Here is a 72,089-nt window from a genome sequence, read left to right as displayed (position 1 = left end):
ATAGTTTCTTATGCAATCTAGAAAATGTTACAATGATGTAGGTTACAAGTTTTGGAATAACATAGATTGTCGCACTCTTCATTTGAGCACATAGATAATGAACTATACGGCGAGCACGTCCTTGAGTTGGAGCAAGATGTTACTCATCCACATGCATGGATAAACCTAGGATAATTCTTTTCTCCTATGATGGAACTTGAAAAATCAACATCCCACATATGGTCCAAAAATATCAAGCTTCATATGACTCTCAACCATTCTTTGGTTAGTGTATTCATTGATCTAACCTATTCATTTGATAAAGGTGGGTCTTCTATTGTGAGGGGTCTTAACCATTTTTTCATTCAAATGATTTCGTTTAATGTTTAAGGAATTCTAGTACGCATCACAAGTTGAAATTGGATTATAGACTTCTATTGGTTGTGTACTTGTTTCTTACTTCACCTTGATGGTTATCATGTGTTGGTAGTCTAATGTGACCCCTATATATATTATTCCATATTTTGATTGGTTGTTGTCAACCACTCACACTGATTCCCTATTGGCCTTGTCCTATGAGAATAAGGGGTTGAAAATACCTGAAATTAATGTAGTTTATTAAGGTTTGTGGAGGAATTGGAACCACAAAAGTTTTTTGTGGGCTAAGAACCCAACATGTGGGTTTTTCACCCAGGACTGAGGGTGTGAAACCAAAGATTATTTTGTTGATTTTATCCTTGGATATGTAAGAGCACCCTTATATGAGCAAGAGGAAACTTCAAGCACCAAGAGAGGATGTCTGAATGTTGAGAAAATAATTTTTTATATGTCAAAGTGTGGCATTGTAATTAAAGTGATAAGTTGGCCTAGATTAAGGAAATGCCCTTAATGACTAGTTGTCATACCATAAGTGGAATATAAATAAGAGAAGTAATAGACCTCATAAGGGACATCCAAATTGAAAACACATCAAGGAAATATCTATGAAGTAGAAACAAAGTAAAGGGCCCTAGTGAAAAGGAGAAGGAGCTTCATTTGGTATATTCTCAAGACTGTTATGAGGGATGAGATTAATAGGAAGTAGGACGAGGGCTACAAGGAGAGATCTGGGCATATCTTGTGCATATTTTAGGTGCATTCCTTCATCTTATTGGGCCATAGATATTATTTGATATTGTAGGTGGAAGGGTTCTCATTTGAGGAGGGTCGAGAGGCCTAGAAAGTCTCCAAACTCTAGGCCACAAACATAGAAGTGCCAAATTTGCAGATGATTAGAGGTGAACACAAGTCTTAAGGAAGGTTTTGTAGAAGAATATTAGGTTTGACATGTGCCCTAAATAGGGTTGACAAAACTCAGTAAAAGTGCACAAGAGCCAAAGACAAGAGGAGTATAAAACAAGAAATGTTTGTCTCTTTTTGTTGATGTGTTGCTAGTGGATAGAAGGACCTAGTTTGGATAGTTTGTGAAGGTCATCTTGAAGCTTTTAGGAGAAAAAAAAAGTAGGTGATATTGGGAACCCTAAGTTTATACCTTGAAGGACTATAGGTATGCTAAGAAAGGTAGATTTTAAGGGAGATTAGGGATTTATCTTTGAAGGAAAAAGAAAGGCAGCCAAGGGAGTAGTTTGTTCAACCCTAAGTTGATAGTTTGAGAAGGAAATTTGACAGTCATAGTGGGAAGCCCTTCATTCCCAAATTTCATCTTCATTGGAGTAGCGCAGGAAGGAAATAAAGGGAGAAAGTCCCTAAGAGTTGAGGATCAATAGTGGGTAGTCTTGAAGTTGTTCACAAACAGAGTTGTGAACAACTCAACATGAGTCCCTGTGTGTTGAGTCATTGATAAACAAATGATCAACTAGAGGGCAAATTGGTGAGTCGTGTTCAATGAACTAGAGTAGTAGGATCCTTTTATAGAGGTAAAGATGCAAATTGGGAGCATAAGGACCAACATACTTTTTCAGGTTATGACTAAGAGGAGCTGTGATTATGCACTACATCAGCTAGACGTTCAGTTGTATCTTGTTCAGATAAGATTGGTTTTCATAGTTGTTGACACAAAACCCTAGTTATACATCGTTGTATCAATGATTGTATGAGGAAAATGATCCCTGGTACTGGAGCCATAGAATATTGTATTAAATTTTGTTAGTATAAAAAAGAAGAGTTTGAACAATTGTAAAAAGTTGTCTATTTGTGCATGTGTTGATTTACTATTGTTTATATTCCACTGTGCAAAGTAGTTTGTTGTGGAATTTGAGTTGGTAGCGTTAGATATTATAAGACCCTAACCTCTATTGTCTAGTGCCATGGAAATTCAACACAATTGTAAGAAGGAAAGCCATAAACCAAATATCAAAATGCCAAAAAATACCAAGAGATGTAAAATAAGAAAAATCCAAATATAGCTTGAGCTCTACCCCCTCTTATATAACTACTCATCCCTCAGAGTATCATGCATATCATGCCTATCAAATAAAAATGAGGTCTCAGTAAACATATAAACCCTAATGAAGCCATAAACTGGCCATCATTAAAGGGGGTCATATCATCATATTAATTGTTAAATCAATACATCTTGTTAAACAATCCATATCAAAGCAAGAAAGAAAAAGGAATACATGGGGGATTGGAAAAACGAAGGTGAGGGAAGGTAATGCAAGAAGCTAAGCACTTTATCTACAAAGAGACTAATGGAAAATGGTTCTACATGACCTAGTATAATACTATGACACCTTTCATAAAGTAAACCTTAAGCTAACACTGCCAGTTTCACATATCATTTGAAAGACTTAGTCTAGGAATTGTTCTTACCCATAGGGTGGGACACACCTATGTGATAGCCCTCTCATACCTAAGTATGGTAACTTGTTTACAACCATGACTTAGTAGGACATTTGAAGGTGATACTTATGAGAAGTAATAGTGAATTTTCCTTAATTCTAGTATCTAGGAAATTTAATCTTATATCTGCTAGAGAGTATTTGTCTTTAGAATTTTAATAAGGAAAATAATGTTTAATTCACTACTGCAATATTCAAGAATAAATACAGGAATTGAGGAATAATGCACACACACAAAATTATTCCATTATTTTTGGAAAAATGTCAGTGGAAAGACCCTAATGTTGGGAAAACCAGTACTACAAATGAGGGTTTATATTATTAATAATTCTTTAGAAATTTGAGAATTACAACAACTACTTGCCTTTCACTAGCAAATATCTGGTGAAAAATTTTCTCCATTGACAAAATCAACTGGAAATTCAAGTTCCCTTCCACAAAAAAAAATAATTTGGCCTCCCTCTTCCTATTCACACCTCCTCTTGCTACATGCACCAGTGACTGGAAATGTGCACTGTTGGCTCTAGAAAATTCTCTTAGCCTCCAGAAACTCGTTGTGGAAACTACACTACCTCCTGCAACATAGTGAAGCCACTTTCACCTCCTATGGTAGCTAACTATGGAACTGGAAATCGAACTATGGCATTTGCAACTCGTACTGGGAAAACTAGAAATGCACACTAGCTAAATCGATCTCCCTCTTGTAGAATAATTTGGTATCCTTTCTTCCTCAGAATGACTAGAAAATATGTGGAGAATTTCTCTTCCCAAACTCTTTGCTAAAACCTCGCTATTGGTGTCTCCCTCTGCACCCTTTATATCATTGCAAACCACACTCACTAAGTATCTTTGTGTGCTACCTAAGGCCCCATCGACTTGCCCTTATAATCTCTCGTTGAGAAACCAACAACCACGATCTAATAATAATTGATGGATAAGATCATCTTGATCCCATCAAGTTAATTTTCTAGAAGTTTCTAGAGAAAAATAGATTTACCTCAATTAATCTGATTTAATTAACCAATTTTCCTAAGTTAGACTTAGGGACATTTAATAATTGGCTAATTATTATGATTAAGGAATTTCTTGTGAAACTTTTTATGGGTATTGGAGAAAATTTGTTCCTTAGCCTCATATACTCCATAGAGACTTGAGCACTTGTTTTTTGCTACCAAAAATTAACACTCCATCTTACTGAGGAAGGTGTTCTCCACTATTTCCATCTTATCCCTGAAGTAGACAAACTTTGCCTTAACAAATGGATTTGTGAGAATATTTGCAATCTCTTGATTTGTGGGAACATACTGTAGTTGAACTTATCCATATACAACATGCTTGATCTTATAAATCCGTTGACAGAATATAAATAACCTATCCATAGGTCTCAACATGACCTTCCATACATCATTGGTCATTATGGAGTTGTACTCCTCCACCATGGAATCCTACCATGCCTAACCCTGTGCAACCTCATGATAAATGGAAGGTTCTCTATCAATTACCTTTGTCACCAATGCCTTGTATCTATCTAGTTGTTTGTGCTCTTTGGTGCTCACCCTGGGATATCCCACGAACTCCTTCACATCCTTCAACGTATGAAGCACATTTGTACTCCTTATGTTGCTGGTTCCTCTTCTTATTGTCTTTCCTTTTGTTCTTCGAGTTAAAATTTGGATGCAACTTCCAACACTTCTCCTATGTATGGCCATCAATGTTGCAGTGGTTGCTAAGATCTTTGAACTGGTGTGTTGTGGCTATTGTATTTTTATCTTTCCCTATTTCCACTTATTCTTTCCCCTCCTTATAAGCTTATTGTTGCTCCTTCTACTTGGATCCAGTTGATTTCCCTTTATTCAGGCCTATGTTCTCCAGAACTGTGTCCATACACAAGCCTCATCCACTGATCTAGCATTGAATAACACCAGATTGAATAACACCACTTGCTTTCATGGATGGTTATGTAGACCCCCTAGGTACTTTAAGAGTACATATAGGTTCTTTGGGACATACCCAAAATTATGTCCATCTTTCTAAACTCCATGGTGTACTGTTGTATACTCTGTCCTTGCTTTTTCCTAAAGTAGTGCCATTGGATCCATTGGTCCTCTACATACCCAATAAAGTAAAATTGTGATTTTATGAGGGTTTTGAAGTCCTCCCACTTAGTCACTAGAAGTTCTACTTCCAAACTCAGGGTCTCTGTATAGCTTTCTTAGCAAGTCAGGGCATGGTCCTCTAATTTCATCCATGCACATGTAATCTTATGTTCTTCCTCAACATGATGGACACTGAAATAAACTTCTGTTTGCTACAACTAGTGATTTAGCTTCAGAGTGTCGATCTCACCTTAGTATGCCTTGATATCTATCTTCACTTCCATTTTGAATAGGGACTATGAATGATTCACGACACTTGATTTGGGTTGATATTTTTTTGGGTCCTTTATTTGGCTAGTTCTCTATTTCTTCCTGATATCCTAATATCTCTTATGATATTTCCTATGCATTAGAACCCACATCTTCTCCAAATATCTTGAGATTATTTCTTAGGTACAACATGAGGAGATTCATATTATGGCTTATATATTCAATTTGTGCTTGCCGCTGTGAAAGCCTCTCTTATGTAAGATCACGAGAGTCATTCACAGATTCAATGCCCATGATTAAGATTTTACGACTTTTGGCCTAGCTGATATAGATACCCAACAAATATTCATAGTGTACACAAATAATATTGCTTTGTTACCAATATGATCCGTAAATTGCCATGGATATTTCACTAGACAGTTTGTCGCACCATATTTTAATAAAACTATATTTAAAAATTAGAAATCTACACTATTAGGATTTTATTTCTCTTAAGATTTTTGGATATATATATTAATGTTCATAGAATATGCATGCCAATTAAAATTATGCAAAAAAATAGAGAACAATCAAATAAAAACTCACAAGTTACAATTTGACACAAGATATGACCTGTGAAACCCTTTCAGGAGAAAACCTAGGTAGAAGACGAGGTTTCTTTGCTCTCTTTCTCTGAAAGTGGTTGCGAGTATAAAGAAGTATGGTCGATGACCCTTGGGCTACTACAATGCACAAATGATTTATGTTTATTCTATCTCCTATCCCTCCCAACAATTTTTTTATCATCTATGGAACAAATACACTCGAAATAATGGAACCCCTTTTCCTCCTAGTGGCCTGGTTATAACATAAATCGATAGCCTACTAATTTTTAGGTTTGACTACCTCAACTCTTAAAAAAAGTTACAATATGGACACTTATAGATTATTATTCATCATAATTATGTGGCTAGCCCCTTCTCCATGAATAATTGGGGTTGACATGGTATCCTCTTGAATTATGGTGGTGAAAATAGGAAGGTCAAATTCTGAGCGGCATAATGTTTTCATACAGAATCTGATTGACATGACTCTTGCATTGTTGGAAAGGTCTATGTGTGTAGAATACAAAAAAATGTTTCTACTACAAAGCGACAAAGTTTAACCCCCAAAAAAGTCATTTGATGCTTCAAAATGCTTCTGTAAGGTTTCAAACCCCAATTTGCCAAACTAGGTCTTGCCAGTAAACATGGTCCCATGAGATGATTTCTCCTTTTTTTCCCACTTTAAAAGCATTGAAATGGATGAAAATAAATATAGTGATCCAATCCAAATCACCCTTATTGTGAAAATTATCCATTCTCATAACAATTTTGAAAAACCAAAAATGGTTGCTAGGCTGAAATATAAATAGGTTTCTTATCCAAATGTTGTGAGGTGTAATGGAGACCTCATACGTGAAAGAATCCATTGACTATTTCTAGGTCATTTACCACTTTCAATAGGTTCAATGATATTGGGTTTTAAGGGCATGGTTTCTAAAAAGTTATAACCTTTACCTTAGAAAAAAGGTGCTATTTTTTAGCACCAATTTTCACTTCAAGGGTTTATTTTAATATTTTTTCTAGTAACATTATGAGTTTTTTAAAGTCATGGTTGCAAAAGGTTGTACTTTTTGTTAAACACACACATGGCAGCAAGAGAATCTGAAGGATAAAACATGAGAGTACATTTTTATTAAAAAATGATTTACATTTATAGTACATGTTGTGACCGTTGGGTTTCACATCCCAAGGTCTCTTGGACTCCTTTTGTCTATTCGGCTTCCACACTAACCCATTGAGAATTAGGTGTCCAACATCCCCCCCTTAATCCGAAGGGTTATGTATGAGTCCAAGAAGAGAGCTGTAATACAAAATGTGAAAAAATGCATGGCAGCACTAGGCTGAATGTGCTCTCTAAAATGTTGGTATAAAAGACCGTGGTTTAAGGATAACCACCAACACTGGAATGCTTAGTGCAGTTCCCAAAACTCTTCCAAAACTGGCAAGAAGCTGAAGTCTTCTACTAGAGGAAGTGATCCTATTGTTTTGAAGAGGGAAACCTTCAACCAATAAAGGGAGGTCTCACCCTGCATAAAAGGGAGAACTTCAACCTGAAAAGGGAAGTCTCAACCTGTGATGGTTTAAGGATGACCAACAACTCTGGAATGCTTAATGCAATTCCTGGAACTCTTCCAAAATTGGCAAGAAGCTGGAGTCTTCTGCTAGAGGAAGTGTTCTCAATTTTGTTCCTGGAATTCTTCTGAAAATGGCAGGAAGCTGAAGTCTTCTGCTAGAGGAAGTGTCCCAGAATACCAACTGAAGGCATGCTTAGGGGCATCTTTGTTTCTGGCTACAACTCTGAATCTGGTATGGTAGGTTGTGGCTCAGGCTCACTTGACGTGACTTTGAAGCTTGTAGATGACTATCATTTCCCCCCTTTTCAGATACAAGGTGAGATGATGGAGAAAAGTCAACTGCAAGACTATTCAATGCTCTGGAACAAGTTCTCACATGTGTTTGGAATATCTTCTTGGCTGTTGATGCCCATTGCCAAGAAGAGATCCATCCAAGATGAATCTTTTTTCTTGCATGACATTTGTTTCTGAAGCATCTGTGTGAAAAATGGGTGGTTTTATGACAATTCTTACATGGATGAAGATCAAAACAATGATCTTTCAGATGGCCAACTCGGTCACAATGTTGGCATTTCACAATCTGTTGTTGTTGTTGTGGATGAGGGGCAGAATTTGGAATAGCTGGAGGTGAATTGTCATGAAGAACAGGTGAAGATGAAACATCCTCAAGAAATCCAGCAGTTTGAAATTGAATTGGTTTTGAGTGGTCTGGAATATGAAAGGACAAGTCCTTGTCATATCCAAGACCAGTTCTGTGCTTGTTGTGGACAAGCTGTTCCCAAGGTCTGATGATGGGCTTGGGAAGTGTAGACTGAGTTTCTACATCTGTATGTACAACTGCTACTTTGTTGGGTACTAAATCTGAACCAACTGTAACATTTTTAACTTGCTTCTGATGGGTTGCAGTGTTATGAACAAAAACATGTTTAGAATGACTCCTTTGTTTTAATTCTTCTTGCTGTAGCTGAGATTCGAGCTGCAAAAAATCAATTTTCTCTTGTGCATTTTGTAAACAGACCTGAATTTCCGTGAGAGAAACTTTGTTGACTTTTAATGTATCATGATTAGTAGACAATATCATAGTTTTAAGGAACTCTAACACTTCACTGATTCTGGCCATTTTTTCTTCAATGTCTGATTTACACCATAAAAACTGATCACAACTACTACTCAATGCAGAAAAGTAATACCCACTCATAGTATGCAACAATATCCTTTATAAATGTGCAACAAATGAATCAAGGAATCAATGCATATATATGTAGACAGAAACTATAATGAGTTTTAAATACAATGCCACATTTGGGCAGCAACAACTGCAAACTTGCTTGGATCCTTCAAATACTCCTTCACTTTCAAATCAGAAATGATGGCTATCAAAACTTTAACAATTATAACACCATGTCATGTAAAGGACTTGAATGCTCATATGCTTTGACTAGGGTACGAACCAATATTCTCTGATCTTGCCACTTTCTGGAAATGAAGATAAGTAATGAGAGTAAATTCCAGCAAGGACTTTCAGACCTAGAATGCTACTCCAACACTTGCTTAGGTCATAGGCATTGGAATGAGTCTCTAGCACGCTGAAACAACAATGATAGACCTCCTTACATGTCCAAATACTTAGCAAACTGTACAGTGCTGGTCCTCTGGCATATATTAGTCAATAGTACAGTGTTTCGTGGCCCCCACAATGTCAAAATAAACTCCATGCAGAAGGGTATCACAGCTACGTCCAGTAGAGGTGGTGCATTTGACCCATGTTCCAATTGATACCAAGTTTGGTTATCTAGCTTCCACGCACAAGAGTAGGCCCCACGTCCAACAGAAAATATACGGCCTGGGAACAATAGAAGATAGGCCCCACAGATGTACGTTCAACTCATTCTCTCACATGCAGTCCACAGATAACACAGAAACCGTTCAACAGTTGGAATAACCCATAGCTGTCACCAGGTGCTCGAGCTGTTCTTTCCAAGAGGAAAGTCAAAAAATTTCCCTTTCACAGTTCAATTACCACGATGAGAATAGTGCTCTCCAGAATAAATCAACTTCCTTTCCAAATCCACTGTCTTGTAAATGAAACAGAAAAAATCAAATCCCAAAACTGACTTTCCAGACTGTACGAAATTAAAATTTAAATGTCAGGCGTGCGTTTACAAATTCAAATTGAAACACTCTGCAGGGGAACAATATCTACGATGGATATTGCCAGCTAGACATTCAGTTCTCTAACCTTACAGAGTTATAAGTGAACTATAATAATGAAAGAACCAGAGACTTCACAAACCCGCCATTGCCTTCTAAGTAGAAACATTGATTACCAGCTCAGTCTTTTGGAGAGGCTGGAGGCATGTATGGCATCCAAGCAGTGTCATTTCATCATATGGTCAGTGCTCATTCAATGGGACTAAACTCAATACAGATGCCTGTTTCGAATGCATATGCAATTATGGAAGCCTTTGGAGGTGTCCTACCACAAGGAGTAATGGGTAATAATGATAGATGCATTGTTCTGGTTGCCAACTTAAACCCCAAGAAAATAGATGAAGATAATCTTTTCAATTTGTTTTCCATCTACGGAAATATATTAAGCATTAAGTTACTCCGGAACAAGCCTGATCATGCCCTGATCTAGATGGCAGATGGTTTACAAGAAGAATTGGCTGTCAACCTTTTTTTGAAGGGAGCGTTTCTATTCGGAAACGATTGGAAGTTAACTTTTCAAAACATCCTCATATACATCCATCTTCAGCCTCTATTGACTTCTCAGGCTCTAAATTGAACCGTTTTAACCGTAATATGGCAAATAATTACCGGTTTTGTGTTCTCCAAACCTAGTCGCTCTTGTCCCGCTCTCTTATTCCTAAATCTTCGTCGAATTCTAGTGGACACTGCTGGTTATGTTCACCTACAACCCATTTGGGATATTTTCATTGTAGAATTCATTGATGGAGCTGCAATAGTTAGGTACGGACATGGACTAATGCCAAAACTATTGATAACAAAGTTTCCCAAGAATTTTTCCATGCTTTCCTATGTTTATTTGATTTGAGACACCTTTGAATCCTTTTACTCTCAATACCTCTTCCAAAAACATACGAGAACTTTGTTGGGCAGGTAGTTTAATAACTCACATGAGGCATCTTGAAGATGCCATTTCCGTTCACATTCCCAGCTTGACCATTTCCTTCTCACGCCATTAAATTATTTCATCAGTTTCTTGTCATCATGGGAATCACTAGGGAGGCCTTCAAGGTCGTTCACAATTTGGGAACCGTTTCACCTTCCAAACATAAATCCAATGTCAGATTACGGGACCAACATATATACAACGTTCAGAAAAACACAGAGAACGCTGCTACCAGGTCAAGGAGATCAGTTCTGCAATATGGGCAGAAAATAGGAGTTACAGGAGAATCTAAAATGTCTATGAGGCTAGCGGCATGAAGAGGGTAGCGTATGGAGGCTAGCCACATATATGGAAGCCCAACAGTCCAAATTCATAGTCTTAGCACAATTCGAGCAACGTAGCAGAGCAGCATAGTAGGATTATGTCAGAGGAGCGAGGGAGGTTATAAAATTGGTAGAAAAAATCCATGACAAACTAACATTCTTCTGAAGAAAATAATACCATGACAGAGAATAATGGTAAATCGCAGCGCTGTTATACCAGTGAAACCAGTATGCAGATTTTGATAGGCCGCAGGTAGGAATACATTGCCTAGTTGCAAATCTGATGCGCTCAGCTAATAAAATAAATGGTCAGGTAATGAAGACTAGGCCAACACTATTCAAGGCAGCTCAGACCAATTGCGCAGGGAATAACAACATGCCAGTTTTATTTTATTTTTCATTTCTACCTAAGGCATAAATTGTGAGGAAGAAAACTACACAGACCACACATCATGGCTCTGATACCATGTTAAACACACACATGGCAGCAAGAGAATATGAAGGATAAAACATGAGAGTACATTTTTATTAACAAATGATTTACATTTATAGTACATGTTGTGACCGTTGGGTTTCACATCCCAAGGTCTCTTGGACTCCTTTTGTCTATTCGGCTTCCACACTAACCCATTGAGGATTAGGTGTCCAACAATTTTAACCTAAAAAAAATAAAAAAATAATACTTGGAGCACCACTTTTAGCAAAGGAATAAACCCCTAAATGCAATCTCTAAGAAAAAATTAATTTTAGAGAGTTGTTTTCAAGTTCGTAACCATGTTCCTTATTGAGTATAAGGCAATTTATTTGAGAGTGGTATGGTCCACAAAATTACCCTAACTAAGGGCATGTATGGGGTTAAATGTATATTATATGATCCTAATAAGGGGCATACACAGGGTTAAATGTACATGTAATATGTAAATTTATATTTAATATGGTCAACGTAGTAATTAAGTGGCAACATGTGCAATGTGTGAACAATTTTATATAGAGATCATGTAGTCATTATTGAGGACATGTGATTTAGATATATGAATGTATTTGGGTATTTGGAGGATTTTCTACTATTTTATATGGTGTTAATGTTTAATTTATCTCTCTTCTCTATCTTGGATTTTTGTTCCACACTCATAATGATGTAAATGGAGTGTACTTCTAGTTTCCTATGATATTTTGAATATTTGGAGCACAATATTTGGTACGATAGCTATGATCTTAGGGTTTTTCTACTCGAAATAAGACATATTGGAATTTTCATTATAAATATTTTTATGGGAAGTTCATATAGTGAAAGCTTGAGAATATTTGGGAGAAATGTCAAAGTGAAATAGGTAAAAATATTAGATTCTTATTGCTGCACTTTCAGAGATATAACTCGTGGAAGTTAGTGATTATGATTGATCCATAAATCAGTCTCAAACAAGCCATCTTTTTATTTTTTCTATAATATTTTTCTATTAAGTTTAAGATAGTGAACTTTTATGAGAATAAGGAAATATGGTGAAGAAAATATGTAAAAAATCTCAAAATCTAATTCATTATATATATACATGCATATATTCTTCAGAAGTTAGAGTTTGAGAATAGTCCTAAAATCAATATCAAATGAGTCATCTTAAAAATTTGACTATAATTTCTTTTTTCGAAAGCTCTAATCTACAAAATTTCACTAACACAAATGGGTCATATCAATGTGTAGATTGTGAAAATTTTAGGTCATTATACATTATAACTTTATAGATATACCATATAGAAGTTAGGGTTGGTGACTAGTCTAGAAATTAATTTCACATGAGTCATATTGATATTTTCATTGAAAATTTTCTTAGAGAAGTTTCAAATTGTGGATTTTTTTAAGGGTTATAGGGACACATAGAACTATTTTAGGTAAATATTCTAGAATCATATTTGAAAAATTGGACACATGACACACTGTACAAGTTCACTCAGAAATGGGCTAAAAATCGTAAAGTTTTGGAAAAATTACCATAATGTTCACTTGACACATCAAATTTTAGTTATAACTATGGGTTTGTAAATAATACATATCATAGTACTAGAAGCTCGATTTTTAGATTTAGAAGTGTTTAAATTATGGCATGTATATTTCCACATTCAGTAACATAATGTTGTTGAGAACTTATGGAAACCTGTGTATTTTGTTTGAAGATCCCAATGTTTCAGGTGAACACTTCACCCATATTAAGGGGAAATAAGCTTAACTAATGATAGGAAGCTTAAATTTTATATATACATTAGAAAAACACTTCACCCATCTTCAGGGGAAAGAAGCTTAACTAATGATAGGAAGCTTAAATTTTAGATATACATTAGAAAAACACTTCACCCATCTTCAGGGGAAAGAAGCTTAACTAATGATAGGAAGCTTAAATTTTAGATATACATTACAAAAAAGTCAGGTAGAAGTACAAACTCTTGAACAAGGTTTTAAAACGTATGTTAACTTCAAACTATCATAACTTTTGATTAGAATGTTCGCTTGAGGTGATTCAAAATATGTTGGAAACATAAAAAATAGAAGATTATATTGTAAAAATGATAATAAATATATTGAATCATAAATGGTAAAATATTGAGTTTTAATTTGAATTTTTGTGTTTGACTTTACTTAAGCATCAATAGCAGTACCTAGATTTACATGAGAGGTAGATATAGATGAGCTTAATACTATAGAATGGTTGAGGATGATAAAGGAATATTATCCATGTCCATGTTAGATTGATTTTACTTTTGAGGGTGAATCTTCAATGTGGTAGAAAAGATTTGATAGGGGTATTAGATTACATGCAACTTGGATTTGAAGAACTGTTCTAAAAAAATGGGGCAATGATTAAAAAATGAAAGAAATACATAAAATTGAAGATGATTTAAAAGAAGCAAAAGAAGAGACCAAGAAGAAAGATGATGAACTATCTAATTTTTAAAACTTTAATGAAACTCTCATTAGGGAGATTCAACAGTTCAAACATGGAAAGAATAGAAAGAGGAATTGGAAAAGGGAAGATTCAAGGGAAGAATTGAAAATGAAAGAATAAGAAATATGTATTTACTAAACTGTTGTAGTGATTGCAACACCCTCCAAAATTTTGGCCCGCGTCCAATTTCAGAGCCTCCTTTGAGAGTTTTACTTGATGTCTAAACAGACTCGGGTTCACCCCGTGAGCTCGTGTGAGTTTTCGCACCAACCTTGCTTGATCATTCGACAGACAACTTTTGCATATCGATGTTAATGTCATGCTTGTGACCATGTTTTGGTCATACACAAGGTCTTCGCTTCATGCGTACATGTTGTGTTTTCTATGTAAACATCTGTCGCACTCACACATGGAGTCATATGTGTAGGTTTTAACCTCGTATAGAAATTACCTACATACAAATTCTAAAACACAGAAAATAAACAATGCGAGAGCATAACACATAAAACACATATACATATATATTTTCCCCTGGATCCCAAAACCGGGACTAGAAGATTGATTTTTCATTATGTTCCTTTCAATGTTACAATACATATTTATACATGCCAAAGCATCCAATACCATGGACAGAAAACCATCACGTCCAAAACCATGGACCAAAACCATGTGCGAAAAACCATGCAGAACACCATAGGTAGGTCAGCCCAACCTAATATAGGGTCCAAAATTTTTTTCCCAAGGCGGCGCCCCAGACCCCACAGAGGGGGGTTATCTGCCCCCCTCAAACCCCCCTGTTATCCCCCCGCTGCACAACGAAGGGAGGGGCTCCCCCCCTCCCCACCTCTAACCCCCCGGTTAGCTACATGGGCTAGTCGTGGAAGGAATATAACACAACCCAACATTCTCCCCAGTTGTTGTTTTCTTTCCACAAGGGGCCACATGAGAGCTTAGTCATTTATCCAGCCCTGCAACGCCCATTGTTTCTCTACACCAAGATAACTTCTTAGAGCTCACATATTTTTTCAATGCATTTGTAGTATTCTTCAAAGTGTCCACCTTTACCAGCAACACCTTTTTGTCTTCTATCATATCTTCACAAAGTGATACTGAACATCAATGTGCTTTGTCTTTGAATGATAAGCAGGGTTATTTGCCAAGAAATTTGCACTTTTTCTGTCACGGTCTATCCTTATAGCTCCATGTACTAACCCCATACTTGAACGCAATCTCTGCAACCAAACTGCTTCCTTGCTTGCATGCGTGGCTACAATGTATTTTGCCTCTGTAGTTGATAGTGCCACTACAAATTATTTATTACTCATCCAACTAACTACACCTCCAAATAGGTTAAACATATACGCACTTGTAGATCTTCTCTGATCCAGATCTCTAGCCACGAATATCCAACACTCTATCTAATCCTGGTCTTCCTTGGTAGCACAAACCATAATCACTAGTGCCACGCAAATACCTGAAAACCCACTTCACTGTTGTCCAATGCTCCTTCCCTGGTTTTGACATAAACCTACTCAATACTCCCACTGCATGTGCAATGTCTGGTCTAGTACAGACCATTGCATACATCAGACTACCGACTACACTTGCATATGGATCACAGGACATGTCCTCTTCCTCTTCTTGTGTCTTGGGACACTGTTCGGCAGGTAAATTTACACCTACAAGAATAGGAACCTTCATCGGTTTACTATTCTGCATATTAAACCTCTTCAATACTTTCTCGACATACTTCCTCTAGTTTAACCAGAGCTTCCTCTTTTCCTGATCTCTTTTAATTTCCATGCCCAAAATATAGTTTGCAGCACCAAGATCTTTCATGTCGAATTTGGAGGACAATTGGGTCTTCAAATCCTGGATAATTTTTTTATCATTTCCAACCTGCAACATATCATCCACATATAAGACCAAATAAATAACATGGTCACAAATTAATTTAAAATACACACATTGATCTTCTTTTCTTCTAGTGAAGCCAAGTCCCTTATAAATGTATCAAATTTCTGATACCACATCTTTGGTGACTATTTTAACCCATACAAAGACTTCTTTAACTTGCATACCAGTTCTTTCTTACCCTTCACCCCAAAGCCTTAGGTTGCTTCATGTAGATCTCCTCTTCTAGATCCCCGTGAAGAAATGTTGTCTTCACATCCATCTGTTCTACCTCAAAAACAAAAGTAGAAGCAACAGATAAAAGTAATCTAATAGAAGCTATCTTGGCAATAGGAGAAAAAATATCACCAAAATAAATTCCCGACACCTGGGAATAACCTTTTGCTATCAATCGAGCTTTGTATTTATCCACCTTTCCTTCTACATTTGTCTTCTTCTTGAACACCCATTTGCTACTAATGGGTTTCCTTCTAGCCGGCAACTCCACCAAATCCCAAGCTTCATTTTTGTGCAAAGATGCCATTTCATCAACCATGGCCTCTTTCTAGAGTTTTCCATCCTCTGAATCTACTACTTCTTTCACAGTTTTGGGATCATCATCAGTAACAGATAAAGCAAAATTTGAACAGAAAGAAGATGGACTATACCTCTCTGGATTCCTTCTTTCTCTAACTGATCTTCTCACATCCGGAGTTTGTGGCTCTTCATCTTCTGATTCCTCCTCTGCTGTAGAGTCTGATTCTTCCTCAAGCTCAAACTATATCTTCTCAGGTTCCTTTGGTTGGACTTCATGTTTAATAACATCTTTCACATGTTTGAACACCACATCTTGGTTGTAAACAACCTTCCTTGTTACTAGATTCCAAAGCTTATAACCCTTTAAACCATCCTTATACCCAATAAAGATGCACTTTTCAAATTTACTATCCAACTTGGTTCTTTTCTCCTTTGGAACATGTACATATGCATCACATCTAAATACCCTCAGATGTCAAAGAGAGGGTTTCTTACAAGTCCATACCTCTTGTGGAAACTTATCCTCCAATGCTGATGAAGGTGATCTATTGACCAAGTAACATGCTATCTCCACTGCCTCTGCCCAAAATTCTTGTCCTAACTAGACACCACTGAGCATGCTTCTTGCCCTTTCCATCAACGTCTTGTTCATTCTTTCTGCAACTCCATTTTTCTCAAGTGTGGATGGAGTAGTCTTCTGTCGTGCTATACCGCACTTCTTACAGAATTCTGCAAATTCCTTGCTGGAAAACTCTTCACCGTTACCTGACCTCAACATCTTTATCTTCTTCTCTATCTGGTTTTCTATCAGAGCCTTAAATTCTTTAAACCTATCAAAGGCTTCAAATTTATTCTTAAGGAAATATATCCATGTATTCCTTGAGAAGTCATCTATAAATGATACATAGTACACAGAGTTACCCAGTGATGGAATCTTCACAGGCCCAAACACATCACTGTGCACAATCTCTAATATCTGTTTCTCCCTCTTACCACCAGAGGGGAAACTCACTCGATTATGCTTCCCATATACCCAATTTTCACAGAAATCAAAATCCAGAGAGCTATTACTCATACCTTCTACCATACCTTTACCATGAAGTATCGATGGCCCTTCTCTCCAATATGTCCAAGCCTTTGATGCCATAACATGGTCTTCTCTCCAGAGACCACTATATTTTCTGCTACACTTTCAGGAACCACAAAACTATTGCACCCATCAACAACAGTGCTACCTTGTAGCTTGTACAGAGTTCCAATTCGAACTCCCTACATCAATTCCAGTGCTCCCCGAACCATCTTGCAAGTATCCTTCTTGAACTCTGTTTTTACACCTGCATCATCCATCTTGCTTATAGAAATCAGATTTCTGGCCGATGCAGGAATATGCAAAACACTCAGAAGTGTTCTAACCCTTCCACCTTGCAACTTCAACTTTACTTTTCCACGACCAACAATTCTAGCCTTTCTATCATCCCCTAAGAAGACATCACCACCATCATATTTCTCATACTCACAAAACCACTCTCTAAGGGGAGTGAAGGAAAAGGATGCACCCGAGTCAATCAACCATCCCTCATGATCTACATGTGTACATGAAGAAGCCAAGTACACATCCCCACCTTCATCCGAGGTGGTTTTCGCTTCTACAGAAGGAGCATCATTAGATCCCTTTCCTTTGTCAGGAGCTTTAGATTTACAGTCCCTTTTGTAGTGCCCTTCCTTTCCGCATTTCCAGCAAACCACCTTTACAAGTTTTCCTAGAGATTTAGATACCCCTCGAGATTTAGATCTCCCACTCGATGACTTATTTTTGTTTTTGTTCTGGGACCTTCCTCATATAGACAAAGCATCACCATTCTAGCTCTCCATATTTTTCCATCTCATCTCCTCTGTTAGCAAGGATGAGACTATTTCATTAAACTGCAAGGTAGTTGCATTGCTACCTATTGCAATAACCAGACTATCCCACGAATCTGGTAGAGAACACAACAAACTAATGCACTTATCTTCATCTGAAATTTTAATATCAACAGACAATAACTGACTTACCACATCATTAAATGCATTCAGATGCTCTGTCATCGAGTCTCCATCCTTCATCCTCAGGTTATACAACTTTTTCCATAGGAACAGTTTATTCACCAGAGACTTAGATTGGTACAAAGTCCCTAACTTGTCCCACAAAGCCTTCGCTGTAGCTTCCCTTGGTACATTCAGCAATATAGAATCTGAGACACACAATCGTATTGTACTCTTTGCCTTTCGATCCAACTTCTTCCATTCTTCATCGGACAATCCTGTTGGTTTAGTACCTGGATCTACTGCGATCCACTAATATTTATCCACCAACAGATCCTCCATATTGAGTTTCTACAACTCAAAGCTCTGACCATTAAATTTCTCGATCTCTATCTTTCCACTGCTCGTAATCTTCTTTCACCACTAGAATCGATCCTGCAGATCTCCCACTGAACAGGGTCTACCACAGGCCCGAGCGAAACCCCTCAAAAACAAAGGCATCCCCTTGAAGCCAAAATAGCTATGATACCAAATGTAGGTTTTAACCCCGTACAAAAATTACCTACATACGAATTCTAAAACATAGAAAATAAACAATGCGAGAGCATAACACATATACATAGATATTTTCCTTTAGATCCCAAAACTAGGACTACCAGATTGATTTTTCATTATGTTCCTTTCAATGTTACAATACATATTTATACATGCCAAAGCATCCAATACCATGGACCGAAAACCATCGCGTCCAAAACCATGGACCAAAACCATGTGCGCAAAACCATGCACAAAACCATAGGTAGGTCCGCCCAACCTAATATAGGGTCCAAAATAGTTTTTCGCGAGGCGCTGCCTCGAACCCCATTGAGGGGGGCTACCCGCCCCCCTCAAACTCCCCGAACAGGGGGGGCTGCCACCCCCCTGTGACCCCCCCTCTACGCAATCGGTGCAACGAAGGGGGGGCTTCTCCCCCCCTCTAACCCATCGGTTAACTACGTGGGCTAGTCGTGGAAAGAACATAACACAACCCAACAATATGCACTGTTGCCACATGTTCAACATAAGAATTAGAGGTTTAACCGCATGTACAACAAGATACCAGCTGAAGTAAAACCCACCACTACCCCTGTTAGACTCATTTATGCCAGTGCCTTTGGTTTTGACTTCTGATTACTGTTGAGGGAGAGGCGATGTGCTACTTTGGCTGATATGCAGGATGTAGCCTTGGAAGTAGAATCTAATATCATGGTTGCAGAGAAGGTCAAGGGGAATGTTGATAGAAGGAGACGAAGGAGCGAGTCTTCATCATCCTCAGATCCCAAGATAGATAAAATGACCAAGAAGATAGTCATTAGCCTCTGAGATCTCCAAATTAAAGGTTGAGCAGCAACCTGAGAAAGGAAGAGTTCCTAACACCTTTGCTCCTAGAGATCCAAATCCATATAGAAGAACTAATGAGCAATTGCAGATTCTGCAAAGAAGCAAAGATGCTAGTGAAGACCAAAGGGTGAAGACCCCTTTCCAGAATGCAGTCATGGAAGAAGAGAAGTTTGAAGAAGATGATGAGATCCATTGTATGGAAGACAAAGGCAATGCCTCCTTTTTGACCTTAGCTGCCTATGAAAAGTCATTTTTCATTGACCAGATCAGCCAAGAGTGGGAAGGTGAAGCTGTTCTACAAACTAAAGATCAACACAGATATAATCTGAGGTTGAAGATGAATAATGCCAAGGAAACTCATGTTCAAAGAGCTGCTGTCCTTGTAGTATAGAAATCTAATAAGCAGAAGTGACCAACAATTGATCCTATCATCCTCAAAGCTCCAGCGCACGAGGTAAGAGGCCCTGACAAGTATCCTTCTCCTTTCAGTTTTGAATCAGAAATCCAGAAGCTAAGAACACCTATAACTCTGATTGAGCTAGTGAAGAATGATTTCTTCAAAAGATCCATCCTCGAGGCCCTTAAGCCTAAATCCATCCAAGCCTCCACTGACTATGTAAATCTACAAGATGGAAAACCAGTTGTTATTCTCAACCCAATGATTGAAAATTGTGAAGACAACTCTCCATCATTCTATGTCTCTCTGACTATTCATGACAAAATCCTTCACAACTACCTTCTAGACACAAGAGCCAACCATAATGCCCAAGTGTTAACTTTAGATATGTTCTATGCTAGAGAAATTTATTTCAATTTTCTTAGTTAGCACAATATCTTTTCCATATTACAATCACATCAGCATTAAAGTAAACTGTAGATAGAACATAAACATAAACCACAGAAGAAAATCCAAGACAAGAGGACATAAGATGTGGCGCTAGCTAGGGACAAACCCCACAATGTGGGGAAACCCTTGATCAATTCTTCTTTTATGTTCTTCATAGTTCAACAGATAAAGTGAGGGAGATAGTACATTTATAATATAAGTCAACATTTTGACTTTTGATATCTGCAGAGATCAGTTGAAGACATATTGCTTCAACTGATTCTCTAAGGTGACTCCTTCACCTATCATAGTGCTGCCTCTCGTTCATGTGCTGCACATTATCGTGTGACACCTTGTTGTACTGTCACATGTGTTGAACCTTGGTGACTGAGCTACTCTCATCTTCATGCTACTCATCATGATGCATCTTCCATGGTCTTATTCATCATCAAGTTGCCCATGCTCATGATCTCATTCATCATTATGTTGCCCATGATCTCATTTATCATCATGCTGCCATGCTCATGCATAATTATGCTGCTCATGCTCATGATCTCATTCATCATGATGTTGCCCATGTCCATGATCTTATTCATCATTATGCTGCCTTTTATGTTTATAACTTCTAGCCTTGCTAACAACCCTTCAAGCCTTAAGGCTGCCTTATGTGCCACGCTATCACCTACAATACTCAAAGGTTTACATGCTGTCCATCTAGTCTACCTCACGCTGTCAACAGGCTTGTGACAACGTTTGAGAGGCTCATCCTTAATGAGATCAGGATTGCATCTTTGAGTTCTAATATTATAACCAAGAATAACGTTCATTACTGCTGAGGGTATACGAGCTAGCAAGAGCTCAGATCAACACACATATATATACTGATCTATACGTATGCCAAAATATGCTTTGGCCCAGAACGTAAGATGAGTTCTAGCTGCATATATCTTGACAGCGTATATGGTGCTCTCCATGCATATATCATGACTGTCTTCCCTTACTGCGGCTAGGTGACTCTATTACAGGACTGCGTTCTCCATTACAGGACTGCGTTCAGATGACTGCGTGGAAAGTGTCTTCATGACAACGTATCTCCATGCTATGCATATATATATGGCTGCATATGAAGTGTTTCCATGAACGTCTTTGTTACAACATGTCTCCCATTACAGCGTATGACTTACTGCGATATAGGAGCCTCCTTGAGTGCGAGAACATATCTTATATGGCTGTGTGAACATATCTCTATGAACAACGTATAACATCTACTTTGAACAACGTGTCACATCCATTATGAACACCATGTAATTTCAGTTTATAACATCCACTTAGAACTGCGTATAACATGTCCTATTACAGTGTCTAAATATCTTCTCTTATTGCGGTATTACAACATGTATATATCTCTATTACTACGTATATATATATATATATATATATATATATATATATATATATATATTTCCATTTGCTGCATATATGTATCTCCATTGCTTGCGTGTATATGGTCTTTTATGTCAGCGTATAGATGTCTCCATAGACACGAATTAGGGCATCACGTTGTCTATAACTAGGGCTTCATCTGCAGCTAGGGCATTCTTCATTAGTGTCTCTCCTTCACCAAAAACCCAAGATGTGGAGAGGAGATCACATGAAGTGTGTATCAAATGACTTCAAGTCCTCTCCTATTTATACTAAAACGTAGATGAAGAATAGTCATGACTATTGGGCTTCCGAGCCTACATAAGATGCTGGTCGGCATGATAATAATTCCATAATCAAAATAAATTCATATCTCCATAAATACTTTTCGGAATCAGATGATATTTAGATCAATCCTACACCTCTCGATGAGAGGGATCCAATAAAAATATCAACTGCCATAAATAAGCTGACCCACATGGAGTTTGGCCAGTCTCAACCGACCCAAAGTCAGCGTCATAGTGGGTACCACTCCTACCACTGGTCCCAGACCAATATCATCACTCCCATAGTGTGTACCACTCGTCCCAGACCAGTCTCAACTGACCTGAAGTCAGTGTCATAGTATGTACCACTCTTACTGGTCCCAAACCAGTCCTCCACTGACCCGAAGTCAGTCTCAGAGTATGTACCACTGGTCCCAGACCAGTCTCAACCAACCTGAAGTTAGCATCATAGTAGGCACAACTCCTACAACTAGTCCCAGACCAGTATCATTGATCTTAGATCAATGAAGGTCATCCTAGCATAGGGAGTATGGTAGATACAACGATGCATCAATTGGTACTACTATGGTCCCTATCCTCATTTACCTGCTCATTGATAAGATGAGAGGTACTTCCCATGAGTCCCAGACTGCATGGGTTGGATGCCTCGACAGGAGAACTAATCAATCTTATCCTCACAAGAAAACTTATCATCCTACTGCACAATTGTGATGGTGAACACATCATCCAGGCCTCACAGGAGAGCTAATAATCCTGCTACATAATCGTCATGGAGAGCACATCATCCATACCTCACAGGAGAACTAATCATCCTGCTACATAATCATCATGGAGAACACCATCCAGACCTCACAGGAGAACTAATCATCTTGCTACATAATTGTCATGGAGAACACATCATCTAGACCTCACAGGATAACTAATCATCCTGCTACATAATGGTGTCCAAACATCTCACTAAAGATCTTTCGTAACCAGACTACCTCTCAGGTAGCCATGCTAGCAGCAATATACTCTACCTTGATGGTGCTCAAAGCCACTGACTTTTGCTTCTTGCTCAGCCAGGATATTGAAGCAGATCCCAAGGAGAACCAACACTGAGAAATTCTCTAGTGATCCTTCACACTGGCTGCCCACTCAGCATTTGAAATATTCCAGGCAGTGTATCTCAATCCATGAGAGATTGTGCCCTAAAGATATCTCAGAAGATTCTAGGCACCAATCCAGTGAAGCTCAACCAAATATGAGCTCACCATGCTAACTGCAACACATATGTCTGGACGGAGGTTCTCCAAGAACATCAACACGAATGAGTTTATGAAACTCAGAGGCATTTCCCAAATCTGGTCCGACATCACTACCATATAACTTCTTGAAAGTTAAGATCCTTGAGGTAGTCATAGGCTTGCAGTTTATCTTTCCACATTCGAAATCCAACTCCCTCTGTCTCCTACAAATGAGAGGGTCTGCACCTATCAGACATAGGTTCCGGTATGAGAGGTCTATCATCCACAACCTTCAAGTAATGGTTTGGATTAATTTCACTCCTAGTGAATCTCAGCTTCATTAGATAACAATTGATCCTCTCATACTATGCGCGGGGTGATTTGCTTCAAGCCATAGAGGGCTTTCTACCACCTGCATACATGAGATTCCTGATCATGAATCTCAAACTCCTCGGGTTGTTCCAAACCTGTGGACTTGTGTGTTGTTGGGAAAAGTATCTATTCAGAATGCCCCTATCCCACTCTAAGGTGTGATAGTGCCTTAGCAACAAACAAGGAAACTTATTTGAGTATTTCTTCTTTATGAAATGTAAATGAGGAGGAAGGATGTAACTAACCTGTGTCTTCCGCTAGTTTGTTGATCCAATAGCTCCTCTCTTCAGTGGCTCCCAGCTCCCTGCTCTCTCACCGGCCCAGCTTCACCGAATTCCTGCAAGATCACAAGAGAGAGAGACTACACGAAGATATAGATATACATTCATAAAAAGCTCAAGATCAGATTAAGCTAAACATGTAAGTATAACAAAACATCATTGATACACAGCATGTAGGAGAAACTCAAATAGTTTATTGATAGAATAAGAAAGTCCAAGAGGAGATACAACCAAGTGAGTTCCGATCCAGCATCTACCTCCCAGCAAAGGAATCCCTTCCTCTCCTCCAACAAAGCATAAATCACCCAATGTACTAATCTCAATCTCAAACCAACAACAATTCTCTGCAAAGTACAAAATTCCAGCCCCTGGATCTCTGGGATGAGGGATCCATATATAGATGTAAGCAGAGAGGATGAGTCAGCTTATGTTTTGACTTGTGGCTTCTCTCTGTCAGTTCTTGCTTCCACTTGGAGGTTGAGAGCCTCTTACTCATCACTAGTCGAATTCATTGAGGCAAGTGTCACTGGAGAAGATTCTGGAAGCTTCCATGGTCTTTCCACCTCGTTGAATGAGCTTGCCATTTGTCATTTCCCTCTTAGCGCACCCTGGTAGTGCATCCAAGTGCGTTGCAATGCACCTAGCCAATGCATTTGGGTTCTTTGCAACGCAGGCAGCTAGTAGAGCATCTGAATTGATCCTGAATTGACCGTTTCTGAGTGGTTTTTTGGTGGAGAACTTCCGGGAGAATTTGTCATTGGTTGACCTTGTTCCTTTAGGAGCTGTAACAACATCTTTAGAGACTTTGGATCCCTTGAATTATGGACATTTCATGCTTATAGCTGTAAGGCACAAAAATGTCTATAACAGTTGCCCCCTAAAGTATGAGGCCGTTTATCGGGTGAAATGCTTTATTAGGAGGATCCGAAGTTCATTCAATGTTGGGAGGAGACCTGTAATAAGATACAATACAATACATTATTTTTCATACTGTTTTCATGATCTAGCTGAGGCAGGCATTCCCATGCTCAGCTTTATAAATTCATTTTATGTACATAGGACAGACAATCGTCTGATGGTAGACTGATGATTTTGATGAAATCATCATCCTTTTGGTAGGATGATTATCTGTGCTACAATGCTGTACATGTCAATGTCTTTATTTTTCTTGAATATATATCGCAGTCCGGATGGATGAAACTAGATCCGGGGTCTTCAATCTCGTCCGATCTTCACTCTAAGTACAAGTCGATTCATGTGAGAAATGTTCTGAAGTCGAACATGGAAAGACATCGCTTGATTACCAGTCAATGATGTAAACTGTTAACAAGCGCGAGAGGAATCACCGATAATGATAATGACCCTCAAGGTACTGCAGTACAATTCACGTGGTGTGAATAAAGGACTTGGCGTCGAACACCATGCAAAATCTTTCGGTCGAAGGTCATTGATGTATACCTGTCGCCGGAAGTGAGAAACTTGCCATTGAGGCATGCAAGCTTCAAAGTACTGAAGGGGGTGTTCCTAGATCAACTTCTTGGATAATGAGCTGATCTCGACAAGAAGCGATCCGTCAAAGGAGGGCCTTGATGTATCCCACATCAGTGACACGGAATGGAGCAAATGATTTTGATGGAGGTGAAAACGATCTGATGATATATGGTTCAGGGTGGCGGTCATGAAAGAATGAAGTATAATGTATGGTAGTGGATGGGACACGGTTGACTTCTCTTGAACATATCGGCGACACTTATGTGATGGGTTGGTAGCATTTACCCCAAAGGTGGATGGTATGGCGAGACCATGGTGATGTGACCGGTGAATGAAACAACCCAACCTGACTCAGGCATGGAGTGGAAGTGTCATGTTCAAGAGCGACTTGCTACCAATAACAGTTCTTTGAGTTTCTTCCCAATTTTTCCCCAGTCATTGCTGACCAGTACCTCTTTATTTTTGTCAAGCTTGAGGAGGATAACATATGCTTGTTCTATAATTTGCCCTTCGGGCAAACCCATCGCTATGTTTTAACGAGCCTAGCGATAGTGAAACTCGTTCTCGTCTAAATACAAGTTTGTCGCTATTAATGTTTTTAACGAGTCTAACGACAAAGATAACTCGATCCTTTTCATTTTTAGAGAGTCTGAAAAGGTACGTAAAGTTAACTCCAGAAGTCCTTTTTCGTCATCTAATCCCTTAAGTCCGAAAAAGTATAAAACAATATAGAAGGGATGAATTTTCGATAGTTTTAACGAGCCGAACAAAACAAGCGCTCGATCTTTTTGTGCAATAATCCCTCAGGTCCAAAAAGATTAAAATCTAGAGGAGGGATAGCTCTTCCGGTCTCTTTAACGAGCTGGAAGGCCAAAACTCGGCAATCTTTTCATATTTTACGAGTCAAATGAAAAGAGATTAAAGAAGACTCGTCTTTTGAGGAACGAGTGATAAAATGGGTAGCAACTGATTCCAGGTAAGGGTTGGAATTTTCCAAGCACGGCAGTGTCACAAGGATGGCTAGTGAAATCACTCTTCGCAGCTGTTCCTCAAAATGGGTAAACAATCATATGGAGGTGAATGATCGGCCAATGGAAAAGTGGAGGTGATGGTGCAAACACGACCAAGGCATGGTGCAAACACGACCAAGGCTTTAATGGCTGATAATGTTACATTCACGGTGGTTATTTACCGGAGGGTAGTTCATTTTTTAACGAGCTTAAACACGGGTTGAAACACTTGCTCGATCTTATGTTTATTTTTTAACGAGCATGAACTATGCGCTAAAACTGCTCGATCTTATGTTTATTTTTTAACGAGCATGAACTATGCGCTAAAATTGCTCGATTATAAGTTTGTATGCCCCCAGCATAATAATGCAAAACGAGGTGCATGCCCCCCAAGCTTCATTGCATTCAACTCGGTGGTTGGAATGAAGGTTTACCTTTGAGATTTGAAAAGGGGATTTGTTTCATTTTTTAATGAGGTTGACACAGTAAAAGAAGTATCCTCATGACTCCTTGTTTCATTTTTTAACGAGGTTGACACGAGATAAGAACCGTCCTCGGAGCCCACTGTATTTACAGTATTTGATAGAAAATCGAAAACTGAAGGATGATAAAGGTCATCTTTAGTATCTTCTCCACAATCCGGGAGAAGGGAACGATGGTGGGAATCATTCCATGGCGCCCCGTCAATTACCATTGATTGAATGATTCCTCCGTTTGTAGAATGTACAAGTGACGAAGGATTTGAAGAGGTGCCATATTCCTTAGACCTATCTATCCAAACACTCGATGAGTGTTGATTTTGGTTTGCCCCCCAGGCCAAGAAAATTGATTGCTACAATATTTCTATTAGGGCGATGATCCATGCTGACAAAATGTTTAGGAATCTTCCGAATCCATTAGATATAGAAGATTTCATATTGTAGGTTTCCACTGTGGCCACTTCCGCCAGCTTACTCGGAGGCGGCAGGGCAAAAGTACCCATTAAGGCAGGGTATTTTAGGAGGCCTACTCCAATAATTTGAAGCGAATGATCGCTTCCATGGATCATTGGAATGCTTCCCGTAACTTGTGAACTGTTGGGGAGAAATGTTTGTTGGTCGATGATTGTAATTCTTCCTTGAAAGGGAAATGCAATCTTCCTGAAGTAGGTCGACACAACTGCGGCCATGGCATATATCCAGGGCCTTCCCAGTAGGATGTTGTAATCGAGGTTTCCGTCGATTACTTCAACATCAACTTCTACTGTTTTGCCCCCTAGTTCAACTTTCAAGTTACTTAAAATCCCGTATGGAGTGTATGATCGTCCATCAAATGCTTTTATCATTGTTGAAGATCGCGACAAGGGTGGTGAGCCTAAATTTTTCCAGCAACTCATCGACATAATACATGTGGATGCCCCCTCATCAATAATTGTTCGATGAACAGTTTTGTTGAGGGCTTTCACTTGAACAAGGAAAGCTAGTTGAGCTGGTAATTGAGGGTCATATCCTTTATGATCAAAGGCCATAAGATTGGAATCCATTGGGCCAATCCCACCTATTGCTGATAATAAAGCTTGTTCTTGGGAGGGGCAATTTTGTTGTACCTCAAGTGTCGACATAGCGGATGGCGATTGTGCCAAGTCCTCTACTATATTATAATTCTGTGCTACTTTTGCACTAGGATTAAATGTCGATTTGTGTACTACTCCCTTTGGCAACTTTATCATTGGTTCAGGGATGATGGGTGGCACAACTTCAGTCAAAGTTGTTGTCGAACTACCAAGTTGTTCATTAGCCTTGTTATTCGACAGCTGTGGATTCCAGTAATCTTTATTCCTTGCCAAAGCATCATTTTGCTGCTCTGAGATAGACAACATAAGAACTTGGGATAGAGAAGCATTTTGATTAGCAACTAGTTTGGTTCCCGGGTTTGGAAACGGGTTAGTTAACACAGCTGAGGTTTGCGAACTCTTAAAGAATATTTTAAGCTCAACTTTGTATGGACATTCTCTCATCTAGTGATTCTCATCACATATCTGACACTCGAAAGGGGGTTTCCTATCTTCAGGAGGGTTTGAAGAAGTTTTTTCAGGAGATGATTCACCCTGTTTCTTCTTCTTCCCTTTACTTTGTTTCTTCTTGCTTCCTGGTTGTTTGGTTTCTTTGCCCTTATCTGCTGATACGGCATTTACTTCCGAAGCAAGAATTTCGCCTTTTGCATTTTGATCTGAAATCTTACGGGCTTTCTTGGAGGTAGCCTTTGTTGATTTCGCGTTTGTCGTGCCAATCACGCCATCGCCGGTGTGAGAGTCATTGTTTGATTTAGGAGGAGGAGGAATTGAGAATTCCGGTCTAGGGGCGTCAGGTATTTTTTCGTAGAGTGTGCCAGACTGAGTATAGACCAAGTCTAGATATTGCGCACGAGCGATAACTTGCTCTTCCGTTACGACTCCCCCCTTTCCACATCTTCCGTTATGGCAGGAAGTAAAGACTTGATAAACCATTCAGCTAATAGTTGATCGGGAACGTACGTTTTTACCATCCTACGACGACGTCGCCACTCATGTATATGATCATATATGTGAGTGGCCATTGTCTGTTTGAAGTTGGTTAAGATTTCCGTTCCCATTTCATACCTTATCAGTAACTGAAAATGGGTTAAGAAAGTCGTGGCTAAGGTACTGAAATTGTCGAACGAAGCTCTAGGCAATTCAATATACCATTTTTCCGCTGGACCCGTTAACGTCCTCTGAAAAAGGCAAAGCCTTATCAAATCATCGTTCAGGGTGTTTGATGAACACCATAGATGAAATGTCATCACATGATTCGATGGGTCTTCACCTGGATTTCCATTAAATTTAGGAATATCTGATGGAAGTTTATGAGGAATCGCTGGCCACCAAGGGGCGTAAGCAATTGGATCGTTTGTTAACCGGTGTAAATCGGGTAACTCTAAAGTTGCCACGAATGGTAACTTTTGATTCAGGTTAGGTGAAGCATACCCAGGGTACGATGGAATTGCCTGAGCAGTTGGCCTTTGCATACCAGCATAATGTAGTTGATGCTGGTATGACTGATACGGTTGGTGGACATGACCACTGTAAAGTGGTTGATTTTGACCGTTCTGAATGTACGACTGTCCACTGTTCGCAAAGATCGGCTGCTCAGAACCTTGGTACACTTGTTGGAATTGTGGTTGTTGGTATTGCACCAGCCACGGTTGTGAAGTCATGTTCTGTTGCGCTATACTAACCGTTGGACCAAGGCGTGGGGTAATTGTAACCGTTTGGACCTGTGTCGTCCCACCAGTTGGCGATTGTGGTTGAGTCACAGGGTCAAGGAGCTGTTGCATTACAACCTGAGAAATCTGAGGCTGACATACAACAGGCAGTGTTTGAACTTGTGACACTGTTACAATAGCTGGTGTTGTCGGGATGTTCGACATAGGTACACATTGTTGCATCGAATACACAACCCTTGGTTGTTGGAGTAGTATAGGTACCCAACCACCTGACGTAATTCCAGTATAACCTGAATACTGTTGTGAACTCCCATATGGATATCCTCCTGGAGGGGGTAATGAAAGGGCATACTGCCCCCCATACGGTGGTAATCCGGAACTCAAGGGGATTGTCTTCCCTTGGGGACTGGATTGCCCAAATTTACTTCCAAATGGATCAATTTGTCGAGTCTCAACATAAGAGTTGCCGGATATTATTCCGGAGGAACAAACAGGAATGGACCATACTGTCGAAATAGCCCTTGGATGGACTCCTTCTAGCGGTTGTGAGCTAGTCGGGATAGATGGTATGCCGACAAACATTGTCGGAGTGACGGCAGGGAGTTCTGCTGTCGCTGTGTCAGTCGACACAGCCCTAGATGTTGATGGTTGTTCAGACATTTTGAGTCTATCCAAAAGATTACCTAGCGATTCTACAGGAACTTCCAGTGGTGGTAGACTAACTTCTGATGTCGAAGGAAACAGAGTGACCCCGACTCCAAAATGTGTTGGAGTACTTGCTTGCGGATCTTCTACAATTTCCTCTATCGCAATCAAACCAGGTGGAAGGGGAAGACCGTCAGGTCCGTAAAATATTTCTGGTGCCGAAGAAGGGGTTGAATCGACAACGACAGATGTTTGAGGAGCAAGACTCTCCGAACCGGTTGCTGATGGAACTGGTTCAGTAACACAAGTGTTTGCTCTCAGACTAGGATCAGTATCACTGTCCCTCTGTGGCTGTTGAACTTCTTCTGTAGAGGCAGGGTTTCCAGAAATGTTTGGAGTAACCGGAATCTCAGATGTTGTTGGAACACTTGTTCTAACTTTGATAGGATATTTCGAACCGGTTAAACGAGTCCGCTTTGTCCGTACTGTTTTCGATTCCGGAGACAAAGATGGTTGACTCGTAAGCCTCCGCGAACGACGGGGTTTCAATTGACTTTCTTCCACGATTGCGGATTACTCGATCAACCAAAATACAAAAAGGGGAAATATGTTTCCGAATTAAATGAATTTTAGACGCTTTAGACACAACTTTCTTTTTCAATTTTAAAGAGTCGAGAAAAAGCAAAAGATGACTCTAGTCACCTTCGATGTTTTAACGAGCCCGAAGTGACAAACGCTCGGATGGACTTTTTCCGTTATAGAGTTTGAAAAAGGCCAAAAGGAATTTCTCTGGAGTTCTAGGTAGAGGGTGTGCCAAAATTTTCGCAAAACCGCAGAATACTTTTTAAGGTACGGGCGGTCAATCTTCCCGAATGCTGTGTTCAGTGCATTGCGATCAGTAGGGCGGCCGACACGGCTTCCTATGGATAAAGGTTTTATGCCTATATGGGTCTCCCAATATATAATCGACGGTACGTGGGAGCACAATCCGTACTAGCGCTTATTGTCTCTCAGGAGGAATCACCCAACCATCAACGAGATCGACAGTCACCAGGTTTTACGACGCCGGAAGACGTCTCTAGCCTAGACCTCTATGTTGTGCGTTAAGTTACAAAGCGTTGTTAAGTTCATTCAATTTATTTTTAGTTGATCTTTCTTAGAAGTTTGCCTTTTTGGATCACCACGATATGTATGATACAATTCCTAAATGCAGTCTAAAGATGATAAGCAAGCTTTTATATCTTTTCAACAATGAAAATCCTAGCTACAAGGGGAAAAGAAAGACACAATCTTTTCTCAAAGAGCATAGAGCACACTGTAAATGCACTTTTCCTAAATCAACATACAAACTGTCAAAATGCAAATGCACATATGCATCTATTTGTTTTCAATTTCTTAATATTGATGCCTAAAAAGAAAGCTGTTGTACAAATTTGAATTCGATTTCAAGTGAAAAACACAAACAAGATTCTTTCGAAATCAAAAAGACGATTACGACACTTTATGATTTTGAAGTAAATACTTGTTTAGACACTAGAAATTCACAAATTCAAACCAAAAGACAAAAGTAAAAGCGTAATCAACTGTGAACAGCAAACAAACTCACTCCTAAGATCAAAACGACACTTACGACAGGTCTAGATCTAAGGGCGACAATATGACTAGTTTACTTTGGTAATGGGAAACTGAAAATGATGTAACAAATACACAAAGAACAAATACAGCTTCTTTATACAACTGAGGCGGAATTAAGGCAGAGAAAAGGGGTTTTCAGATAGGTACACACACTGATAACAGGCTGCAAAAAACAGAGATAAAACTGAGCAAAAGGAAGCAGGGAACCACAGCTGCACAAGGCAAAGGCTGATCAGCGCACCCCCAGCACAGATAAACTGAACTTCAGCGTAGGTAGCCCTCTCGGGACCTGCGTTGAAATGCAGAACCTCTTCACAGAGTCTGCGCTGAAGCAGAAACGAGAATTATCTCTGGGTTCTAGGTCACTGTTTGCAGTTTAATCTACAGTTTTTGGCTGGATAAAAGCTATCAATTAGGTACAATTAGGAGGATGATTTAAAGGAGGACTAAGATCTATCACAAAGGGCTGTTAGAGCACTTGTGGATCAGTTGTTCAGATCATAAAAACAGGCCCAGTGAATGGACTAGAGTAGCAGATCTATACTTTGCATTTGTAAATGGCAAATGCAGTTCGATTCGGCACTCCTGAGTTTATGAGAAGAACAACAATAGAAACACAAATAAACTAACTAGATACACTCCCCAGTGGAGTCGCCAATTTGTTTTTGGGAAAAGTATCTATTCAGAACGCCCCTATCCCACTCTAAGGTGTGATAGTGCCTTATCAACAAACAAGGAAACTTATTTGAGTATTTCTTCTTTATGAAATGTAAATGAGGAGGAAGGATGTAACTAACCTGTGTCTTCCACTAGTTTTTTGATCCAATCGCTCCTCTCTTCAGTGGCTCCCAACTCCCTGCTCTCTCACCGGCCCAGCTCCACCGAATTCCTGCAAGATCACAAGAGAGAGAGACTACACGAAGATATAGATATACATTCATAAAAAGCTCAAGATCAGATTAAGCTAAACATGTAAGTATAACAAAACATCATTGATACACAACATGTAGGAGAAACTCAAATAGTTTATTGATAGAATTAGAAAGTCCAAGAGGAGATACAACCAAGTGAGTTCCGATCCAGCATCTACCTCCCAGCAAAGGAATCCCTTCCTCTCCTCCAACAAAGCATAAATCACCCAATGTACTAATCTCAATCTCAAACCAACAACAATTCTATGCAAAGTACAAAATTCCAGCCCCTGGATCTCTGGGATGAGGGATCCATATATAGATGTAAGCAGAGAGGATGAGTCAACTTATGTTTTGACTTGTGGCTTCTCTCTGTCAGTTCTTGCTTCCACTTGGAGGTTGAGAGCCTCTTACTCATCACTAGTCGAATTCATTGAGGCAAGTGTCACTGGAGAAGATTCTGGAAGCTTCCATGGTCTTTCCACCTCGTTGAATGAGCTTTCCATTTGTCATTTCCCGCTCAGCGCACCCTGGTAGTGCATCCAAGTGCGTTGCAACGCACCTAGCTAGTGCATTTGGGTGATTTGCAACGCAGGCAGCTAGTAGAGCATCTGAATTGATCCTGAATTGACCGTTTTTGAGTGGTTTTTTGGTGGAGAACTTCCGGGAGAAGTTGTCATTGGTTGACCTTGTTCCTTTAGGAGCTGTAACAACATCTTTAGGGACTTTGGATCCCTTGAATTATGGACATTTCATGCTTATAGCTGTAAGGCACAAAAATGTCTATAACGTTGTGGCATGAGGGGAATGGTCCCCTTATAAGATTTTCCTTCGGTACATCTCAGACATGTACCTTCATGCTCTTTTTGAATTCAGGCATCCCTGTCACCATCTGACTCATAGACCTCTGGTGTTGTGTCAATTGAAATGGTTCCCAGTGGACTTCCTACAACTTGTTACAACCCTGAACTCAAAAACATCTTTGAAAAATCTATTTTCAACCACGTATCTTTCCATTGATAAGTGCCACCTTGTAACCTTTGACTTCCATTGCTGACATGGACACCAGGTTCTTCTTGTGATCAGGTACATAAAAGATATTTTGTAAATGAATCGAGTTACCCTCATTCAATTGAGGGATAACATTCCCTACACCCTTTTTGGGATAGGTGGTATCGGCTCCAAGTATAATCCCATGATTATCTATCCGATGAAGTGCCTGGGGTTCCTTGCTTTCTTTGAAGAATTGACCATTTCTCCTTGATGAACTGTATTACCTATCATTCCCTTGACCCTGGAATGATTTGTTATCAAGAGATGTGTCTCTGCCATTCAGACACTCCTTCACATAACATCCTAACTTCTTGCAACCAATGCATCCACCTTTCCTTCTACCCATAGATCCAAACTTCCCAATGAAGCGATATTTAGGTAGGCCATCAAAAACTTCCGCTGCACCATACTGATAATATAGTCTACTTCGACTTCACCCTTGGTGAATTTGAAGAGGGATGAGGAACCCATTGATCCTTTTGTCCTATCCCAACTGTCTTCAGTGATTGCTCTTTCACTCTTGCTTGGGCATTGTCTTCACCTCAGCTCTGATACCATGCTAACTTTAGGTATGTTCTATGCTAGAGCAATTTATTTCAATTTTCTTAGTTAGCACAATATCTTTTCTAGATTAACAATCACATCAGCATTAAAGTAAACTACAGATAGAACATAAACATAAATCACAGAAGAAAAGCCAAGGCAAGAGGACACAAGATGTGGCACTAACCAGGGACAAACCCCACAATGTGGGGAAACCCTTGATCAATTCTTCTTTTATGTTCTTCATAGTTCAGCAAAGAAACTGAGAGAGATAGTACATTTACAATAGAATTCAAAATTTTGACTTTTGATATCTGTAGAGATCAGTTGAAGACATATTGCTTCAACTGATTCCCTAAGGTGACTCCTTCACCTATCATAGTGCTGCTTCTCGTTCATTTGCTGCACATTACCGTGTGACACCTTGCTGTACTGTCACATGTGTTGAACCTTGGTGATTGAGTTGCTCTCATGTTCATGCTGCTCATCATGCTGCATCTTCCATGGTCTTATTCATCGTCAAGTTTCCCATGCTCATGATCTCATTCATCATTATACTGCCCATGATCTCATTTACATCATGATGCCCATGCTCATACATCATTATGCTACTCATGCTCATGATCTCATTCATCAAGATGCTGCCCATGTCCATGATCTTATTCATCATTATGCTACTCTTTATGATTGTAACTTCCAGCCTTGCTAACAACCCTTCAAGCCTTAAGGCTGCCTTATGTGCCACGCTGTCACCTACAATACTCAAAGGTTTACATGCTGCCTATCTAGTCTACCTCACGCTACCCACAGGCTTGTGACAACGCTTGAGAGGCTTATCCTTAATGAGATCAGGATTGCATCTTTGAGTTCTAATATTATAACCAAGAATAACCTTCATTACTTCTGAGGGTATACAAGCTAATAGGAGCTCAGATCAACACACACATATATATATTGATCTATACGTATGCCAAAATATGCTTTGGCCCAGAACGTAAGATGAGTTCTAGTTGCATATATCTTGATAGCGTATACGGTGCTCTCCATGCATATATCATGACTGTCTTCCCTTACTGCAACTAGGTGACTCTATGACAAGATTGTGTTCTCCATTACAGGACTTCGTTTAGATGACTATGTGGAAAGTGTCTTCATGATAGTGTATCTTCATGCTATGCGTATGAAGTGTTTCCATGAATGCCTTTGTTACAATGTGTCTCCCATTACAACGTATGACTTACTGCGATATAGGAGCCTCCTTGACCGCGAGAACATATCTTATATGTCTCTGTGAACATATCTCTATGAACATCATATAACATCCGCTTTGAACAGCGTGTCACATCCACGATGAACAACGTGTAAGTTCACTGTATAACATCCACTTAGAATTGCATATAACATGTCCTATTACAATGTGTAAATATCTTCTCTTACTATTGTATTATAGTGTGTATATATCTCTACTACTATGTATATATATATATATATTGCCATTTGCTGCGTATATGTATCTCCATTGCCTGTGTATACATAGTCATTGCCTTCGTGTATATGGTCTTTTATGTCAGCGTATAGATGTTCCCATAGACACAAATTAGGGCATCACGTTGTCTGTAACTAGGGCTTCATCTGCAACTAGGGCATTCTTCATTAGTGTCTCTCCTTCACCAAAAGCCCAAGACGTGGAGAGGAGATCACATGAAGTGTGTATCAAATGACTTCAAGTCCTCTCCTATTTATACTAAAACATAGATGATGAATAGTCATGACTATTGGTCTTTCAAGCCTACATAAGATGTTGGCCGGCTTGATAATAATTCCATAATCGAAATAAATTCATATCTCCATAAATACTTATTGGAATCGGATGATCTTTAGATCAATACTACACCTCTCGATGAGAGGGATCCAATAAAAATATCAGCTGCCATAAATAATCTGACCCACATGGAGTTTGGCCCTTGTTGCCAATTTTAACACCAAGGCTGTCATGGATAAGTTGGGTCTTGACATTACCAAGACTTATCATGACCTGTTTTCTTTTGACTCTAGAAAAGTGAAATGTCTAGGATTAATCAAGGACCTGGACATCACTTTGTCTTAGCTTCCCATGAAGAGCATGATGATGGATATTGTGGTAGCAGATGTACCCCCCAAGTTTGGCATGTTGCTTTCCAGAGGTTGGATCAAGAGATTAGGTGGAACATTGCAAAATGATCTATCCTACGCTATTGTCCCAGTTTTTGAAGGTGAGAGCAGGAGATTATATAGAGAAGCTCAGTTGGCTTATATCATCAGTGATGAGAAGAATCCCACTAATCATCACATCTATGCTGTTGACACTGATTTTGGAGTATGTATTCTTCATATTGAAGAATCTCGGATGGCCTCCACGTAGCTTAGGAAACCAGTTTGCCAGATCACAAAGGAAGAAGGCCCACAAATTTGGGACATGTTCTTTGATGGAGCTTGCTCTAAGGAAGCTGCAGGGGCAGGTGTAGTCCTTATGTCCCCCACACAAGAATACATTCATTTATCTTGCAAATTAACTTTTCAGGTCACAAATAACATAGCAGAATATTGGGCTTAGATGCTACTAAAGAAATGGGCATCAAAGGTTTGAAGATGTTTGGAGATGCAGACCTTATCATTCAACAGGTCAAAAAAACTTTCCAAACAAAGCATCCAAGGTTGAAAGCATACAGAGATGAGGTGAAATATTGACCATCTCTGCCTAACAATGTCAAATACTGGAAATTTTTTGAAAAAGATGATGAAATTAATAGGCTTTTACAAGTCTTTGATGAATTTGCTGAAATGCACATTGACCAAGAAAACAAAACCTTTGATAGAAAGGAAAAAATGGACAGTTTTCAGGTTGGTGACTGGGTTCTCAAAAGGGATGCATTAAAGGAAAAGAAGGGCAACCATGGTAAATTTGATGCCTTATGGACAGGACCGCTTGTCATTGCTCAAGATCAGATGAACAATACCTTTATTCTGCATAGTCTAGAAGGAGGATATGTTTTTGGTAGCACATTCAATGGGCGGTTCTTGAAACTTTATTTCATTTAAGGCTTTAAAGCCTTGGTATTGTAAATATGTTTGTTTGTTTGTTTGTTTTTTATTTTATTTTATTGCAAAATAGACTCCATTCCCAATGGAACACTAGGAGGAAGATTTGATTTTATTTTTAAAATTGTTATGTGATTCTTGAAACCTCACATGGAGGATTTCATCCCCAGAAGGAGCCAGTGTTAGCCTTATCGGCATGTGGCCCAAAATGGATTCAAAACACTACTGAAGTCTTTGAAATTTTCTTAAGGATCATTCAAAGGTCAAAACCAGCGTAGGAGAAGAACCCTTAGCATGGTGGAAAAGCACTATCGAAAGGCAGAAAACTAGAGAAAATAATGAAAAAGCAAGTATCGGGGGCATAAATAGTCAAACGCACAGCAGCCATCCGATCTGACCAATCAACGGTCCAAATCTGATCGGCGGGTCGCAATCGGTGGTCGAAGTCAGCAATCACAATCGGAGGAGGAAGCTAGCAGATTAAGGGCAGACTATGTGGAACTTGTGATGGCGATCATCGATGCAACGTGGACTGTCGATCAAGCGTGTAGATCGATGAACAATGTAAACTTTGAAACAGGAACTATAAACTCAAAACGGGAACTCTAGCCAAAAAACCCCAAAAAAACATCAAAGATAGTGCTCAAAATGAAAAGTGTGTATACTGGAACGATGTTTTTATTTTTTAGGCGTCAATTTTGAACATGTTTTAAAATTGACAGTGACTACAAAGTTTACTATGAAATTTTCGTGCAAAATATAGCTTCAAAATGAAAGTGATGACACTGGAACAATGATTTTTTTTTAGGGTCAATTTTCAGTATTTAAAAAAAATGCTAATAAAACCAAATTTTTATGTGTCAAACAAAGTTGTTTATGCGGGAAAAAATACACTAATGTTTTTGGTAGAATATAATTTTTCTTTCCTAAGTATAAATTTAACATGTTTTCAACCATAACATGTTAGATACAAAAAAAATTGAATTTTTTTCAACTATAAAATTAAAAAACCATGACATTATGAACAAATTACATCACTAAATGCATTCAAAAGTCATTATTTGTATATTGAATAAAACATATTTTATATCTCTAATTTAATATTGCATTGTAGATATTTTAAACAATAAAATTTATCATAATTAAGACATATAATCCAACAACATAAAAATTCCACATAACTTCTCATTTAACACCATATGGAAAACATTAATTTTATTTGAAGATACGATGCATACATCAGTTATATAAACTGTATTAAACAATTATTCAAAATCACTCATGTTTTCTGGCACACCATCAGAATTCACATCTTCAGATGAGTGACTGGATGCTGACGAAGATGTTCCATATTCTTCTCTTTCATCAACTAGTGCCCCATCAGAGTCCACATGCATGCCAAACATTTCAGGTTTCAAAATTCTTCTAGATCTACGACTGGTTTCAGGTGACTCCCATGTCAACACTGTTCCTTCTGGTCACAACCTTTTCAGAATCTCTATCGTCTTGAAGCGAAGAGTTCCTCTCTTTGTTAAATTGAAGTCATAAACAAGTATGTCTACATCCTCCAATTTTAATATGTCTGTGCGGTGGCGATTTACATTTGTACCCTTTCTTTTTCTTTTTCTGCCATTTTTTTTGTCAACTGTCATCTCTGGCTTATACACACCATTGAATGGGTGTGTATTTGTGGCATACCAATGTACTTCAACACTTGTAACATCCTCATTTTCTGTAAATACCTTTATAACTTTAGCAACCCAAAATGGATAGCCATTGGGATCTCCATCTGCTAGCACTGCAATCATGCAACCCTCCTTAATATCCTGTACTGAACCCCTATAAAGGTCTTCCATGGCTTCACGTTGTGCAAGAGATCTTCTGGAACCAATATACATCTCTCTTTCCGCTGCCTGTGAAGAATTAATAATACCTTGAGATTGTTGTTGTTCAACAATGTTTACTTCCTCATGTTCATTCGACACATTTTGTGGCCAAATAAATGGATTTTTCAAAGGTATATCTTCATTTATTGTTGTCAAAATGATATCACTTTGATTATTGAAAAACGACTCCCACCAAACTGAATCAGCAATGTCAAAGTACTCATATGTATATCTACTACATTTTTTAATTTCTTCCAGGCAATCAGAATAATTTATAGCCCTGTTTTGTCTACGTGCATTCTGAACTTCACCAACTGATTGTAATAACAATATTTTTGATGCAAATATTGGATGATCTGGAATGAACTTCAAAAATTGCAATCCTGATGACGGTGCCCATTATGTAGTAGTTGAATACTTCTTGCCCCATATTAGTGTTTTCCCATCAATTTTTTTGATACGAAATTGATGTTGGAAGCTAATGTCATTAAGTTGTTCAATGCATTTCCCCTCACCATATGATCCCAAAATAAACCTTCGCATGTCAACAGTTTCTTCCAATACATCAAAAGTAGGCTCTGGCATGTATGATTTCTTAATACATTCAATTAGTGATGGCAAGCTCCCAACTTCCTTCCTCATCAATGTGACTGAAAAACGACTGAACATCTGATCAATATGGTCATGAGTGTGCCCAACAAGAAGGAAACCAACCTTTACCTTTTGAAAAATTCCCAATTCAACAAGCATGTTTAGATATCCAAAAACAACCTCATTTTTGTTTTCACGGCAAGTGTTGTCCAATTGTAGATACAAAACTTCAGGAAGATTACCAGACCAATGAGAAATCACATCATGAATTATGGTTATGGTCAGATTTGCATCATTATGAATATTTGGAGCTGTGAAGTACACCCTTGTCAACATTTTCCCGTTGAAGACCATACAAATGACCAAGTGAAATTGAATAAAGTTTTCCTCCTGTAAATTTTTGGGTGTGCGAAAAAAATGTGGTAAAAGTGTTTTCTTCTGGTCCATACCATCAATTATCAAACCTAGATATTTATTTGAATTATCATAACACTTCTTTCGATGCTTGTACAACTTCTTCATTTTGTTTGTTTGTTGTTTGCGATGCTCCTGAAGTTGTTTGACAATTAAATCTACACAACATAAAAGAGATTCATTAAGAAATATGTTTTCATAGTTGATGACTATACAATTTTAAAAGTTAAAGTTATGAACGCTTACCTCTTTCTGAGCCTTCACATTTGTCCCTTTTTTATTTAAGAGAAGCACATGTACTGCAAATCCCATCCTTGTCTTCTTAGGAATACGGACATTGTTGAATTCTTTCTTCCATACCTTCACAAAATATTGATATGTAATAAACTGGCCATGTCCCTCAGCATCTTCTGCATATTCTTTTTATAAGTTGTAGATTTCTCGTCTTGAAAAATTATTTGGAATATGTATTGTCTCTCCATTTGGCATACACTCTCCATGCTTTGAAAAGAAATCTTTCATCCATGACATTGCACTATTTGATAATGGACCAAATTGTCTTTTATGACGTACTTCTGAATAAAATGTGGGATCCTTTTCCAAATTTTCTTGAATTCTCGAGAGACGAAAATTCCCAATCGAATGAAACATTTTGAAACCTTTTCTACAGATAAAAAAAGTCCCAATATGATAATCATAACCTAACAATGTAGATTGCATGCACCCAACTAAATATGAATTTTGCATGCTTTTATTCATTGACAAATATCTCTTCCTCCTTTCTAATGCAAATTTGAAATCCATATGTTTCAAGCAATCTTTTTGGCAACATTCACTTGAAATGAGAGCACTGATAGAACTTCTTCTCGTCAGATATTTTTCTCTACCCCTTGTATTGTAGGAATTTACAGGGTAAGTTCCTCAGAAAGAATACCAAGAGGACACCGCTCACAACCAGATCTCAAATCAATACACCAGTATTTTTGACGTGGTTAAAACCCTCAGAGTGCAAGGAGGGAAACAGTCCACGGCCTGTCCCAACGTGGGTACAGACAATTTATTAATCAAAGAATGAAAATTTACATAAGCTTCTCTCATGCACGGATTACCCGAACAATGACCCTCCATGCGCTTTAAATAGAACTCATGGACCAATCGGGTGTCAAGCCACGGATCAAGTGTCGATAATACCGAGGTGAGAGTGAACCGTCGGATCACTACATATCGTGACCGTCGGATTGTAAGTTACAATATGTACAACGGTAAAGAAACACACTTTACCTAACTCTATACCTAACTCTAAACTAGACCAAGTTGAACTTAACTATATCCTATGTGTCGGAATATCCTAACATCCCCCCTTAAGAACAACTTGGGATAGGATTGAAGGATTTACAAATATGACACAATAGGAGAAGGAAGGAGGCACTAGAGCCTATCCCCCCTTAGCGACAACTTCCTGAACTCCAAGCATATATCGAAGTTTAGTGAACTTCGCCTCTGTGAGAGCCTTTGTGAAGATGTCTGCAACCTGATCATCTGTTGGACAATATTGCACTTCAAGAACATGGTCATGAATGAGCTTTCTGATGAAGTGCATGTGTAGTTCGATGTGTTTGCTGCGCTGATGCTGAACTGGATCTTTGCATAGCTGAATGGCACTTTGATTATCACACCAAAGTGTGGTTGGATGCTGCTGCTCAAAGCCAAACTCTGATAGGATCTGACGAAGCCACAAGGCTTCCTTACTAGCTTCCACGGCACCACGATACTCTGCTTCTGCTGACGAAAGAGAAATGCCAGCCTGTTTCTTACAGGCCCATGTAATTGGTCCTGAACCAAGAGTGAAGACATAACCGGCAGTAGACTTCCGATCATCAGGGTCACCAGCCCAATCAGAATCAGTGAAACCAACTAACAGAGGAGCTGCTTGGGCACTGTAATGAATCCCAAACTGTACTGTACCTCGAACATAACGAAGTATTCTTTTAGCTGCTTTCCAATGACTTTCACGGGGGTTTTGCATAAAACGAGCAACAAGGCCAACAGCAAAGGAAAGATCAGGACGAGTATGGGTTAAGTACAAGAGTTTTCCTACAAGTTGACGGTATAAGGTAGCATCAACTTCAGGAGAAGTACAAGAGACTGAAAGTTTGACTCCAGACTGAAAGGGAGAAGGGGCTGGCTTACAGTCTTCCATGTGAAAATGACGAAGAATATCACAAGCATACTTGGACTGGGAAAGGGAAATACCTTCCTTGGATTGCAAGACTTGAAGACCGAGAAAATAGTGTAAGTGTCCTAAGTCTGTCATTTCAAATTTCTTTTTAAGGATAGACTTCACATGGTTTATAAGGTTGGGATCACTGCCAGTAAGGATAAGATCATCAACATAAAGAACAAGGATGATAAGAGAGTCACCCACTTTCTTGGTGTAGACAGTATTGTCAGAATGACACCTAGAAAAGCCAGATTCTAAAAGAAAGCTATCCATTTTGGCATACCAAGCCCGAGGAGCTTGCTTGAGACCATAAAGGGATTTCTTAAGTCGACACACAAGGCTAGAGTCTGTTTGTATGAAGCCAATGGGTTGTTCCATATAGATTTCTTCCTGCAAGTCCCCATGCAAGAAGGCAGATTTAACATCCATTTGATGGACTTCCCATTTTAAAGAGGCAGCAAGGGAAAGAACAAGGCGGATAGAGTTCATTTTGGCAACAGGGGCGAAGGTTTCAGTGTAGTCAATGCCTTCAACCTGTGAAAAGCCCTTAGCAACTAGACGAGCCTTATGTTTATCAACTTTCCCATCTGGTCCATACTTGGTTCTGTAAACCCATTTGCATCTAACAAGTTTGCGTCCCTTTGGTAGAGAAACAAGATCCCATGTATCATTTGTCATCAATGAATGATATTCTTCATTCATAGCTGCTTCCCAATGTGGATGGCCTGAAGCTTCTGCAAAAGTGTCAGGATCATGATTTACTGGAGCTTGAGCCAGTAAAGAAGAGGCTCTTTCAAACTGAGAACGTGTACGTCGCTGATCTGTAGGATCACCGGCAAGATCACCTGCTGCATCCCGAGTAGCACGGACCCATCTTGGAAGTTGAGGATCCTGAGAAGGTGGGGGAGGATTATCATCCTCGCTTTCATCATCAGAAGAAGAAATGTTTTCAAAGATAGAAGAGATAGGAAGAGGTGGCACATCCGCCGGACTAGGCTCGCAGGCCGATTTATTTTCATCAAATTTTACATCTCTTCTAATGATAACATTTTTGGACTTAAATGGAATAAGTCTATAACCTTTTACATCTTCAGAATATCCAACAAAAGTACATTTCTCACTCTTAGGTTCTAAGGCTTTATGCTTTTCATCTGGAATATGGGCCCATGCTTCACTTCCAAACACACGAAAGTGACTTACATCTGGTTTAATGGAACTCCAGGCTTCTTCTGGAGTGATATTCTCTAGAACCTTAGTAGGAGTGCGATTGATTATATAATTTGCACAATTAATTGCTTCGGCCCAAAAACTAAGACTGAGTCCTTTAGATTGCAGCATACAATTAGCCATTTCCTTTAAGGTGCGATTTTTCCTTTCAGCTACACCATTTTGTTGTGGAGTGTATGGAACAGTATGTTGCATTTGAATTCCATTTTCGGTGCAAAAGTTGATGAATGCATTTTTAACATATTCTCCACCATTATCAGTTCTTAGCTTAAGAATTTGATGTCCAGATTGTTTTTCAACGAATGCTTTGAAGGCCAAAAAGGTGGTAAATACTTCGCTCTTGAGTTTTAAGAAGTATACCCAAGTGCGTCTGGAGAAATCATCAATGAAAGTTAAGAAGTACTTGCAGCCAGAGAATGAAGCAACAGGAAGAGGACCACATAAATCACTGTGCACAAGCTGTAAAGGGGCTGAGGCGTGCCAAGAGGCACGTTTGTCAAAACTGTCCCGATGATGTTTTCCGAGTACACATCCGGAACAAACACCATCTTTGCAAGATACCATAGGAAGACCTGTCACCATGTTTTCTTTACATAGATGCTGAAGGGAGCGATAGTTTAAGTGACCATACCGCTCATGCCAAAGTTTGCTCACTTCATCATTATGAGCAACAAATACTGAGGGAAGATGGGATGACCCAAAGTTGTGAAACTTATACAACCTTTTGGAATCATCAGCAAGACCAGTAGCTAGAATCTGTTTAGGATCTTTTAGATCCTTGATTACAACATCATGAGGTGAAAATTCAACAATTTTACCTTCACCTGAATGAGTTATCTGATAGACAGATAGAAGGTTGCAGGATAAGTTTGGAACACATAATACATCATTGAACTGACCATTGTCTAGATGAACAGTTCCAGTCCCTACAACATTAAGAGATCTATCATCACCAACATATATATTTTTGGTGTTACAATCATTTAAAGAAGAAAACATGGCTTGGTTTTTGGCCATGTGACAAGAGGCTCCAGAATCAATGAGCCACTCATGAGAATGAGAAGAAGAAGAAGATACATTTAATGCATAACCAGACTGAGATGATTGACGATGACATGCAGAAAATGCCGTTCCGGAAGTTGAAGTTGAAGTAGGCTCCAGATGGATGTTATGTTTCTTCATTGCGGCTTCCAAGGCTTCCATCTTCTTAAAGCATTTAGATTCTAAGTGGCCATCTCGATTACAAAAGTTACAATGTCTGTCAGTCTTCTTCCATTTGTTTTTATTGGTCTTGTCATATTGCTGAAATGATCTTTCATCTTGAGGCTGAGTTGGTTTAGGACCATTCCTTTGAGGATAAGACTTCTTAGGATTCTTTGAATTTGGTTGCTGCTGGGCGGCTAACGCTTTCGAGGAAGAGTTTCCAAGATTAAGAAGACCAAGGTGTAAGAGTTTTTCTTGTTCTCTTATTAAGGAATCACAAAAGGAGTCAAAGGAAGGGGGCTTGTAGTCTTTGCATTGACAAATGAAAGCTTCCCTGGTAGAATGGAAAGTGGAAACAAATACAGAGTAGGCTGGTCCCAACTTAGTAAGGATGGAATAAATAAGGTTACCATCTTCTTTCTTAACTTTAACACCTTCCAAGAGATATCTAAGGATCTTGAATTTGGACAAGAAATCTTCAATGCAAGAAAAAATATTAGGATCCAAAGTAAGCAACTCATTCTCAAGTTGATGGGCTCTAATTTCATTTTTAATCCCAAAAACTTTAGCAAGTTTTTCTAATGCTTCATGAGGAGTTTCAATTTCTGCAATGTGGAATCTAAGATCAGGAGAAACAGACATTCCTATCAAACCACGTGCTTGATCTTGTCGATTTTCCCATTTTTCGGCCTTGTCTTCATCTTTGGGTTTCTTCTCTTGGTCTGTGGCAATTCTGAAGAGACCTTTACTTCTAAGTAAATCTCCCATGTAGGCTACCCATTGGAAGTAGTTAGTGCTGTCAAGAATGACTTGGCATGGACTTTCCATTTTTTGAAAAACAACTGAAGCTGAAGATGCTGAAAGTAAGTGGTCCAATGGATAGATCTCGAAAAAATAGGCGGTTTTAAAAAAAACGGCTCTGAAAAAGGCTTCCGGATGAAGAAGTTATGGCTTTTTGAAAAACAATTGTTGACGTTGCCGGCAAAGTGCGCGAATGTGCGGGAATGAAAAAATCCGCCCCCACAAAATGGAGACTTGAACCCAAGACCTCTACTCTCTTAAAAGGTCTTTGAACCAATTGATCTATACAAAATATTTGAGAGAGAGAGAGAGAGAGAGAGAGAGAGAGAGAGGGGGGGGGGGGGGGGGGGGGCGGCCTCGATTTGCGTGCTTGCCTTGGGAAGACTCTTTTCCCCTACAAAACACAAAACACAAAACCCAACACGAATATCCAAAGAAAAACGAACCTTACGGCTCGAAGTTAGCTTTAGCCAAAAAACTAGAAATTTTAAAAAAAAATCTCAAAGTTAGCTTTTAGCCGAAAAACTAAATATTTTTCTCAATGTTTCTGATTTTCCGAGATCACACTAAGGTGCAGGGAAAAGAGCATACGCATGAGAAAAATCCTTTCTTTCTGTTTCTGATTTGCCCAGATCGCACAGAGTCGCAGGGCAAAGAGCATACGCAGAAATGAAAGGTATAGATCTGGAAAAAAAAGGCTAAATAAACCGAAACCGAAATAAGCAGAGAGAAAATGACAGTAAACTGCAAAAAAAAAAAAAACACTGTATACCTCCCGATCTGAAAAATGACGCAGCTAGGGCTACCGGAAACCTTTTCGCGTGAAACGAAAGGGGTTCCTCACTGAAACAGATGCTCCGAACGCAACAGAGCAGTCCTCTCGGCCCGAAAGCAGTCAGAAACAGCAGATCTAGGAAACGACAGCCGCATGCAGTTCTACCGGCTTCAGATTTGGATCACCAACGGACGCGGCCCTCAAATAGCTCCGATACCATGTAGGAATTTACAGGGTAAGTTCCTCAGAAAGAATACCAAGAGGACACCGCTCACAACCAGATCTCAAATCAATACACCAGTATTTTTGACGTGGTTAAAACCCTCAGAGTGCAAGGAGGGAAACAGTCCACGGCCTGTCCCAACGTGGGTACAGACAATTTATTAATCAAAGAATGAAAATTTACATAAGCTTCTCTCATGCACGGATTACCCGAACAATGACCCTCCATGCGCTTTAAATAGAACTCATGGACCAATCGGGTGTCAAGCCACGGATCAAGTGTCGATAATACCGAGGTGAGAGTGAACCGTCGGATCACTACATATCGTGACCGTCGGATTGTAAGTTACAATATGTACAACGGTAAAGAAACACACTTTACCTAACTCTATACCTAACTCTAAACTAGACCAAGTTGAACTTAACTATATCCTATGTGTCGGAATATCCTAACATGTATAACTAGAACAACTTGCATTGATACAAAAAGGTCTGCTCCTACTCCTTGATACAATGTTTCTTGGCAACATCTCCATCATTTGATCATCATTTGTATAAGGCTTTTCATCATCATTAAGAGGAATGTTATCCACACTATGATCAGCTCTGCTTTTCAAATATTGACTTGGAGGATATTCTTCATCTTCCACTTCTTCAGTGCTACTGTCGTAGTCCTTAGAATTCGGACTGAATGGAAAATCTGACTCGATGTTTAATGGATATTCTTCCTCATATGCATTGCCAGTGCTACTCTCATAGTCCATAGAATTAGGACTACGTTGAAAATGTGACTGTTTACTTATTGAAGATGTTACATCCCATCCTTTGTCACTGCTACCTTTATACTCATTAGAATTAGGACTAAGTGCATCATCCTGTCCTTCATCACTACTGCTCTCGTAGTCCTTAGAATTAGGACCAAGAGGACACAGTGACACTCTATTCTTTTGAAATTCATCGTCATGCTCTTCATAACTATTGCTCTCATAGTCCGCAGAATTAGGACTAAGTGGACACTGTGGTACTCCAATCTTTTGAAATTCATCATCCCACTCTTCATCACTGCTGCTCTCATAGTCCTTAGAATTTGGACTAACTGGACACCGTGACACTCCATACCTTTGAAAATCAACATCATGCCTTTCATCACTACTACTCTCATAGTCCTTAGAATTAGGACTAAGTGGACACTTTGACACTCCATACTTTTGAAAATCAACATCATGCTTTTCATCATTGCTGCTCTCATAGTCTTCAAAATTAGGACTAAGTGGACACCGTGACACTCCATTCTTTTGAAATTTGCCATCAGGCGCTTCAAAACTGCTGCTCTCATAGTCCTCAGAATTAGGAATAAGTGGACACTGTGACACTCCATTCTTTTGAACTTCACCATCATGCTCTTCAAAACTGCTGCTCTCATAGACCTCAGAATTAGGACTAAGTGGACACCATGACACTCCCTTCTTTTGAAATTCACCATTATGCTCTTCAAAACTGCTGCTCTCATAGTCCTCGGAATTAGGACTAAGTGGACACCGTGACACTCCATTCTTTTGAACTTCACCATCATGCTCTTCAAAACTACTGCTCTCATAGTCCTCAAAATTAGGACTAAGTGGACATCATGACCCTCCATTCTTTTGAACTTCACCATCATGCTCTTCAAAATTTCTGCTCTCATAGTCCTCAGAATTAGGACTAAATGGACATCGTGGCACTCTGTTCTTTTGAACTTCACCATCATGCTCTTCATCACTGCGGCTTTCATAGTCCTTAGAAGTAGGACTAAGTGGAATCTGTGACTCTTTATTTATTTTAAGTTCTCCATCCCCTCTTTCATCAGTGCTGCTCTCATAGTCCTTAGAATCAGGACTAAGTGGAAGAATTGACTTTCTATTCATAGTGGAAGAATTCCGGCTATATTCATCAATATGAATAGAGTTGTTACGTGATGAAGAAGTTGATGGTGTATAAATCGAAACTTCACTATCAGAACAATCCATCCCTTTCAAATAGAAGATGTTGAATGATGAAAATGGAGAGTCTCCTAAAGATATTATATAGCTTAAAGAATGAAATTTTCCCTCCAAAAAATTTCGCGAAAATATTTCCCTCCAAAAAGTTTCGCGAAAATATTTCCCTCCAAAAAGTCTGTTAAATTTATTTACCTTTATTACTTTGTTCTACAATTTATTGAAAAATGTAAACTAATTTTTTTATGAAATCATAATTAAAATTGTACACTACAACTTCTACATTAATTATTATAATAGTTAAACCATATAATATTCGCTTTCCAATACTACAATATTCACTTTATAATATTTTAAAACAAATTATCCCACATTCAACCCGTTGTAAAACAAATCTATAATATTCACTTTATAATATTGTAAAACAAATTATCCCATATTAACCGTACAGTAAAACATCTCTGTAACTTCACTTACATATTAAAATTTCATTATCACTATTACTCACATCACATCCAGGCTTTCTGAAAATCGTTGAAAGACTCGTGAATTTGTGGAGCAGCTAAATCGCTATCAACAACATATTCAATGAAGAATTCTCGCAATTAAAAGGTAAGTTAAATTTTTTTCCTTAAAAACTTTTATATTAAATTAGTTTAATGATTTTTTTTTTTTTTTTTTAAATTAATAATTTTCATGAGCCAAAATAACAATTACATCCATTGTGAGCATGGTGGGCCCAGTCAACCTCATTTTCTTAACACCCGTGGGTGCGCCCCACCCCCCTCACCCGCCCGCCCGGCCCCTCCGGGCGCCCTACCAGGCCCCCCCTCACTCGCCCGCCTGGCCCCTCTGGGCACCCTAACAGCCCCCCCCCTCTCACCCGCTCGCCCGGCCCGGGCCCCCTCACCCGCCCGGCCCACCCAACCCCCCTCACCCGCCCGCCTGGATCAGGCCCCCTCACCCGCCCGGCCCACCCACCGCCCGCCACCCGCCCGCCCGGCCTGGGCGCCCTCACCTGCCCGCCCCACCCCTCAGGGCGACCCACCCACGCCCCCCTCACCTGCCCGCCTGGCCAGGGTGCCCTCACCCGCCACCCCTCCTAGCGCCCTCACTCGGCCGCCCCACCCCTCCAAGCGCCCCACCCACCCCCCCCGCCCCCCACCCACCCGCCCACCAGCCCGGCCCCGGCGCCCTCATCCGCCCGCCCCACCCACCGCCCCGCTCACCCACCCACCCGCCCCACCCACCCCCAAGCGCCCTCACCCACTCGCTCGCCCGGCTCGGGCGCCCTCAACCGCCCGCCCCACCCACCCCGGCCGCCCTCACCCGCCTGCCCGACCCGGGCACCCTCACCCTCCCTCGCCCGCCCACCCGCCCCACCCCTTCGGGCGCCCTCACTCGCCCCCTCACCTGACGCCCTCACATACCCGCCCGCCTCACCCGAACCCCCTTTCGCATGGGCGCCCACCCCCCTCGGCCTCACCCACCCTCCCTCAGCCCCACGAGCGGGGATTGTGCAGGCACCACTCGGGTCGCCCGCGCCCCCGCCTGGCAGGCAGGGCGATTTCGGGAATCGCCCTACCTGCCGGGCGGGGGCGTGGGCAGCCTGGGTGGCGCCAACACGAGGGAGGGAGATTCTGGGAATCGCCCTGCCTGCCGGGCGGGGGCGTGGGCGGCCCGGGTGGCGCCTGCACGAGGGAGGGCGCCCTCGTGTAGGCGCCACCCGGGCTGCCCGCGCCCCGGGTGGGGGCGCATGTTACAGAGAAAAGTGTCTATGCAGAACTGCTAATCCAACTAAGGCTGGTAGCTACCTTAGAAACAAACAAAGTAAAACTACTTTCATTTTCCTTTATGAAAGATAGATGAGAGAAGAATAAAGGAGACCAACCTTTGTCTTGCGCTTGGTTCCTTGCTCGATTCCTCTCTCTTTCGATAGTCCTTTGCTACTTGCTTTCTTGTATACCCAGCTTCACAGAGTACCTGTAGAATCAAAGCAACATAACACTATACGAGAACATGGATCTATTATCATAAACAATCTAGGATCAGATGTAAATTGATCATACAAATGCATAAAACATAAATCACACAAGAGTATGGAGGAAAACTTGAATAGCTTTATTGATAATCAAGAAAGAGCCAAGAGAGTTACAACCAGTTGTTCTAACCCAACATCATCCTCTCAGCACGTAAGCCCTTCTTCACCTCATGAAAAGCTTAGATCATCCAACACTACGATGTTGCCTCAAGAAACCAACAACAATTCCTTACAAGATGCAAAATTCCAGCCTCCGGATCTCTGGGATGAGGGATCCATATATAGATGTCTGCAAGGGAGATGAGTCAGCTTGTGATTTGATTAGTGTCTTCCCTCTGATAGTTCTTGATTCTACTTGGAGATTGATGATCTCTTACTCATCCCTGGTCGAATTCAGAGAGGCAAGTGTCACAGGAGAAGTTTCTGGAAGATTCCATGCTTCTCCACCTCGCAGATTGACACTGCCATTTGTCCCTTCTCGCCCATCACACCCCATAGAAGGGCTTTTTGAAATGCAACGCACCTACTGTGTGTATTTAGGTGAGATGCAACGCACTTTTCCTATGGAGCAGGTGAAATGGTCTAGTTTTTACCAGTTCTGAGTAGTTTTTCATGAAGAACTTCTGGGAGAAGCTGTAATCAGATGACCTTGTTCTTTTAGGGGTTGGAACAACACTTTTAGGGACTTAGGAGCCCTTATTTTATGGAAATTTATGCTTGGGGTTGCAGTGCCCAAAAATGTCTATAACAGTTTCCCCCTAAAGCATGAGGTCGTTAATCTTTTTGATGTTGGGTGAAATGCTTTATCATGAGGATCCGAAGTTCTTTCAAGCTAGAAGGAGACCTGTAATAAGATACAATACAATACATTATCATCATAATATTTTCATGATCTAGTTGAGGCGGGCATTCCCATGCTCAGCTTTATAAATTCATTTTCATGTACATAGGACAGACAATCGTCTGAGTGTAGACTGATGATTCTGGTAGAGCCACCATCCCTTAGATTGGATGATTATCTGTGCAGCAATGATGTACATTTGATGTCTTTATTTTCCTGAATATATATCGCAGCCCGAATGGATGAAACTAGATCTGGGGTCTTCAATCTCATTCGATCTTCACTCAAAGTACAAGTCAATCCATGTGAGAGATGTTCTGGAGTCGAACATGGAAAGACATCGCCTGATTACCAGCTAATGATGTAAGATGTTAACAGGCGCGAGAGGAATCACCGATAATGATAATGATCCTCAAGGTACTACAGTACAATTCACATGGTGTGAATAAAGGACTTGGCATCAAACACCACGCAAAATCTTTTGGTCGAAGGTCATTGATGTAAACCTGTCGCCGGAAGTGAGAAACTTGCCATTGAGGCATGCAAGCTTCAAAGTACTGAAAGGGGTGTTCCTAGATCGACTTCATGGATAATGAGCTGATGTCGACAAGAAGTGATCCGTCATAGGAGGGCCTTCATGAATCCCACATCAATGACACGGAACGGAGAAAATGATTTTAATGGAGGTGAAAACGATCTGGTGATATAAGGTTCAGGGTGGGGGTCATGAAAGAATGGAGCGTAAATGTATTGCAGTGGGTGAGACACAGGTGAATTCTCTGAATGACTTCTCTTAAACATACCGGCGACACTGACATGATGGATTGGTAGCATTAACCCCAAATATGGATGGTGTGATGTGACCATGGTGATGTGACTGGTGAATGAAACAACCCAACCCGACTTGGATGCGGAGTGAAAGTGTCATGTTCAAGAGCGACTTGCTACCAACAAAGTTTCTTAAAGTTTTCTTCCCAATTTTCCCCAGTCATTGCTGACCAATACCTCTTTATTTTTCTCAAGCTTGAGGAGGATAACATATGCTTGTTCTATAATTTTCCCTTCGGGCAATCCCATCGCTATGTTTTAATGAGCCTAGCGATAGTGAAACTCGTTCTTGTCTGTCATGGACAAGTTTGTCGCTATTAGGTTTTAACGAGTTTAACGACAAAGATAACTCGGTCCTTTTCAATTTTATAGTCTGAAAAGGGACGTAAAGGAAACTCCAAAAATTCTTTTTTGTCATCTAATCCCTTAAGTCCGAAAAAGTATAAAACAATACAGAAGGGAAGAATTTTCGATACTTTTAACGAGCCGAACAAAACAAGCGCTCGATCTTTTTGTGTAATAATCCCTCAGGTTTAAAAAGATTAAAATCTAAAGGAGGGATAGCACTTACAGTCCCTTTAACAAGCTGGAGAGGCTAATGGCTCGACAATCTTTTCATATTTTACTAGTCAGCTAAAAAGAGCTTAAAGGAGACTCGTTTTTTGAGGAACAAGTGATAAATTTGGGTAGCAGCTGATTCCAGGTAAGGCTTGGAATTTCCAATCACGGTAGTGTTACAAGGATGGATAATAGGATCACTCTTCGCAGCTGTTCCTCAAAAGGGGTAAACAATCAAATGGAGGTGAATGATCGGCCAATACAGAGTGGAGGTGATGATGAGAACACGACCAAGGCTTTAAAGGCTGAAGTACTAAATTCACGACGGTTATCTACCGGAAATTGGTTCATTTTTTAATGAGCTTAAACACTAGGGGAAACATTTGCACATTGCTTATGTTTATTTTTTAATGAGCATGAAGTCCGCGTTAAAACTGCTCGATATAACGGTCATTTCTTGACTTCACCATTAATAGCTTTGTTCCTTCAAAGATTGTACTGCATGTTTAATTGCTTCATCAAACTAGTTAGAAATGAACAATATATGTTTGAAAAATGAGTTAAAACACTAATATTTTACTTGAATTACGAAAAAAGTAATTTAAAAGTGCTTTTACCTCTCATTTTACCATTTCATTTGAACTTTTTCTTGTTGGAGCTTTGGAGGTGCTTTCCCCCCTTGATTTTCACCAGCTGATTCCGGGAGATACTGTGGACGATTTTCGGCGCCGTCTGGACCAGGTAGGAGCTAAACCTGAGCTCTTTCATTTCATCCTTTCCATTTTGCATTCTGAGCCTGATTTCTGGTTTTTCTGAGCCTCTGGGGTTTGAAAAACTCGCCCTGGCTCCATTGCACCCTTTCTATATCGAAAAGTGTGTTGCATGTTGGCCTGTCCACTGGCCAATTGACATGCAATGCACCCAAAACACTATTGTAGGTGCAATGAGCGCAAGGAAGGAAATTTATGCATAGTTTTCAATGGAAATTTTTGCTTGTTTCTCACCAAATCAGGATCTAACTCTTCTCTTGTTTGTTTTCAGAGATTTATTGGAGCAAAATGACCATTACATGGCGAGAACATGAGCATGAAGAAGATGACATGCTTGCTTTACATGATCCGGTTACAGTAAATGCATTGCGGAACTGTGGCCTGCTGAAGTTTTTCCGCATCTCTAGCATGAGGCAACAAATCAACTTGTTGCAGTATTTGCTTGATGCTTGGGATCCTAACAACCAGGTGTTCCAGATTATGGGCAAATCCATCCCCTTGACTGTCATGGACATCTATTTTCTGACCGGCTTATCGAGGTGGGGTGCCCCCATCTCCTTATCAGGTTTGGCCCGTGGGGGTGAATCTGTGAGAGATTACATTCGTAGGTATTGCAGAGAGGGATCTCAGCTGAGTAAGGACGGTAAGATCATCATCCGAGATGTCACTGACAGGTCACTGAGGACCATTCTGTTCACCTTTGGTAGGATGGCTGGTGGTGGGGCTCTTCATGTGGCCAACCGGTCTTATATGCAGTATGCCTTGGAATGTCTCGAATCGAAGGTGTTCAACTGGTGTGATGCAGTACTCCTTGTGATGAAAGAACAATTGACCAAGGTGAAAAATGGAAGATTAAAGAACTTTGGATATGGTTCTATTTTGACCGCCTTCGCCTTGGAAAAGATACCACTGATGCAGCCGCAATATATTGCACTTGGTTTACCTCCACCGACTGAACCACGTATGCAGAGATGGGTCGACCATATGTCTAAGCATGCTGGTCAGTCTCAAATTTCTTTTTCTGATACCTTCTTCGGGTGGTTCGATCGTCAGGAGATGGTGTATTCTAAGTATCCATATGCTGGTATGGACTTTCAGGGTGACCCGGATTTGGTACTGCCGGCTGGCGAACAGTGGGGTGCCATTGGTAAATTCTTGACCATATTTCTGTTTATCATTTTTCTTTTATAATGTCCTTGTGCTTTCCTCTGTCAAGACTAATCAAAACTCATGTGCTCATGCAGATGTTGGTCCCGTTCGGCCAGTAGTACGCCTGAGAGTGCCAGCTGCCGCCCAATAGGAGAGGCTGTGGGAAGGGATATCCTTCGTGACCTTGATGTGACCGAGACTCTTTCAGCATTACAGGATCAGGTCGAGGGCCTCACTCTTGGTATTCCAGATGTGAGGACTGACGAGCTGCCCTTGAGGTTGCAGCGACATACCACTGGCGTGCCAAGTCGATGGGCTAGGCTTTTATGCATGATTTCACAGGCGGTGACTTGTTATCACCAGCATCATTAGACTAGGGTACCCCCTAGCATTTTGAGTTTTGGGTCATTTGACCAATTTTGTCTTGGTTACAGAACATTATGTGTAAACCATAAACAGTTATATATATATTTTTGATTTTCAGAGTTTTATTTTGGTTAAGTTACATGATCCTGATGCAAATATTGATGAATGCTTCTTTTTATAAATGTTGCAAATGTCTATCTAACACATAATTTGCCAATGAGTTAGTTAATGTGTTTAAGCTTCTGGAAATATGCTGATATTGAATAAAATCAAATTGCCTTTCCAAAATCTTGATCCTTAGGAACATGTGATAGATAGCTGGATTTCAGACGGAGTAGATACCAGTGAGCTGTAGTATGACGAGCTGTGAGTCTAGCCTGACAACCAGTCGGCGTATGCCATGTGTGATGGCGTTAGAGAGAATTTATATCAATGCACTATATTCAGCGATGTTATTTGTTGATCGACCAATACATACCCCTCTAAAACTTACTAACTCGCCGCTTGGATAAAAAATGGCCCAGGCCGCAGAAGATAGGTTCTGCAAACTACAACTTGCTCCGTCGGCATATCCAACAAAAGATTCCAATAGGTTCGACATCTGCGACAAATGTAAAAAGCGGATTTACTTGACCAAAAAAAATACTTTAGCGAAAAAAAATGTAACAAAAGCATATAGGTTACCACACTGAATCATGCGTAGTAACACTTAAGGTACAACCCATTCCGAGGTTGTGCCAGTGGAATCCCGTCATAATCCATTAACTCGTAGGCTCCTTTTGCTAACACTCGCTTAACAATATAGGGGCCCATCCATAAAGACTTGAATTTACCTGCTCCCAATTTATCGGATTCTTGGTCATAAAGCAAGACCAAGTCATCTTATAAGAAGACACAGGGTTTGACATTCTTGTCGAACTGCGCCTTGACTCGTTTCTTATGGGCTTCGTTAGCCAAAGCGGCATCACAACGGGTTTCATCCAATTGGATTAGTTCCAAGAAACGAGCCTCCTCTTCTGAAGCTCCGGGGAGAAGGTCGATTGCGAGTTTGAGGGACGAGATTTCACATTGAACTGGTAAGATTGCTTCTAGGCCATACACCAGTTGGAAAGGTGTAAACCCGGTTGCATTCCTTACCGATGTTCGGTATGCCCACAAGGCTGAGTACAGGATCAGGTGCCAACTCCTTTTGTGGGCTCCAATCATCCTTTGCAGCATGCGCTTCAGGACCTTGTTGATTGCTTCAACTTGTCCGTTGGCCTACAGGTAATATGCAGTAGAGCTGTCGTGAGACAACCCTAATTTGGCAGCTAATTCGGCCATCATGTGATTGCGAAAATGCGATCCATGATCTGTGACTATAGCCTGTGGAACGCCAAATCTGGCGACTACATGATTGAAAAAGAAAATGGCAGCTGTTTCACTAGTGTTATCTAATGTAGGCATCGCCTCGGCCCATTTGGTAAAATAGTCAACTGCGACTATGATATACACATGCCCCCCGGTCAAGGTGGGGTTACATGTCATGAAATCGATGCCCCATTTGGTGAATGGCCCAACAACAACTATTGGTTGCAGAGGTGCAGGTGGTCTTCTGGTTTTTCTATCAAAATTTGACATGCATGGCAACTTCTGACTGCGGTTATGCAATCTTTGAACATTGTTGGCCAGAAGTATCCTGCTCGTAAATTTTTTTGTGCCGTAGCGTAACTAGTGATGCCCCCCACACGCGCCTGAATGGCAATCATTCAGGACTTTTTCGGCCTCCTCATGGGTGAGGCACCTCCTAAGAACTGTATCGACACCACGACGGTAAAGTGTATCACCGACGATCATGTAGTCTTTTGATTGGTATCGAATACGTTTTTGTTCAGAGCGAGAGGTATTAGACCTATATTTTTGGGTTTGGAGATAAATGATTATATCTCCATACCACGGATTGCTTGAAGATATCAGAAATAAAGATTCATCCACGACTGTTTCTTCGGATGTTTCATCATTGGATGACGATGGGAGATCGCATAATAATTTTGCGAAAACCAGGGCTTTCTTTGACTTGGATTTTACAAATTCCAGATCAAACTCTTGTAGAATTTCTATCCATTTTGAATATTTCCCCCCCAGCAACTGTCGCAACAATATATAAGTCATGGGGTTGCAATCTGACAGAATGGTAGTTTTTCGAAAGAGGACATAGTGTCGAAATCTCTGTATCGCTTGAACAGCGGCAAGTGCTAGCTTTTCAACATAAGAATATTTGCTTTCTGTATCATTTAAGTTCTTACTCAAATAATATATAGGATGTTCAATTTTGTTGTCTTCTTGAACTAAAACCATTGCGATGGTTGTATCCGCTGCAGCGAGATACATGTTAAAGTCTTTTTGATAATCAGGAGTGTACATTAATGATGATTTCATTAGGGATTCTTTTAAAGCATAAAAAGAAGCTTGCGCAACCTGATCCTAGACGAAGGGCACTTCCTTTTTCAATAGACGTGTATAACCTTTAGCAAGTTCCGTGTAATTTGGAATGAACTTCCTCAGAAAGTTTGCTTTCCCTTGGAGTTTCTGAATCTGAAGCAAATTTGAAGGTGGTGGCAAATTTATGATTGCTTGAACCTTACATGGGTCGAGACGAATCCCGTCCTTTGAGACTACAAAGCCAAGTAAATGACCAGAACTGACACAAAACACACATTTGTGTGGATTGAGTCGTATCTTGTAGTGTCGGCAACGTAGAAATATCACTCTTAAATGCTGCGGATGATCAGTCCACTTTCACGAATGAGCTGGAAGATCATCGAGATATGGTTGAATGATGTTTTTGATGTCATGGAAGGCATAATTCATTGCCCTCTGAAATGTTGCCCCTGCGTTCTTTAAACCAAAGGGTAATTTTTGATATGCGAATGTGCCCCATGGATAAATAAATGCAGTCTTTGAATGGTCCTGTGGGCGGATATTTATTTGATTATACCCGAAGAATCCATCCATAAATGAAAAGATTTCACATCCGGCGCATTCATCAATTATTTGGTCAATAAAGGGTGTAGGGTAGTTGTCTTTTGGACAAGCTTGATTTACATCCCTACAATCGACACACTCTAATTGTTCCTTGTTTTTTCATAACAGGAACAATGTTCGATACCCAATCGGTTAGAGGAACCGGGTAAATGAAACTAGCATGGAGAAGTTTTTCAACTTCTGCCTTGATGGCAGCGGCTTTCTTGGGGTGCACCTGCCGTAGCCGTTGTCGTACTGGTTTGACATATGGATACATCTTGATTTCGTGTTCAACTATACTCGAGTCAATGCCTGGCATTTCCTCATATGACCAAGCAAAGACATCTCTAAATTCGCGAAAAAGAGCGTTATATATTTCCAGTTTTGAAGGAGAACAACATTTTCCAACTTAAATATTCTCTACAACATCTGTTTTGGTCGAGATATTTATGGCGATAGTCTCTTCAATGTTGGACAAGTTTCGCTCGAAATCCACCGTGTTTACAGTATTTGATAGGAAATAAAAAATTGAAGGATGATGAAGGTCATCAGGAGTATCTTCTTCACAATCTGAAAGAAGGGAACGATGGTGGTAATCTTCCCATGGTGCCCCTTCAATTACCATTGATTGAACAATTCCTTCGTCGGTGTAATGCACTCGTGACTAAGGATCTGAAGGGGTGCCATATTCCTTAGACCTATCTATCCAAATGCTTGATGAGCATTGATTTGGGTTTGCCTCCCATGCCAAGAACATTGATTGCTACAATATTTCCATTGGGCTTGGAGGCAATACGTGCGTATGATCCATTTTTATATCGTTTTCTGAGATCTTTTAAATCGAAGATATCATATTGCAGGTTCCTACCGACGCTACTTCCGCCAGATTTATTGGAGGCGGAAGGGAAAAAGTTCCCATTAATATAGGGTCTTTTAGTAGGCCTACTCTGATATTTTGAAGCGAATGCGGGCTTCCATGGATCATTGGAATGCTTCCTGTAACTTGAGAACCATTGGGGAGGAAAGTTTGTTGATCGATGATTGTAATCCCTCCTTGAAAGGGAAACACAATCTTCCTAAAATAGGTCGACACAACATCAGCCATAGCATATATCCATGGTCTTCCCAGTAGGATGTTGTAATCGAGGTTTCCGTCGATTACTTCGACATCTATTTCTACTATTTTCCCTCCTAGTTCAACCTGCAAGTTACTTAGAATACCATACGGGATATATGTTCGTCCGTCGAATGCTTTCAATGTTGTCGAAGATCATGACAAGGTTGGAGATCCTAAATTTTCCAGCAACTCATCGACATAATACATGTAGATGCCCCCTCATCAATAATTGTTCGATGAACAGTTTTGTTGAGGGCTTTCACTTGAATGAGGAAATCTAGTTGAGCTGGTAACTGAGGATCGTATCCTTTATGATTAAAGGACACAAGATTGGAATCCTTTGGGTCTATCCCACCGATGGCTGATAATAAATCCTGCTTTTGGGATGGCCAATTTTGCAGTACCTCAAGTGTCGACATAGCGGATGGCGATTGGGTCAGATCTTCCACTATATTATAATGTTGTGCTACTCTAGCACGAGGATTAAATGTCGACTTGTGTACTACTCCCTTTGGCGGTTTTATTGTCAGCTCAGGAATGATGGGCAGCGCAACTTCTGTCGAAGTTGTTGTCGAACTACTAGTTTGATCTTTATCCTTGTTGTTCGACAGCTGTGGATTCCCGTAATCTTTGTTCCTTGTCGATATCAAAGCATCATTTTGCTGTTTGGAAACCGAGAACATCAGCACTTGAGACGGGGAAGCATTTCCACTGTCAACCAGATTTGTTCCTGGATTCGGAAACGGATCAGTTAATACCACCGAGGTCTTTGTATTCTTGAAGAATTTTTTAAGCTCAGCTTTATACGGACAATCTGATGGCCAATGATCCTCATCGCATATAAAGCATGGATGATTTGGTTTCCTATTTCTAGAAGGGTTCGTAGAAGATTTTTCAGGTGATGATTCCTCCTATTTCTTCTTCTTCCCTTTGTTTTTCTTCTTGCCTCCTGGTTGCTTGGTTTCTTTGCCTTTATCTATTGAGACGACATTTACTTCCAAGGCAAGAAGTTCTTCTTTTGAATTTTGACTGGAAATCTTACGGGCCTTTTTAGATGTAGCCTTTATCGATTTCGTGTTTGTCGTGCCAATCAGGCCATCGCCGACATGAGAGTCATTGTTCGATTTAGGAGGAGGGGGGACCGAAAATTCCGGTCTGGGAGCGTCAGGTATTTTATCGTAGAGCGTGCCAGACTGAGTGTAAATCAAGTCCAAATATTGCGCACGAGCGATAACTTGCTCTTCGGTGACGACTCCCCCTTTTTCCACATATTCCGTGATGGAAGGCAATAATGACTTAATAAACCATTCAACTAAAAGCTGATCAGGAACATACGTTTTTACCATTCTACGATGACGTCGCCACTCATGAATATGATCAGATATGTGAGTGGCCGTTATTTGTTTGAAATTGGTAAGAAGTTCTATTCCCATTTCGTACCTTATTGGTAACAAAAAATGGGTTAAAAAGGTTGTGGCTAGGGTACTGAAGTTGTCAAACGAAGCCCTGGGTAATTTGATATACCATTTTGCTGCCGGACCAGTTAACATCCTCTGAAAAAGGCAAAGCTTAATCGAATCATCGTTTAGGGTGTTTGATGAACACCACAGATGAAAGGTCATCACATGATTCGTCGGATCTTCACCCGGATTTCCATTAAATTTAGGAATATCTGACGGAAGTTTATGCAGAATCGCTGGCCACCAAGGGGCGTAAGCGATTGGATCGTTTGTTAACCGATTTAGATCCGGTAACTCCAAAGTTGCCACGAAGGGTAACTGTTGATTCAGGTTAGGCGAAGCATACCCAAGATAAGATGGAATCGCCTGAGCAGTTGGAATTTGCATACCAGCATAATGCATTTGATGTTGGTAACTTTGGTAAGGTTGGTGGGCATAACCATTGTAGAATGGTTGATTTTGACCATTTTGAATATACGGCTGCCCACTATTTGCAAAGATTTGTTGTTCAGATCCTTGGTATACTTGTTGGAATTGCGGTTGTTGGTATTGCACCAGCCATGGTTGTGAAGCCATGTGCTGTTGCCCGGTACTAACTGTTTGACCAAGATGAGGGGTAATTGTACCCGTTTGGGCCTGTGTCATTCCACCAGTCGACGATTGTGGTTGAGTCTTAGGGTCAAGAGGCTGTTGCATTACAACCTGAGAAACCTGAGGTTGGCATACAACAGGCAGCGTTTGTACTTGCGACACCGTCACAATAGCTGGCGTAGTTGGTATATTTGACATAGGTAAACATTGTTGCATTGAATATACAACTCTTGGTTGTTGAGGCAGTATCGACACCCAACCGCTAGATGTAATTCCAGGATAAACTAAATTTTGTTGTGAACTCCCGTATGGTTGTCCTCCCGGAGGAGACAATGAAAGGGTATATTGCACCCCATACGACGGTAATCCGGTACTTAAAGGAATTGTTTGCCCTTGAGGACCGGACTGCCCAAATTGACATCCTGAAGGATCAATTTGTTGAGACTCAACATAAGAGTTTCCGGATACTATTCCAGATGAAAAAACAGGAACAGACCATACTGTCGAAATAGCCCCTGAGTGGGCCCCTTCTAGCGATTGAGAGCTAGTTGGGCCAGATGGTATACTGGCGAACATTGTTGGAGTGACAACAAGAAGTTCTGCCTTCGCTGTGTCTGGCGACACAGTCCTAGATGTCGACGGTTGTTCAGACATTTCTAGTCTATCCAAAAGATTGCCTAGCGATTCTACAGGAGCTTCTGCTGGCGGTAGACTAATTTCTAATGAAGAAGGATACAGAGTGATCCTGACTCCAAATTGCGATGGAGTACTAGATATAGGATCCTCCATAATCTCTTCTATGGCAATTAGACCAGGTGGAAGAGGTAGACCGTCAGGTCCGTAAAATATTTTTGGTGCCAAAGAAGGTATAGAATCTGCAGCGACAGATGTTTGGGGAATAACACTCTCCGAAATGGTTGTAGATGAAACTAGTTTAGTAATACAAGTGTTTACCCTCAGACTAGGATCAGTGCTACTGTCCTTCGGTGGCTACTGAACTTCTTCTGTAAAGGCAAGGATACCAGAAATGTTTGGAGTAACCGGAGCCTCTGATGGTGTTGGAACACTTGTTCTAACTTTACCAGGAGATTTGGAACCAGTTAAACGAGGTCGCTTTGTCCGTAATAGTTTTGATTCCGGAGACAAAGACGGCTGACTTGTAAGCCTCCGCGAATGACGGGGTTTCAATTGACTTTATTCCACGATTGCGGATTACTCGATCAACTAAAAATAAAGGGAAAGTATGTTTCCGAATTAGATGAATTTTAGACGCTTTGACACAACTTGTTTTTTCAATTTTTAAGAGTCAAGAAAAAACAAAAGATGACTCTAGTTGCCTTCGATTTTTAATGAGCCTGAAGTGACAAGTTCTCAGATGGACCTTTTCCGTTAAGGAGTCTGAAAAGGAACGAAAGGGACTGCTCTGGAAATCTAGACAAAGGGATTACCAAACCAATCGCAAAAATGCAGAATACCTTTTACGGTACGGTAGTCAATCTTCCCGAATGCTGTGTTCAGTGCATTGCAATCGATAGGGCGGCAGACACGGCTTCCTATGGATAAAGGATAAAGCCTATTGTGGTCTCCAAAAATATACTCGACGGTACGTGGGAGCACAAGTCCGTACTGGCACTTATCATCTCAAAGTGGAGGAATCACCCAACCAACAGAGAAAACAACAGTTACCAGGCTTTACGATGCCAGAATACGTCTCTAGCCTGGACTTCTAGATGTTGTGCGTTAGGTTCCAAAGCATTGTTAGATTCATTGAATTTATTTTATAGTTGATCTTGCTTAAGAAATTTTCCTTTCAGGTTCACCGCGTGATGTAGATGTACAATTCCTAAAATGCAATCTAAGATGATGAACAGTTGTTTTATCTTCTTTGTGTAATGAAAATCCTAGCTACTAAGGAAAGAGAGACAATATTCTTTCAACAAAGAGCAAAGAGCACACACTATACGCACTGTCCTAAATCAAACCAATCAAACAGTCTAAATGCAAATACACATGCATGTATTTATTTTCAGCCTTCTTAATATGTGAATGATAAAAAGAAAGCTAATGCGCAAATTTGAATTATTTTTCAAAGCGACAATTACTAACAAGTTTCTTTTCAAAATCAAAGTGAAGACAATGACAACACTTTGCGATTTGGAAATGAAAACTTGCTTTCGACACTAGAAAAACTACTAATTCAGATAAAATACAATAGTAACAGGGTAATCGACTATCAAGAACAATCAGATTCTCTTCTATGACTGAAAACGACACTTGCGACACTTTCAAATCAAGAAACAACAGTACAATTACGTTACTTCTTTGTAAAGAAGATTCACTGAAAATGACTCAAAAAATACATAAAAACATTTACAGTTCTTTGCACAATGGAGGCGGAATAACAACAAGGAAAGGGGTTCCAAACAGAGGTGTACTAACTACAGGCAACAAAACTCTTGAATAGATCTGAAAAGAGTGAACACAGATACCAAAATTTAGGAACAATGCCTAGTCTGATCAACGCACCTGTAAAACAGTGAATCTGAAAAGAAACGCACCTGCTACACTTGGGAAGTGCGCTGCATTTGAAGTTCACAGAAAAAATAGTGCGCTGGACCAGGGACAAGACTTTGGTTGGGTTCCGGGTCACAGTTTGCAGTTCAGTTCAGGGATTTTGGCTGAGCAAGTGGTAATCAGTAAATCAATCATAGGGGTAGATCTAAGGATGTTACTAGAGCCACCATGAGGGCAATTAGAAAGCTTGTAAATTAATTGTTTAATTCATAAACAAAACCCGAAGATTGACTGAAGCAGCGTTGATCTACTTTGCACTTGCATAGCAAATGCAGTTCGAAGGCTAGCTAACTTAATCACCACCTTTCCTACGTTGGTCTTAGGTTGAGAAAATGGAGTCCACCAACCAAGGAGTTCCCCTTGGAGGAAGTCCTAGCCCCTTCTCCTCTTGGGGAGATGTTGGTGCACCCCACATGGCCACATTGTCACTTCCAGGATTGACGATTGGCTTGCCCGTATGGCTTTTCTCAACCTCGTCGTTCAGAACACCGCAATTCCTAAACAATCGAGTAAGCAACTAGACAATTCCAGAGTTACCCCCCAACTCTCTACTTCGTCTAATTCTTCCTCTCCTCCTTCCTCTTCACTTGATGAGGTTGGTAAGGCCAAAAATCAAGTACTTGAGAAGAAGAAGGAAAAGAAGAAGAAAGAGAAGAAGAAGGAGCCAAAGGAAAAAAGGGGCAACCAAGTGTCGTCTAGCGAAAATCTGCACATTGCACCGACCAGGCCTAAATCTCCATGTGTCATTTGCAAAGGAGACCACTATCATAGAGATTGTCCCTGCATCCCTCGTATCTTAAGGGACTGGTCTCCTCATTTGCACAACCCGGTGTCGTCAACCTCTGATGATCATGTTGAAAGCACACCGTCGACTAGTGAAAGTGAAGCCCCTGGACAAAAAGGAAAGTGCAAATTTCCTTGTAAACTGTGTGAAGGTGATCACGCTGTCCACCGTTGTCCCTTCTTAGATGAGGCTAAAAGAGTTTTGGACGATCGTCTGGTTTCACTGTTACAACTTCCTCCTGGATATTAAAAACTCTTGCCAAGTCCGTCACTAGTTGAAAATCCGGTTGACCCACCCAGGTGGTCGGCCGAAACATCTATCATTGAAGATCAACCATCTGAACCCATACCAGACGAAAGTCAAAAGGTCGAGGCGCAGTTGAACCGATCTTGCCTTCAGAGGTTCCATCTTCAGATGATACAGTCACTGAAGAGAACAAGGATGATACCGTCCAAATTCTTTTCGTAAACACAGACTCCAATGGACATGGGGGCAATTTACCCATTCCTTTACCGCAGGAAGGAAGTTCGTCAGAGTCATACCCGGCCGTCTATTCGGTCCCACCTCCAAGCAACCTAGTTGTTTCCTTCGACTGGAATCAGCTAGGCAGACCCTGTTTACCAGCTAGTGTACCATTCCGAATCATTGCTCAAATATATAGAATGGTTATGGCCGGTACCATCATAGATGAAGGGGCTTCTGTGAGTATCATTTCCTCGACTGCTTGGAAAGTGCTTGGTTCGCCATCGCTTTTGCCTGAGATGAGAAATCTAACAGGCTTTGACAAAGGAACCAGTCGACCGTTAGGGATCCTTCCCAATGTGCCCATAACATTGAGAGGGAAAACCGTTTACATGAACGTAATGGTAGTCCAAGGACCCCTGGATTATAATCTACTCCTTGGATGAGACTATATTTATTGAATGGGAGCCATTGTCTCATCACTCTTTAGAGTAATGTGTTTTCCGCACGAAGGAAGAGTGGTCAAGCTCGTAGACCAGCTTTCATTCCCCGGTTCACGCATAGCAAATAGTCATATACCATCCATGAATGGTCTTTTCACGCAAGGAATGTCTCATTAATCCCCAGTCCGTCCACCTGATGAGCGCGAGTAATTCGGGGGACATGACTGAAACCCAGGGGGCATGCACCCTGATTTGCTTCGGCAGGAAAACTTCAAGTATAGGATAGGTTTCTGCGAGAGAAATATGACTAGTCTGACACTCCCGTTCGTAATTGGAAAAGGGGGTTGGACTGGAACAAGATTCTCTTGTCAAAGTTATGTGAGTGGAGGCGCTTGGGCCATTCACCTTTGTCTATTTCGGTAGGCATCACCGAAGAAGTGTTTTGTTTGCGGTGCCAATAAAACAATATTTGGTAACCTGAAAGAGGTAAACCTTTCCCGACAAAACAAATGTTTTTGTTGGTAGATTGAAGGGTGACCTTGAAAATCTATTTTATACTTGGGGGCATGCAAACCTTTTGGCATGCAAGCGAAGAGCGACCATTTATTTTTTAAATTTGTAGGTCCTCTAACCCTTTAAACTCGTAGGATTGGTCGTTTCCTAACTTGCATAAAGAAAGGATGTGGGTCAAAGATTTGAAAAATTGCCGTTTTTATATATGAGACATCCTTATTATACGACTGGATATATTGAGCAGTTTTAACGCAGACTTCATGCTCGTTAAAAAATAAACATAAGCAATGAGCAAATGTTTCCCCCAGCATTTAAGCTCAATAAAAAATGAACCAATTTCCGGTAAATAACCATCGTGAATGTAGTACTTCAGCCTTTAAAGCCTTGGTCGTGTTCTCATCATCGCCTCCACTCTGTATTGGCCGATCATTCACCTCCATTTGATTGTTTAACCCTTTTGAGGAATAGCTGCGAAGAGTGATCCTATTAGCCATCCTTGTAACACTGCCGTGATTGGGAAATTCCAAACCTTACCTGGAATCAGCTGCTACCCAAATTTATCACTCGTTCCTCAAAAAACGAGTCTCCTTTAAGCTCTTTTCAACTGACTCGTAAAATATGAAAAGATTTCCGAGCCATTGGCCTCTCCAGCTTGTTAAAGGGACCGGAAGTGCTATCCCTCTAGATTTTAGTCTTTTTGGACCTGAGGGATTATTACACAAAAAGATCGAGCGCTTGTTTTGTTCGGCTAGTTAAAAGTATCAAAAATTCATCCCTTCTGTATTGTTTTATATTTTTTCGGACTTAAGGGATTAGATGACGAAAAAGGATTTTTGGAGTTTCCTTTACGTCCCTTTTCAGACTCTCTAAAATTGAAAAGGACCGAGTTATCTTTGTCGTTAAACTCGTTAAAACCTAATAGCGACAAACTTGTCCATAGCAGACAAGAAAGAGTTTCACTATCGCTAGGCTAGCAGACAAGAAAGAGTTTCACTATCGCTAGGCTTGTTAAAACATAGCGATGGGTTTGCCCGAAGGGCAAATTATAGAAAAAGCATATGTTATCCTCCTCAAGCTTGAAAAAAATAAAGAGGTACTAGTCAGCAATGACTGGGGAAAAATTGGGAAGAAAACTTGAAGAAACTTTATTGGTAGCAAGTCGCTCTTGAACATGACACTTTCACTCCGCATCCAAGTCAGGTTGGGTTGTTTCATTCACCGGTCACATCACCATGGTCACATCACACCATCCACATTTGGGGTTAATGCTACCAATCCATCATGATCATGTCAGTGTCTCCGGTATGTTTAAGAGAAGTCACTCAGAGAATTCACCTGTGTCTCACCCGTTGCAATACATTTACACTCCATTCTTTCATGACCGCCACCCTGAACCTTATATCACCAGACAGTTTTCACCTCCATTAAAATCATTTGCTCCGTTCCATGTCATTGATGTGGGATTCATTAAAGCCCTCCTATGACGGATCGCTTCTTGTCGACATCAGCTCATTATCCAAGAAGTCGATCTAGGGACACCCCTTTCAGTACTTTGAAGCTTGCATGCCTCAATGGCAAGTTTCTCACTTCCGGCGACAGGTTTACATCAATGGCCTTTGACCGAAAGATTTTGCATGGTGTTCGACGCCAAGTCCTTTATTCACACCACGTGAATTGTACTGCAGTACCTTGAGGGTCATTATCATTATCGATGATTCCTCTCGCGCCTGTTAATAGCTTACATCATTGGCTGATAATCAGGCGATGTCTTTCCATGTTTGACTCCAGAACATCTCTCACATGGATCGACTTGTACTTTGAGTGAAGATCAATTGAGATTGAAGACCCCGGATCTAGTTTCATCCATCCGGGCTGCGATATATATTCAGGAAAATAAAGACATCAAATGTACATCATTGCTGCACAGATAATCATCCAATCAAAGGGATGATGGCTCTACCAGAATCATCAGTCTACACTTAGACGATTGTCTGTCCTATGTACATGAAAATGAATTTATAAAGCTGAGCATGGGAATGCCCGCCTCAGCTAGATCATGAAAATATTATGAAGATAACGTATTGTATTGTATCTTATTACAGGTCTCCTTCCAGCTTGAAAGAACTTTGGATCCTCATGATAAAGCATTTCACCCGACATCAAAAAAGATTAACGACCTCATGCTTTAGGGGGCAACTGTTATAGACATTTTTGGGCACTGCAACTCCAAGCATAAAATGTCCATAAACCAAGGGCTCCTAAGTCCCTAAAAGTGTTGTTCCAACCCCTAAAGGAACAAGGTCAACTGATTACAGCTTCTCCCAGAATTTCTCCATGAAAAACTACTCATAACTGGTCAAAACAGGATCATTTCACCTGCTCCATAGGCAAAGTGCGTTGCATCTCACCTAAGTACACTCAGTGGGTGTGTTGCATTTCAAAAATCCCTTCTATGGGGTGCAATGGGCGAGAAGAGACAAATGGCAGTGTCAATCTGCGAGGTGGAGAAGCATGGAATCTTCCAGAAAATTCTCCTGTGACACTTGCCTCTCCGAATTCGACCAAGGATGAGTAAGAGATCATCAATCTCCAAGTGGAAGCAAGAACTACCAGAGGGAAGACACTAATCAAATCACAAGCTAACTCATCTCCCTTATAGACATCTATATATGGATCCCTCATCCCAGAGATCCAGAGGCTAGACTTTTGCATCTTGTAAGGAATTGCTGTTAGTTTCTCGAGGCAACATCATAGTGTTGGGTGATCTAAGCTTTGCATGAGGTGAAGAAGGGCTTACTTGCTGAGAGGATGATTCTGGGTCAGAGCAACTGGTTGTAACTCTCTTGGCTCTTTCTTGATTATTAATAAAGCTATTCAAGTTTTCCTCCATACTCTTGTGTAATTTATGTTTTGTGCATTTGTATGGTCAATTTACATATGATCCTAGATTGTTTATGATAATAGATCCATGTTCTCGTATAGTGCTATGCTGCTTTGATTCTATAGGTACTCTGTGAAGCTAGGTATACAAGAAAGCAAGTAGCAAAGGACTATCAGAAGAGAGAGGAATCGAACAAGGAACCAAGCGCAAGACAGAGGTTGGTCTCCTTTATTATTCTCTCATCTATCTTTCATAAAGGAAAACAAAAGTAGTTTTACTTTGTTTGTTTCTAAGGGTGGGATTAGCAGTTCTGCATAGACACTTTTCCTTGTAACAGCGGGCGGCCTGGGTGGCGCCTGTACGAGGGAGGGCGCCCTCGTGCAGGCACCACCCAGACCTCCCGCGCCCCCGCCCGGCAGGCAGGGCGATTCCGGAAGCGCGGGCAGCCCAGGTGGCGCCTGCACGAGGGAGGGTGCCCTCGTGCAGGCGCCACCCCGGCCGCCTGCACCCCTGCCCGGCAGGCAGGGCGATTCCCGGAATCGCCCTGCCTGCCGGGCGAGGGCACAGGCGGCCCAGGTGGCGGATGCATGAGGGAGGGTGTAACATCCCGCGGTTCTGCCGAAGTGCGATCGCGTTCGCGTGACGAGCGACCGTGGACGAGTGCCGGTTGGAGAGCGACCTACGGTTGTGCGACAGGTGATACAACGATATGCGATGACACTTACACGCACATATGAGGAAGGGAGATTGTTTATATGCATATGGAGCATGAACGATATGTTAGAGGCTGACCTATGATGGGAAGGAAAGCCGACGGTGTTTTGCAATGAAGTAAGGGGTGTGCAAGGCGTTGGAAAAGTCGGCTGGGCAGCCAAACTTGGCCCCAAGCCTGTGTATATATTGCTGCACGTTGGGAGGCATTTGTCAACTCGCTCATACATCTTCGCTGAGGCAAGGAGGCACAGATTTCTAGTGCGCAAGTCCAAGAGGAGGAGGCGCAGATTTCACATGCGCCCATTCTTGGGCAAGGCTGCACGGTAAGGTGCGGTTGTGGGTGAAGGTGCGGGCAGGAGCGCCCAGTGGTTGGGTGAGGGCGTGCACGGGTGTGTGGCGCCCGCAATGTGCCATGAATTGGCATGGGTGTCTTGGCGACTCGGGTGAGCGTCCGCCCATCATGCAAGTGTGCACAGAGACTTGTTGGTGTGTTGGGTTGTGAACGGAAGCGTGTCTCGGGTTGAGGCGCCCGTGTGTGCCGACTTGGAGGCACGTCCAAGTTAGGAAAACGACATGATCATGAGACGAAGGTTGGAACCGGAGGTCGTAGAGTTGGGCAGGCGGTACTACGTGCTGTTCATATGATTTGGGCATTTGTCAAGAGTTGGCAAGCGGGACTGCGTGTGGGCAGGGATACACGGTTTGGGCATTTGCGACCAAACGAAGAGCGAATCGACGAAGACGTGCGACGAGGTGAACGACAGGTTGGAGAGTCGTGCGGCGACCGTGTGGAGGTGCCGACGAGCTGGGCAACCGAGTTTGCCGAAGTTGTGAAAATTGACTAAGTGTAAATTTGGGGTTTCCCAAGATTTAGCTTGTACATTGTAAAAGTGAAGATTATATAATATATTGATTCGGGCAAACTCATATTGTAGGGAGTTGCCCCTCCCTTTATACTATGCAATTGTCTTCTTCGTTTATAATTGCTGTTGATAATGAATGAGTATGGGTGTTCATTGGTATAAAGGCTAAACACATAATAATACTTGGTTGTGAAACACAAACTAAGTAGGAGAAAGTGAATTAGGCGTAGTCCACGAACATAAGTATTGGTGAAAAGAAAGTGTTCGGTGGTGCCGCACCTCGCTATAAGCGGTTGAAAGACTACCGCAGGTGTAGGGGCGTGACAGGTGGTATCAGAGCTGGTGAAGTGCAGAGGGGATTTGTGGACGAAGCTGATCCCACTGTCACTTCATGACAGGTGGTATCAGAGCTGATATCCAGGTTGATGAAGAAGTGCTGATCCCACTACACTATCGTGAGTTGGTATCAGAGCCGTGAACAGGTTCGGGTGTTGAAGCATTGAAGCTGATACACAACTTGACAATGGGTATCAGAGCTCGGTTGGAGTTGGTGTTAGAGCAAGGTTGCTCGTGACGAAGTGACAGTGGAAGCAGGTGCTTGCAGGTGAAGGAAGCTAGTTTCACATACAAGTGGAACAAGGGCCGGTTCATGGTTGCATGGGACTTAGTGAAGTTGGTGAATGGTAAACCAGTTTGGCAGAGGTGAAGCATAGTGCTTGGACCAAGCTAAACGACAAGGCATGGTAGGTTTGGAAGAATGCAAAGGGAAGCTCTTGTTTACCTTATATAGGTTGAAGAGGTTGAAAGAAGAGAATCCTCGAATTCGAGAGAAGCTTGAAGTCTTGGAAAACAATGTTGAAGACGAACTTCTTCAACTTGGATGGACAATGGAGCAAGATGAAGTTGCAGATTGTGCTATCAAGGAAGTGGAAGCCGTGATGATTGAGGATGTTGCAGATATGACTATGATGGAGGATGAACTTGAGATTGATCAAGTTGGACCAGGATCGTGCAGTTTGCAGAAATGGATGAATGAGGATACTCATTTGGAAGAACCTCATGATGATGATGAAGAGCAAGGATTGTTGATTGTTGCAGTACTTGTTGGGGTTGTTGTGACCTTATGATGAAAGGTGCAAAGGCCTGTGACAAGGGAGGAACATGATGATTGTTGTGGAGGATTGGGTCATGCTTTAGTCACTTTGGCTAAGTGCCCGACATGGCTCATGGACAGATTGGAGGG

Source organism: Pinus tabuliformis, chromosome 3_1 (genome assembly GCF_031772625.1).
Source record: "Pinus tabuliformis cultivar Carrire ecotype Pingquan chromosome 3_1, CPIR1, whole genome shotgun sequence".
NCBI lineage: Eukaryota > Viridiplantae > Streptophyta > Pinopsida > Pinales > Pinaceae > Pinus > Pinus tabuliformis.
Note: the sequence above shows the minus strand (reverse complement) of the source record.